Raw genomic sequence first — 72,089 nt, 5'->3', positions numbered from 1 at the left:
CTTTGGGGAATATCTTAAGTTCCTTTGGGAACTTTTAGATGTTTTTTGTTTTTTCCTACCCCACCTTTTTGTGCATCTTGAGCCCTCTGGCACTTTCCCTATTTCTTGCACATTCCTCATTGTCTGATATCTGGCTAAAAGTCTACCGTTTCTCACACTTCCAAAGCAGATATACATCTTTTCTCAACTGTACTCCCATCAGACCTTAATCAAACATTTCTCCCCATAAGGCTGCAATTATTTCATTATATTAGTTTCACCACTAGAGTTTTGAATGTTTGAGGCAAAGGCTTTGGATTATCAGCCCCAGACACCAACTAAGCATGTAACAAACTTAAACAGTGAAAGAAATGAGGAATGAATGAGATGGATTTCTATTTTTGAGGAAATTAATAATATTAAATACTGACAAGTGTTATATGCTAAACAAATTATGTGGTGTAGAGAGAGTCTGGACCTTTCAATGACAAGGAAAGTACAGTACAAGGGAAAAAACCTTGAAAATGGTAAGCCTCTCAGGTCATTTGACCTTGCCTAAGTAGAATGTTTGGGGCTTCCCAAACATTCCCAGTGGTAAACAATCCACCTGCCAATGCAAGAGATGCATGAGGCATGGGTTCTATCCCTGGGTTGGGAAGACTTCCTGGAGGAGGAAACGACAACCCACTCCAGTATTCATGCCTGGAAAATTCCATGAATAGCAGAGACTTGCGGACTAGTGTCCATGGGGTCCCAGAGATTCTGTCCTATTCAAATTATGTAAGTAGAATGTTTACACAATTTGAATAGGACAGGATAACCTTAAATCACACTTTAAATATTCTCTGTTAGATGGCTATAGAGAGTTGATAAGAAGGTCTGTATAATGCTCCAGGTTCAGTGGTGCTTGGCATGAGACAAACATGAATACTGACTGTAGAGTTGTGATAGCTTATGGTAAATGGTGAACGGTGCTGCTGGATTCATGGTCTCTGAAGGAGAAGATTTAACTCCAGAACCAAAGACAGTCTCAGTCACTTGGAGCACTGTGTAGATTTTATCTAAAGTGAAAGTGACAGAAAAAGCTTCTGACATAGACATCAGAAGGGAGCAGGAGAGAACCCACCTCACTAGTTTAAGCAAGGCTTTATACACTTCTCAACTAGCTGCTGAGAATAGATAAAAAATACCTCAAGACTGCGAGAATTTTTCCCAGACCATTTCCTGTAACATACATCCTGGGATGACATCAGCACGAGATTAGCCAGAAGGAACAGGTTAACCCAGAGCTACAGCTGTGGAAGTTTTTACCCAGACCTTTTCCCATAACATACATCCAAAGCTCAAAAAAATAAATAAATAAAAGGCATGTCCTTGAATAAGAGATACTGTTGCCTACGAGGCCTACCTATCTAAAGCAAAGAATGTGAAAAAGAAAAAATGTTTATCTCCTCCTTAAAGGGGCCTTAGGTTTTTACTCCTTTTCAACCTGCCTAAGTTAACTCTCTCATTCCCCCCTTATTTTAGGAGAATATTGTTGCTGAGGGGAAAGGGGCAGAGAAATCTGTCAGTAACTGCTTCCTGCAGGTGAGGGGCACCGACCCTAAGTTGATGAAGCAACATATTCTCCTTACCCTTTTATTTAGGGTTTCTGATCCAAGGGCCCCAAGTAATAAATACACAGTAACATGTGTAAGGAGCAAACAGCAAAAAACAGAATGATTACAATGATTATAGTCAAGATTAGTTTTTCACAAAGGAGAGCTCGGTAAACCAAGATTGTATCTGTGACCATGGTGGAACATCAGGGGAGTCCATTTTGAAGAGTGACCAGGATCTCTGCATCACTGTTACTTTGTCTGGGAAGCCATTGTATCCTTTAGAAAGAACAAACTAGATAAGTAGATTAAAAGGCAGAGACCAAATATCAGTAGATGAATTATTATAATTAGCAGTCCAAGCAAGAGTAAGAATCAGGTTACATTTGGTAGTAACTTTGATCCTGGTCTAGATAGAGTCAACACTTGGGCTGCCCTATTTATAAGAATGGAACCGTCTGGCGTGTTCATATACATTTTGAATGTAGGTACAACAAACCCAGTTAGAAGTAGTTGAAAGAATGAAAACCTGACATTTAACAGACAAAATAAATCTTATAATTTCTTTTCAGGTGAATGAGTCTATAACCCAAAGTAGACAGGTGCTTTAGGTAGCCAGTTGTCAAAGTTTGTCCAGGTAGGCCCTAGCTTCTTACTGTGGTATTAATGTATAAGCCAAAGTAGTTGTCACCATTAACAATTTTAGTGTTTTTCTAGGTATGAGAAGATGCAAGAATTTGGGCTCAAGAAAATCTTTACCTGAAAATATCTAACTATCCAAAGGCCTGTTGTGTCCATTTTTCCAGAGCACAGAGCGAGTGCCTAATTTCTGATTTTCACCCTGAACTCCTTTCAGGGGATGTTGAAGGCCAGCAGCTGTAGTGTCCATGAGTTAATCTTTGTAGAGGCAGATAGCAAGTGCCAGTTACCAGAGCAGGGCCCTTTTATGGCCATGAGTTTGACCATGGTTTGCGGGGCATTTCATTACCATCTTGTCCCATGGTGCTGGGAAGGTTCATTCCCAGTTCTGTCAAAGAGTTCACTGATAGGCCACTCAATGTTTTATTACTGGACTAGGCCCTGTGAGTAACAAAAGTCTCTGGACAACACCTGTCTCACTAGTCTCTTGGTCCAAGAAAATATTCCGTCTTGTTGCTTCTCATATATACAGTCACAGCATTATAATTATGGATTTCATATGGAACTGTACACCATTATATCAGTGGCTCAGTCACACCCTTGATAATGTACGGAAAAACACTTCTTGAAACAGGCAGTATAGAAAACAATATAGTTGGAAGTAATAGTAGAATCATCAGTAAGAACTTAAGTCAAGAACTTCTATTAGGTATAGCCCAGTGACTATCCATGTCATCTGATTTAGTTTGCTAAGTGACTATAGCCTGTTGTTAATCTCCTGGTTGTAGATCCTGGAGCATCTGATCGTTAATCAAAGGCTGGTTACTGAGAGAAGCTTTAGAAACAAACTCAGAGTGTCCTTTTTAATAACTTAATTAAACTTCTTAGCAATATAACATAACCACAAGGAACTACCTTAGAAGTCAGTCTTAGTAAATACAGATCTTAATTAACAAAACTAGAACCTAATATTCAGTCTAACTTAATAGATGCCTTAGGCCTGACATCAGTTGGGTGAATTTTTCTTTTAGACCTTCTCAGTATACTTTGAGATTTCTGCATATGTTGGGAGGCAGTCTTTTTATTTACCTGATAAGGCTGTTCAGAACCCAAGTGTCTCCAATTTCTGGAGTGACGAGGCAGAGAGAAAAATGTGATAATTTTACCCACACGTGTAAATCACTAAATTGTTTTGAACCATCAGTAACTTGAAAAGAGCTTCTCTATATCTGTAAACAAAGATTAGAAGCCAGTAATATGTCAGACAAAAAGCCATGAAAATTTCAATCATATTTAGCAGTCTGTTCAATCCCATGTAACCAATTCCTTTGTTCTGCCATCCTTGCCTGACAACCGAGGATGCCAGTGAAAGCCACAGTCTCCAAGAAGTTCGTGGAGTTTTCTGTCAATGTCTGTACGACCTGTCCAGCAAAGTGGGTGCTCCAATCACTGGAGATTGTAGAAAACACATTTTAACCTTTTTTTTTTTATTTCTATTGTGAGACATTAACCCTGAAGCCAGGAAAGGGTTTATGTTATCAAATAAAAGGGAGGTTTGTCAGGGAGCCAGGAAAAGCTAAGCAGTCATCTTGGATTTCCCATAGCCCCAACTATTTGGTTTACAGCCATTGTTCATCCATTTAAAATGCCCTGATGAGGGGTTAATTTTTGTAGAAGCAGAATGAGCTTTGTCTATGTGTGCCATAGTCTGTTATCAAAAGCCACATTCCAAGAAAACTTTGTTCTTTTATCAGGAAGAGAAAACCAAATTCCAGATTGGTACCAGCTTATATTCACTGTGAAACAATAGTTATTCACTTAGTCGAAGTAACAATAAAAGATTTCAAAGGCAGTTTAACGTCTTAAGAACTTGAATCATGCACAAAACTCTCTTTCATTTGCCACAAACCTTTTTTTATATTTTTTTATTCATCACTTAATTTGCCCATTCAGAGAACAGCCACCTGTAAGTTCAGATTTACTTCCTTTTTTCTTAATAGAATGTAATTTCATTCCTTATACCTTTTTATTGAAAAACACAATGTCCTACTTTCTTTCAGCAACCATGAACTGTACTTTATATCATCATTTTGTAGACTGGTAAATATAAATCACCCAAAGCTATATCATTTGCTATCTTCACAATGTCTATGTTAATTAGATCAATAAGCAAACATCAATACCAGGTATCAATTCAATAGTGAATATTTCCCAGTTCATACAAGTCTGAAATTTCATTTAGTTTAGTTTTCTTGAATTTAGAACTGTTTGATTTGTAAGTGCTTACTTCTCCTTAGGCCAGATAAATAGAGCTCACTGACCAACTGGCCTTTAGCAATTTTGTCCAAGGACAAAGACACACTGAGACACACGTAAGTCTGGACAGACAGAGACCTCACAGTTCTCCATTTGAAATTTAAAATGTCTCTGCCCTTTTTTCCCCTTGGCTTGAAGTTCTACCAATTTGCTCATGGCTGGAGTTCCAGACAGAGTGGACTGTGTATCTCAAGGACATGATGAGTTAACTTCAGGTTTTTTCCCAGACATGTTTTTGTTTCTCAGGCAGGATCAGAGCTCCCCCAAAAAATATTTTAACAAGCCAGCTTTTTCCTAATTGCAGGTGCAAAAAGAAACAATTCTGCACTTTCAAAAAGACTTCATTTTAACCAGTTTTCTCTGGAGTCTAAAGAATATCATGGCTATTCAGTGTCAAAAATGTCATCTCTCCTTTTTGTAGTCATAGTTTCATATCTAAATTTTAAACCAGACAGTGTTCAAATTAGCTCTGCTGACAGGGGTAGACTGACCAATGAGATGTTGTCCCAGCAGAGCTTCTCTCTCTGGGGAGGTGAGGTCTTCTCTTAAAGCAAAGAAAGCCTGAATATAAGGGATTTTTAAGGCTCTGGGGATCAAACTTATCCCAGTTTTTCCAAATACAATTTAAATGGGTGATTCTGGAACTGCTAGCTCCCATCTGTAAGAGAGAAAAAAGCGGTGCCCAGTGCCATGGCTTTTTTTTTCTACTGGAGGCATCCCTCTCTGCTCTAGATGAGGGTGGAGAGACCGGTGTTCCACCTAAGCTTTCTTCCCTGGCCAGAGTTAACCTGTCCCTTATGAACGTAGGTGTCTCATTACTGTCCCTTCTCGTTCTACCACCAAGGTGGGGTGGAGATGCACCAGGGGTAGACCTGATGGCATCCCAGATTGATGTCCAGTTCCTCACCATTAAAACCTTGGCTTGATTTCCCTTTTTCTCCAGTGCCACACAGGGTGGAGCAGAGTAGATTTTTGGAATGCTTCCAAAGTTAAGATCGCCAGGGGAAGCACCAGCCTTCTGTGTGTCTATGCAGATTCCAAAGCCTGTCCCTGACTGCAGTAGAAGTGGTAAGTCATAAAGGGATGAACAGAATACCCAAGATGTCCCTTCTGAGAGTTGTCACACGCATCTATCTGATAACAACAACAACAAAAAAAATGCCTTTTTTTTTTTTTTTTTAAAGATTTGGATGTATGTCATGGGACCTCTGGGTAAAAACTTCCACAGCTGGAGCTCTGGATTAATCTGTTCCTCTGACTAATCTCGTACTGATGTCATTTCAGGATGTGTGTTACTGGAAAGGGTCTGGGAAAAATTCCTACAGCCTTGAGATATGTTTTATCTATTCTCAGCAGCAATTTCAGAAGTAAATAAGGCCCTTCCCAAACTAGTGAGGTGGGTTTTCTCCTGCCCCCTTCTGATGTCTATGTCAGAAGCGTTTTCTGTACCTTTAACTTTAAATAAAATCTACACAATGCTAAGTGACTGAGACTGTCTTTGATTCTGGAGTTAAATCTTCTCCTTCAGAGACCATGAATCCAGCGGCAGTGTTCCCCATTCACCATAAGCCATCGTCTTGGGAGCTCATCTGGGATATACAGGACAAGGTAAGTATACTTAGAGCTGGGACTCCTTTGCTCTTTTACTGTAAAGTCCCTACTAACTCAGAGGCATGTAGACCAAACTTCTTTTCCCCTGTCAGCTTTTCCTGGGCTCACTGATCATTTCATAACTGCCTGGGGAATTAAAGCTACTAACTTGGTATCCTGGATTGTAGACTTTCAATGGACTTGCAATCCATGCTGTTACTATGTTTTTCTAGCCAGACTCCATTGCAAGTTTTACAGGACATTGCAGGCAGGAGCACTTAGGGAGCTAGCTGTAGCTCTAGCTCCAGGGACATCTCTGAGACCGGAAATCACCATCCTGATCCCAGAGACCCAGAGGGAAGTTCTTGTTATAGCTATGCTTCAGGACTATATGGATTGAAGCATTGCTGGTCAGCATGAGACTCCAGAGGACACAGATTGGGAAACCCCAGATTTAGGCAGATTGAGAATGTGGCTGGCTTCTTCCCTTGGTAGTGTTAGCTCTTAGTGGATCATAGAAAGCCCTCCAGTGGCTCTTGTCTCAATTCCTTAGATATTCTTTTTGTACAATCTCCTGGATATGAATAGACAGGTTGACCTTGACACCCCATGAACATGAAAAATTATTTTTTCCTCACAGGCTGGCCCTCCATCACCTCTTTGTTATCAGATAGATGCGTGTGACAACTCTCAGAAGGGACATCTTGGGTATTCTGTTCATCCCTTTATGACTTACCACTTCTACTGCAGTCAGGGACAGGCTTTGGAATCTGCATAGACACACAGAAGGCTGGTGCTTCCCCTGGCGATCTTAACTTTGGAAGCATTCCAAAAATCTACTCTGCTCCACCCTGTGTGGCACTGGAGAAAAAGGGAAATCAAGCCAAGGTTTTAATGGTGAGGAACTGGACATCAATCTGGGATGCCATCAGGTCTACCCCTGGTGCATCTCCACCCCACCTTGGTGGTAGAACGAGAAGGGACAGTAATGAGACACCTACGTTCATAAGGGACAGGTTAACTCTGGCCAGGGAAGAAAGCTTAGGTGGAACACCGGTCTCTCCACCCTCATCTAGAGCAGAGAGGGATGCCTCCAGTAGAAAAAAAAAGCCATGGCACTGGGCACCGCTTTTTTCTCTCTTACAGATGGGAGCTAGCAGTTCCAGAATCACCCATTTAAATTGTATTTGGAAAAACTGGGATAAGTTTGATCCCCAGAGCCTTAAAAATCCCTTATATTCAGGCTTTCTTTGCTTTAAGAGAAGACCTCACCTCCCCAGAGAGAGAAGCTCTGCTGGGACAACATCTCATTGGTCAGTCTACCCCTGTCAGCAGAGCTAATTTGAACACTGTCTGGTTTAAAATTTAGATATGAAACTATGACTACAAAAAGGAGAGATGACATTTTTGACACTGAATAGCCATGATATTCTTTAGACTCCAGAGAAAACTGGTTAAAATGAAGTCTTTTTGAAAGTGCAGAATTGTTTCTTTTTGCACCTGCAATTAGGAAAAAGCTGGCTTGTTAAAATATTTTTTGGGGGAGCTCTGATCCTGCCTGAGAAACAAAAACATGTCTGGGAAAAAACCTGAAGTTAACTCATCATGTCCTTGAGATACACAGTCCACTCTGTCTGGAACTCCAGCCATGAGCAAATTGGTAGAACTTCAAGCCAAGGGGAAAAAAGGGCAGAGACATTTTAAATTTCAAATGGAGAACTGTGAGGTCTCTGTCTGTCCAGACTTACGTGTGTCTCAGTGTGTCTTTGTCCTTGGACAAAATTGCTAAAGGCCAGTTGGTCAGTGAGCTCTATTTATCTGGCCTAAGGAGAAGTAAGCACTTACAAATCAAACAGTTCTAAATTCAAGAAAACTAAACTAAATGAAATTTCAGACTTGTATGAACTGGGAAATATTCACTATTGAATTGATACCTGGTATTGATGTTTGCTTATTGATCTAATTAACATAGACATTGTGAAGATAGCAAATGATATAGCTTTGGGTGATTTATATTTACCAGTCTACAAAATGATGATATAAAGTACAGTTCATGGTTGCTGAAAGAAAGTAGGACATTGTGTTTTTCAATAAAAAGGTATAAGGAATGAAATTACATTCTATTAAGAAAAAAGGAAGTAAATCTGAACTTACAGGTGGCTGTTCTCTGAATGGGCAAATTAAGTGATGAATAAAAAAATATAAAAAAAGGTTTGTGGCAAATGAAAGAGAGTTTTGTGCATGATTCAAGTTCTTAAGACGTTAAACTGCCTTTGAAATCTTTTATTGTTACTTCGACTAAGTGAATAACTATTGTTTCACAGTGAATATAAGCTGGTACCAATCTGGAATTTGGTTTTCTCTTCCTGATAAAAGAACAAAGTTTTCTTGGAATGTGGCTTTTGATAACAGACTATGGCACACATAGACAAAGCTCATTCTGCTTCTACAAAAATTAACCCCTCATCAGGGCATTTTAAATGGATGAACAATGGCTGTAAACCAAATAGTTGGGGCTATGGGAAATCCAAGATGACTGCTTAGCTTTTCCTGGCTCCCTGACAAACCTCCCTTTTATTTGATAACATAAACCCTTTCCTGGCTTCAGGGTTAATGTCTCACAATAGAAATAAAAAAAAAAAAAGGTTAAAATGTGTTTTCTACAATCTCCAGTGATTGGAGCACCCACTTTGCTGGACAGGTCGTACAGACATTGACAGAAAACTCCACGAACTTCTTGGAGACTGTGGCTTTCACTGGCATCCTCGGTTGTCAGGCAAGGATGGCAGAACAAAGGAATTGGTTACATGGGATTGAACAGACTGCTAAATATGATTGAAATTTTCATGGCTTTTTGTCTGACATATTACTGGCTTCTAATCTTTGTTTACAGATATAGAGAAGCTCTTTTCAAGTTACTGATGGTTCAAAACAATTTAGTGATTTACACGTGTGGGTAAAATTATCACATTTTTCTCTCTGCCTCGTCACTCCAGAAATTGGAGACACTTGGGTTCTGAACAGCCTTATCAGGTAAATAAAAAGACTGCCTCCCAACATATGCAGAAATCTCAAAGTATACTGAGAAGGTCTAAAAGAAAAATTCACCCAACTGATGTCAGGCCTAAGGCATCTATTAAGTTAGACTGAATATTAGGTTCTAGTTTTGTTAATTAAGATCTGTATTTACTAAGACTGACTTCTAAGGTAGTTCCTTGTGGTTATGTTATATTGCTAAGAAGTTTAATTAAGTTATTAAAAAGGACACTCTGAGTTTGTTTCTAAAGCTTCTCTCAGTAACCAGCCTTTGATTAACGATCAGATGCTCCAGGATCTACAACCAGGAGATTAACAACAGGCTATAGTCACTTAGCAAACTAAATCAGATGACATGGATAGTCACTGGGCTATACCTAATAGAAGTTCTTGACTTAAGTTCTTACTGATGATTCTACTATTACTTCCAACTATATTGTTTTCTATACTGCCTGTTTCAAGAAGTGTTTTTCCGTACATTATCAAGGGTGTGACTGAGCCACTGATATAATGGTGTACAGTTCCATATGAAATCCATAATTATAATGCTGTGACTGTATATATGAGAAGCAACAAGACGGAATATTTTCTTGGACCAAGAGACTAGTGAGACAGGTGTTGTCCAGAGACTTTTGTTACTCACAGGGCCTAGTCCAGTAATAAAACATTGAGTGGCCTATCAGTGAACTCTTTGACAGAACTGGGAATGAACCTTCCCAGCACCATGGGACAAGATGGTAATGAAATGCCCCGCAAACCATGGTCAAACTCATGGCCATAAAAGGGCCCTGCTCTGGTAACTGGCACTTGCTATCTGCCTCTACAAAGATTAACTCATGGACACTACAGCTGCTGGCCTTCAACATCCCCTGAAAGGAGTTCAGGGTGAAAATCAGAAATTAGGCACTCGCTCTGTGCTCTGGAAAAATGGACACAACAGGCCTTTGGATAGTTAGATATTTTCAGGTAAAGATTTTCTTGAGCCCAAATTCTTGCATCTTCTCATACCTAGAAAAACACTAAAATTGTTAATGGTGACAACTACTTTGGCTTATACATTAATACCACAGTAAGAAGCTAGGGCCTACCTGGACAAACTTTGACAACTGGCTACCTAAAGCACCTGTCTACTTTGGGTTATAGACTCATTCACCTGAAAAGAAATTATAAGATTTATTTTGTCTGTTAAATGTCAGGTTTTCATTCTTTCAACTACTTCTAACTGGGTTTGTTGTACCTACATTCAAAATGTATATGAACACGCCAGACGGTTCCATTCTTATAAATAGGGCAGCCCAAGTGTTGACTCTATCTAGACCAGGATCAAAGTTACTACCAAATGTAACCTGATTCTTACTCTTGCTTGGACTGCTAATTATAATAATTCATCTACTGATATTTGGTCTCTGCCTTTTAATCTACTTATCTAGTTTGTTCTTTCTAAAGGATACAATGGCTTCCCAGACAAAGTAACAGTGATGCAGAGATCCTGGTCACTCTTCAAAATGGACTCCCCTGATGTTCCACCATGGTCACAGATACAATCTTGGTTTACCGAGCTCTCCTTTGTGAAAAACTAATCTTGACTATAATCATTGTAATCATTCTGTTTTTTGCTGTTTGCTCCTTACACATGTTACTGTGTATTTATTACTTGGGGCCCTTGGATCAGAAACCCTAAATAAAAGGGTAAGGAGAATATGTTGCTTCATCAACTTAGGGTCGGTGCCCCTCACCTGCAGGAAGCAGTTACTGACAGATTTCTCTGCCCCTTTCCCCTCAGCAACAATATTCTCCTAAAATAAGGGGGGAATGAGAGAGTTAACTTAGGCAGGTTGAAAAGGAGTAAAAACCTAAGGCCCCTTTAAGGAGGAGATAAACATTTTTTCTTTTTCACATTCTTTGCTTTAGATAGGTAGGCCTCGTAGGCAACAGTATCTCTTATTCAAGGACATGCCTTTTATTTATTTATTTTTTTGAGCTTTGGATGTATGTTATGGGAAAAGGTCTGGGTAAAAACTTCCACAGCTGTAGCTCTGGGTTAACCTGTTCCTTCTGGCTAATCTCGTGCTGATGTCATCCCAGGATGTATGTTACAGGAAATGGTCTGGGAAAAATTCTCGCAGTCTTGAGGTATTTTTTATCTATTCTCAGCAGCTAGTTGAGAAGTGTATAAAGCCTTGCTTAAACTAGTGAGGTGGGTTCTCTCCTGCTCCCTTCTGATGTCTATGTCAGAAGCTTTTTCTGTCACTTTCACTTTAGATAAAATCTACACAGTGCTCCAAGTGACTGAGACTGTCTTTGGTTCTGGAGTTAAATCTTCTCCTTCAGAGACCATGAATCCAGCAGCACCGTTCACCATTTACCATAAGCTATCACAACTCTACAGTCAGTATTCATGTTTGTCTCATGCCAAGCACCACTGAACCTGGAGCATTATACAGACCTTCTTATCAACTCTCTATAGCCATCTAACAGAGAATATTTAAAGTGTGATTTAAGGTTATCCTGTCCTATTCAAATTGTGTAAACATTCTACTTACATAATTTGAATAGGACAGAATCTCTGGGACCCCATGGACACTAGTCCGCAAGTCTCTGCTATTCATGGAATTTTCCAGGCATGAATACTGGAGTGGGTTGTCGTTTCCTCCTCCAGGAAGTCTTCCCAACCCAGGGATAGAACCCATGCCTCATGCATCTCTTGCATTGGCAGGTGGATTGTTTACCACTGGGAATGTTTGGGAAGCCCCAAACATTCTACTTAGGCAAGGTCAAATGACCTGAGAGGCTTACCATTTTCAAGGTTTTTTCCCTTGTACTGTACTTTCCTTGTCATTGAAAGGTCCAGACTCTCTCTACACCACATAATTTGTTTAGCATATAACACTTGTCAGTATTTAATATTATTAATTTCCTCAAAAATAGAAATCCATCTCATTCATTCCTCATTTCTTTCACTGTTTAAGTTTGTTACATGCTTAGTTGGTGTCTGGGGCTGATAATCCAAAGCCTTTGCCTCAAACATTCAAAACTCTAGTGGTGAAACTAATATAATGAAATAATTGCAGCCTTATGGGGAGAAATGTTTGATTAAGGTCTGATGGGAGTACAGTTGAGAAAAGATGTATATCTGCTTTGGAAGTGTGAGAAACGGTAGACTTTTAGCCAGATATCAGACAATGAGGAATGTGCAAGAAATAGGGAAAGTGCCAGAGGGCTCAAGATGCACAAAAAGGTGGGGTAGGAAAAAACAAAAAACATCTAAAAGTTCCCAAAGGAACTTAAGATATTCCCCAAAGTTAAGGTTTGTGTACCTATGGAAAATGGAGACATGAGCCTCAAGAAGCTGATATGGACACACACAGTTTTAAATGGTTCTATGACTGGAAATGCTATTTAATAACAAAAGTTAGAGACAAAAGCAAAGACTGGGCAAACATTGCCACTTTTATCACAGAAAATGTTTTCACAGCCTCAAATGATGGGATAACCTAAGAAAATAATTACAGAAATTAAGGTGCATAGAGGACAGAGCTGGAACCAAGACGTAATTATCCAAGAAAAGGAGTGATCACTAATTATTTCAAATGGGGAATAGGAAATTATGTTCTTAAAATTAATGGGGACAATTCATACACAAAGTCCTCTGTTCCACCATTATCCTCTGAAGGGAGTCCCAGAGAAATCATCCTGGGAGGGAAAGATAGAGTGGAATTCCTGGTACAGAGTGCACTTATCCTGTGATAGGGAGTGGGAGGGGTAGGGGAAAGCCTAGTGGGTGTGGCTTTGCGTGGCGTCCGTGATGACGTCACATAAACGTCAACCGTACCCAACAGCCCCTTCGGCTGAGCTAGTGCCAGAGGCAGCCACGTCTGGTGAGGAAGCTTGCGGTTTGCGCGCCTGAGGTAAAAGCGATGGGAGCACTAAGTAGTCGGATGCCCTGGAACAGAGGGGGGCGTGCCCCAGAGGAGCCAGGTGCCCCTGAGGGGGAGGAGGAGGCTGAGGAGGTAGCAGTGGCAGCGATAGAGGAAGAGGAGGAGAGTGAAGAGGCGAGACCCAGCACTAGTCAAGGGGGCCACAAGCGGAAGACAGGCCCAGGAGGGCAGCTCACAAAAGCGCCCCGCGGGAAGCGAGCAAAAGACAGTTTAGGGTCCGTTTATGAGACACTTTTTCTGAGAGGAGAAGGGAGTGACGTGCAGATCCGTGCCCTGGGGCAGGAGTGGAACCTGCACAAGGTCAACTTGTGCCAGTCAGGATACTTTGCTAGCATGTTCAGTGGTGCTTGGCGTGAGACAACCATGACTACTGTAGAGTTGCAGATGCCTGACGAGAACATTGATTGTGAGGCACTGCACGAGGCTTTAGGTTCCCTGTACCGAGACTCTGTGCTCATCCCACCCGGTCGAGTGGTCCCCATGCTGGCCGCAGCCAGCATGCTGCAGCTGGACACGCTGATTCAGCAGTGCAGAGAGATCATGAAGGACACCGTCAATGATCAGACCGTGTGCAGCTACTACTACTCTGCTGAGAGCTACGGACTCCAGAACATCAGGGCCATGTGTCTTCAGTGGCTGCTGGACAACCTGATGACCCAGCATAGTGAGGAGTTATTGAGAGAAGTTAGCCCGGATCTCATGAAAGAGGTCATTGCCTCTTCAGAGCTCTTCGTGATGGAGGTAGAGATGGATGTGTACACCACGCTGAAAAAGTGGATGTTCCTGCAGCTGCAGCCGACATGGAGAGGCCCCCACAGAGACCTACTGCCTGACGCCGACTCGTGGTTTGCTGGGTCCAGGCAGGAGTCAGAGGGCACCCCTTTCCTGGAGACCGAGCAGGGCAGAGCCTTCGTGCCAGTGTTCCAGCAGCTGCGGCTTGCCTACATAATCTGCGACCTGCCATCAGCACGCGCCATCGACCAGGATGCGCTCATCCCTGCCACGTGGCTGACCCCAGTGTACAAAGAGCAGTGGCTTGCCCTCCTCCGGGCTGAGCAGACCAGAGAGCTCGGGCCCACGGATGTCTACGTGTCCGACCTCCAGAGGACCAGCATGCGGTGCGGGGGCCGGCTCTTCAGGGATGAGGAGTGCAGCTGGCGGTGGGCAGGCTTCAACTTCGGCTGGGACTTGGTGGTGTGCTATGCCAACCGGCGCATCATTTTCAAGCGCAGCGCGCTGAACAAGCCTTGCGGTCTTGGGGTCAGCTTACTCTGGCAGAGAAAGGTCGCGTTCCGCCTGCGCCTGGCCTCCTTGGACAGGGCTGGAAGAGCCATTCTCCGGAGGGAGACAGAATACCAGGTGCTTTCCCTGGGAAAGGATGAAGAGCTAGAGGTAGTGAATCTGGAGAACGAAGATGTGGTTTTCCCCATATATGTGACCTGTAATTTCCTGTACCTCCCCAGAGAGGGGCGTTTTCCTGAGTAAGGACCCCTGAAAACAAAATCTCAGAGAGGTGAGCAGCTCTTTTTCCTGGGGTCAGGGGCGACCAGCTTTGTCCAGATGCCAGCTCCTTCTGCGGGACCAACGGGACTTGCCCACCTCTGGTGGCCCAGTTCTGTCAGTGTCTTTGTTGAAATGTAGCCCATGATATTTGAGATTGTTTACCTGAGCCTGTGAAGACGAGAAATTTTAAAGCCCCCCTCCCCCAACACCTTTATAACTTATTTGTGCTGTTAAGGTGGCAACTTGTCCTCCTGGTTTACGATCCATCAATGCCCCCTCCCATCATTTCTGCAAAGTCAAAGACCAGTTGACTTTAGAGAGAACCTGTGAACCTACCTACTCTACTACTGTTAGTGAAACTCTTTTAAAATATGCATTTCCTTTAGTGTGATTAAATGAATGTTAAAGAAACAGTTTGGTTTCTCTTTCAGTTCGTGTGTTTAGAGCCACTCTGCCTCACTCTACCATTACCACTAGCATCCTTTGGATGCTAGATCCTTTGGATCTACCACCACTACCGCTAGCATCCTTTGGATTGCTTCCCTTGCCCCATTTCTTGCCACTGAGTGTCGTACTTGGTTTCCATGATCTCTCACTATGTGAACACACCCAGGCTACACTGATGATCTTCTCTTTATTGGTTGTTCCTCAATATTCTCAGGTTAGTTGACTTTATATCATATCTTGATGTTAGTTAGACTTTATTTTGACTTTCCTAGCATTTTAACCCTAGAAAGACATTTCAAATCTTATACAGCCCTATATTGGGGATGGAGTGGAAGACAGCAGATTGATTCTATGAGGACATCTCCGTACTAGATAGAGTTTTTTCTGTGGCATACAGTCATGAATTATTTATGCACCAGAAAGCACTCTTTATGCACGTTGATGGCCTTTGCCCTTCAGAAACATTTAACGTTCGAATTGTACTTGGAAAGACTTTCCTGCTTAAAAACAGGTCTGGTAACCTCTGGAAAGGAATGCTTTTGAATTATAATGGGAATTATTTGGCATCTGGAAGTGGGATCAAAAGACAAGACGTTCACACTAGTAATCAAAAGGGTAAGATAAAAAGTGTTTTTGTCACAAAAGGAGAAGCACACTAGTCACGATTTGAATTTGTTGGTTTCTGATTACTGTTAACTTGCAAATTGTCACCATCCCATTCCCTCCCTCAATGAAATGTTATTTTGAGGTCAAAGAATGGAAAACTCTATTTAAGAATCCATACAAATAATAAATACATGCTTGGAAAGAGTGTGATAAATTAATAGAAGATGAACAAAAAAAATTAGTCACCAGATTTAATGTTTTACTTGGTTGAAATCAGAATTTTCCTTACCGGTGGTTTGTTTCTCTTCCCAATTAGATTTTATCTGTTGTCATTCAGTGAACAAATTACTTTTGACTTCATTCATTCATTCTTTTTTACTCTTTAAGGAGATTTGAAAGGCTTCATTATCCCAAACCCACATACTAGTATTAGAGTAATATTTACATGACAGTTAGTTATAGGAAATGGTTCAATCAGGAAGCTGCTGTTGCATCCTTCGATGTTTGCCCTTAGTTTTGCATCCCCCTACCCTTTCTCGTGTTCCCTTATATTCCGTATACCTAACCAACTACAAACAATAGACTTCATTTTATTTATTTTTTTAAATAACTGGGGAGTAGAGTAAGTCATGATTCAGTTGAAAGGTAAAAAGTTTTTTTTTTTTCAGTAAAAAATTTCACTTTCTTTATATAAACTCTCTAAGCAATTTGAGATTACTTTTTCTTGAGCTGAATGCCAAGATGCCATTTCATCTAAACAGAGGTATCCTCACTTGGGAAATTCAGAGACTACTTAGCTACAAATATACCTTGACTGAAAGATCTGCTTTTGTTTTCCTACCCAATGAGCTTTAAATCCTTAAATTGCTTGTTGCTGTTTACAGTAGAAAGATGTTCAATAATGCACAGTGACAGCTGAAATACACTCACTTAAACATTTAAACTCTCACAAACCCTGACTGTTGCCATTTGCCAGTTTGGGCAATTTATCCAATACCTGTCTCTAGTTTTTCACTTTTTTTTTTCTTTTCTTTTTGACTGCTGAGGATGAGGAAGAAAGCGTTTCCCACATTGACACTCATTTTGTTAGCCTCTTCGTAAAGGCATGGGGAGATGGGGAGGCAGCACAAATGGTAACGCTACAGGAAACCATCAAGCTAAATAACAGCAAACTAAACGCCACACTAAAGGAGATGTACCCCTATGGGATACCACATGGTCCTTGACAATGATGAGGATTTATCCCTGTCTCTGTCTTTCCCTCTCTGTATGTCTGCCGCTCTCTCTGTCATCCCCTATCTCTCTCTATTATGTCTGTCTGCATCCCTGTCTAATTTCTATCTACCTCTGTCTTTGTCTACCTCAGTCTCTGTCTCTGACTGCCTCTTTGTCACTCTCTGTCTCTGTCTTACTGTCCATATCTTTCTGTTTCTCTCTGTTTCTGACAATCTGTTTGTGTCTGGGTCTCTATGTTTCTGTCTCTGTCTCTGTATTTCTCCAGTGCTTCTGTATCTGTATCTCTCCGTGTCTCTTTCTCCATCTGTCTGTCTTTGTCTTTCCCTTTCTGTCCCATCTGTCTCTGTCTTTCTCCCCAGCCCCCCCACCCCCGCCCCAACCTTGTTTCTCTCTGACTCTCTCTCCATCACTATCTCTATATGTGTGTTGTCTTTCAGTGTGCCTCTGTCTTTCTCTGTCTCTCAGTCTGTCTGTCTCTGTCTTTCTATCTGTGTCAATCAGCCTCTGCCTGTCTCCCTGTCTCTGTCTGCAACCATCATTCTTTGCCTTAGTTTGAATGTGTGTCTCTTTGTCCCTGTCTGTGCCTGGCTTCCTCTGCCTCCCTGTCTCTGTCTCCATCTATTTCTACCTGTCTCTGTCTGCCCCTTTCTGTGTATCCCTTTCTACCTGTCTCTATTGGGGGAGGAGGTATAATATCTGAGTCTGTCCATCTGTTGGGCTTTCTCAGCCTGCCTGACCAGCTATCTCTGCTTTTGTGTCAGGCTGTCTTGTCTCTGGCTGTTTCTGCATCTGGCTCTGTTGCATGTTTTGATAGTCCATCTCTGCTTCTGCCTGTCTTAAGGAGACAGGAATGAAATGTTACTACAGTTCGGTAGACAAACCCTCTTCTGTCATCTTCCCTTCCAGTGGTGTCCTGGAGATAGATGCCGTAAGAAGATAAGGTTAGCATTCGTGTGCAAAGACACAAGAGACTTAAATAAACAATGACTTATGAAGGAGAAAGCAGTGCCCCAGGGATGTAAGTGGGATGGACACAGGCAGCAGACCAGTGTAAATTATGCTACTGTGGAAAGGGTCTATATATAAACAGCACAAAGATGACATTGGAATTTTAATGAAAGATAAGGCATGTGCTGGAAAAAGAAAACCATCTTTTTAAGAGGAAAATAAAAAGAAGAGGGAGTGTCTAGCCACAAGGTCTACAGGAAGGTACTTGCCAAGTCTCAGCCACAGAATTTGGATATGAACCTGCCTGATGAGAGTTAAAATAGCAAAATTCACCTATTTTATATAAGCACATCACATAAGGTTAATCATGTGATTAAACTTAAACTTTTGAATTGGGGTCAGCAAACACACACACATTGAAATAAGGGGATTGAAGCAGGGCCCAAGGTTCTTATGTCATCACCTGTTCAGCTAGTAACATGACTCCTAAGACATTCATATACATATATATATACATTTATATTTTATGAGCCCACATGAGGTTCCACCCTTTCCTTGTCCACTCAGCTACCTGGGCCTTGATGCCCTTCCCTTTATTCAAGACAGACCTCTTGAAAGGGGTGTGTCATCTGCCCCCTGTTCTAAGGTTTACTTGCTTGACTCCAGGCACCATCTATATGTCATAGACTCTCAAATTCATAGCCCATGCACAGACCTCTTCTTTGAATCCAGACCTATAGCCAACAGTCTTCCCCACCACTTGGAAATCTCAAAGGTGGTGCAATCTACAAAGGAACAAAATAGAACTTATGGTCCAGGCAACCAATTTTAATCTAAATGTAGCTTCCTTCCTCATTTGAGTAAATAAATAGAAAGACACTGATGCTGGTAAGGAGATAATAACCAGGATGTTAGCTGAAACTTATACTTCCTCAAGTGTTTGTGTTTCAGAAGTAAAATTTGTCTGTTCATGACATTCTAAAGAAAGGTGGCAATTTTTTTTCTAGTATGTAAGAGAACTGAAATTTACCTCATTTAATTAGACAATAACCAGTTGATATATGAACAGTCTTCGGGAATAATTTGTTCTAACAGTGCAGATGAAAGTTTGGTTTAGTCTGTGAACACATTTTCCATGTCAATTGCTATGATTAGATTCTTAGATCAGACACCAAAGGATAAATTTCACTCCACACTGTAGCAACATTCAACTATCAAACTTGGTTTAAAGACTAGCAGGGTAATAAGATGCAGTGGATGGAACAAAAACTATCTGGGCAAATTCAAGGTAAGATTTGAATACCCAAAAGATCCTTAATTCTCTGAGAAGTATTCATCACATAAACACACTGCATTACATTGGTGATGTCTGTCAATTATTTAAAAAAATAAAAATAAAAATAGTACATGGTGATGGCAAAAATAGGAATCTACAAGCAGCTGATGGTTTTGATTAGCATGTTTGTAGTACATGGGAGTTTATGAAGAATGGTGACTCTAAGTGAATTAAAATCGTCCAAGCAGTCACAAAGAGCGTGTTTTGGGTGAAGGCAAGTGGCTGAGTATGGTCCACCACAGGTGAGGAGACTTCCTGTAGAGGTATATTCTTTAAACTGGTAGCCCCTAGTCATATGTGATTAGTTAAATTGATTAAAATTAAATAAAATTGAAAATTCAGTCTCACTAGCAGCATTTGAAGTGCTCAATGGCTACATGTAAACCCGTGGCTACTATACTCTGTGCAGCGCAGATATGGAACATTTCTATCAGTGCAGAGAATTCTATTAGATAGTGCTGTTCTATAATCAGTCATTCCAAGTAAAATTTACATTTCTTTCTACCTCTGAATACATAGGTCGCCTGGATAACCTATGTGGGGGTGGGTGATGTTTGTGGGGATGGGGAGGAGTTAGAAAAACGGACATACAGAATGGTCACATTTGGATTTACAGGGTCTCATCAGGGTCTTATTCGTCTCACTGTGCTTACTGAGATGTTATGCAGGCTGGGGACAGGACTTGAGGAAGGCTGGTAGCCACCCAAAGGGACCGTTTGTTCTGAAACCCTGTGCTTTGGAATGTGAAGAATTTGGGTCTTATCTTCTGTGGCCCATACAGCATCTGACCTGGTGGTCAGGCCATGATCTCAAACTCATTGTCCAAAACTCAACCTTTGCTTTCTTTCTCCCATTCCACTATCATGAATATCTATTTTCAATATATTTTATGGTTGGTCTTTTACTGTTCATATTGTTAATATCTCCACCAGTATACCAGCCCTCTTCTCAGTCTCTAGGCCTTGAAATTGCTGGTTAAAAGGATACAGAATAAATGTCTTTGTAAACTGAAAATTATGTTAGAAGTAATAGCATGTGGGGTTATTGTAGTAAATACATTTGAGTCTTCTGTTTTGCTTTGTCATCAAGTTTAATGTGATATGATATTTTGATGCCTCCCAGCTAAAGACCAGCAGGAACACATCTCTAGTTGAACAATTTGAGTTTATTATTCTTTGCAGTGAAGGCGAACACACACAGTGAAGGAACTGTGGGCCACACAAGTACGTGGGTGATAGAAAAGGGATGTTAAAAGATTTGGGCTTGGGACTTCCCTGCTGGTCCGGCAGATGAGACTTTGCCTTCCAAAGTAGGTGGTGTGCCAATCAAAAAATGGGCCAAAGAACTAAACAGACATTTCTCCAAAGAAGACATACAGACGGCTAACAAACACATGAAAAGATGCTCAACATCACACATTATCAGAGAAATGCAAATCAAAACCACAATGAGGTACCATTACACGCCAGTCAGGATGGCTGCTATCCAAAAGTCTACAAGCAATAAATGCTGGAGAGGGTGTGGAGAAAAGGGAACCCTCTTACACTGATGGTGGGAATGCAAACTAGTACAGCCACTATGGAGAACAGTGTGGAGATTTCTTAAAAAACTGGAAATAGAACTGCCATATGACCCAGCAATCCCACTTCTGGGCATACACACTGAGGAAACCAGATCTGAAAGAGACACGTGCACCCCAATGTTCATTGCAGCACTGTTTATAATAGCCAGGACATGGAAGCAACCTAGATGCCCATCAGCAGATGAATGGATAAGGAAGCTGTGGTACATATACACCATGGAATATTACTCAGCCGTTAAAAAGAATTCATTTGAACCAGTTCTAATGAGATGGATGAAACTGGAGCCCCTTATACAGAGTGAAGTAAGCCAGAAAGATAAAGAACATTACAGCATACTAACACATATATATGGAATTTAGAAAGATGGTAACGACAACCCTATATGCAAAACAGAAAAAGAGACACAGAAGTACAGAAGAGACTTTTGAACTATGTGGGAGAAGGTGAGGGTGGGATGTTTTGAAAGAACAGCATGTATATTATCTATGGTGAAACAGATCACCAGCCCAGGTGGGATGCATGAGACAAGTGCTTGGGCCTGGTGCACTGGGAAGACCCAGAGGAATCGGGTGGAGAGGGAGGTGGGAGGGGGGATCGGGATGGGGAATACGTGTAAATCTATGGCTGATTCATATCAATGTATGACAAAACCCACTGAAAAAAAATAAATAAATAAAGGGGAAAAAAAAAAAACCCACAAAGTAGGTGGTGTGGGTTCGCTCCCTGGTTGGGGAAACTACGGTCCCACGTGTCTTGTGGCCAAAAACCAAAACATAAAAGGAAAAAAAAAAAAAAACAGAAGCAATATGGTAACAAATTCAATAAAGACTAAATAAAGGGACCACATCAAAAGAAAAATTAAAGAAAGAAAGAGGTGGTCTTGTTTTAGGTGATTTGTGTGAGGTTTTAAAGAAGCAGAGTTTTGATCTGGATTGGATACTGTCAGGAAGACAGGGTATTCCTATGACAGTACCTTAATAAACCTTCTGTATAGAGAGACTAGATTAGAGTGAGGTGAAAGCTGCAATTGCAGAAAGCAAAGAAACAAAGAAAGCAAAAGGGAAAACAAAACCCCCAAACTAGCAGTCACTCATACTAGCTAGGAGAGGGATATATGGTGATTTGTACAGTGATTTTGCTTTTGTCTGTGCTTAAGAGAAAAAAAAAATCATGAAGTGGCCTTTGTTTTGTCTCACTTTATCATGATCTCAGAGTGACGAGATCTCATGATCTCAACTGAAGTTGGCATTCCCTGAGATTTTTTTCAATGTCTAATGGGAGAATAACATGTCCTAGCCTGGATGTCAAGAGATATTTTTTAGTACCCACTTTTAGCCACAAGCCATTAATCCATGTTATCTAGATTATCAACATTGCTCTGATTTTGATGATCAGGAATTTGTTTAGAGAATGTACTCTGTAGTAGGACATGGGTTGGTCTCTCCTGCTCCTTTTGCAGTAGAATGCATCATTGAATACTCTGGTGTGACATGGACTGTGCAATAGCATTTAAGACTCCAGACAGGATGCATTGGCCAACTGCAAAACAAGTAACCAAACGGAACACAATGATTATTAGTCCTTGAAACAAGACTTGAAGTCAAGGGCTTGGATTATAAAAACCAGGCAATGAATCCAGCTGGTTTCACCTTTGAGCACCACATGACTTTTGTCAGAATCAAAGACAAGTTTTGGACCACCCTTGCTAGCTATTATTTTCCCTAATGTGAGAATAGCAAGTCACGAAGCCTATATATATAAACTGACTCCTGAATAGGGCGTCAGTTATTGTGTGTGTGTGTGTGTGTGTGTGTGTGTGTTAGACGCTCAGTCATGTCTGACTCTTTGCAACCCCAGGGCATGTGTGTGTGTGTGTGTGTGTGTGTGTGTGTGTGTGTTAGACGCTCAGTCATGTCTGACCCTTTGCAACCCCAGGGCGTCAGTTATTGTGTGTGTGTGTGTGTGTGTGTGTGTGTGTTAGACGCTCAGTCATGTCTGACTCTTTGCAACCCCATGGACCATATAGCCCATGAGGCTCCTCTGTCCACGGGATTCTTCAGGCAAGAATCCTGGAGTGGGTTGCCATTCCCTTCTCCAGGGGATCTTCCCGACCCAGGGACTGAACCTGGGTCTCCCGCATTGCCATCTGAGCCAACAGAGAAGCCCTTCCTTGTGAGTTTTTAAAAGAAATTGGTTTGACTGTTACTGGTTAATCCCCTCTCCCTAACCCCCCCTCCCCCACCCATTTCTGGGAAATAAGATCTGCTGGAATGTTTAGTTTAACATATCACAAAGTCTCTAGCAATTATCCTGAACACACAAGATAAGTTAGCATATGCCATATGGTTGTTATATAAGATGTTACATAACAAATAGTACCTCACTGTATTGCCTCTATCAGGAAAATAAGCTTCATTGATCACGACTAGAGAAAGCTGATTTTGTGTTCCTCAAGGTAAGTGATGTATTTAGCAGAACTTCTCTTGTGTGGCTCAGCTGGTAAAGAATCCACCTGCGGTGCAGGAGACCTGGGTTTGATCCCTGGGTTGGGAAGATCCCCTGGAGAAGGGAAAGGCTACCCACTCCAGTATTCTGGCCTGGAGAATTCCATGGACTGTATAGTCCATGGGGTTCCAAAAAGTCGGACACGACTGAGTGACTTTCACTTTCACTTTCAATCAGTTTCACAAAGCAGGCTGACTATCATGAACAAATGGAATACCATGAGCAAATCTGACTATCAGGGTCAGCGTGGCCCCAATAATGGAGCCTACTCTTGATTGAGCAGGACTTGCCGACAGGATTATAATGACCTCTGCAGGAGTATTTTGCTGAGATGAGGTCAGTGTCCAGTTTTTAACGTCTGGAGGTTGGGATTAATGCTGTAAGGGAAACTGACAAATAGCATTTGTTTCTTTTGTCAGCAGGGTGTGATGGGGAATGTCAGATGTTTTTCCTTAAGTGGCAGGAGGAGACCACAGGAGTTAAAAAAAATAATAATACAGTAAAAATAAGGGGAGCTCATAGCAATGTGCTGGAAAACATCAGAATGTAATGGTAGGCAATATTATTAGTAAAGGGGGAGGAACAGTTCCTAGAGAATCAGAAAATTAATGTTATTCTGTCGTCTTGGGGGGGAATCTGTCCACTTTCTGAAGTCAGTGACGCCTGGAAGGCTGCTAAGAACCCTCAATTTAAGGTCTTCAGATGGAGTGGATACCCAGTATACAGCAGGATGTGATAGGGAACAACAACTCAAGGATCAACACTCTGGAGTTTTACTGGAGTTTTTAGTTGTTAATAGTACCTGGTAAACTTTTTTCTTTCTTTCTTTTGTTAACCTAGGCTCAAGGGCAGATTTTTCTGATGCTTATTTCAGAAGACCGAGGAGTCTCCAGGTTGCAGATCATGTAAAGGCTGTTTAGGTGAGTGTTTAGGAGATTTGCTCATATCGGTGTGATAAAGCTGGAAGTGTTGTGTGAGTGCTTTCAAGTCATTACTCTTATCAGCTTGTAAAAATGGTAGAATCCAAAATTGGGGATGAGATCCCCAAGTATATGGGCTGGCCTCGTGTGAATTAATAAGTAGATAAACTATGAGTCCCAGATGGGGTTGATCTTACAGACATTAAAGTTAATGGTAATATTTGAGGCCATGGAAAACTGTCCAAGGGCTTTACCAACTTTAGTTTTAGCATTCCATATTTATGATGGAACACATTTGCAATATAGAAATGATCTACTTTCTGTTTCTGTTTAATTTTGATAGATTGAGAAAATTATTTCATCTAAGTTTTAAAATTAAGTAATTCAAATTAATTTGGTATGCTACTTTACAAAAACATCTACCATATTCATAATGATTACTTCTTTTCGTATTCCTAATATCTTCTACTTCTCTCTCTCCCTCTTTCTCAATAACTGTTGCTGTACATTTATCAGTTTCTTTTGCATTCCCTAGCAACAAGCTAGGTTTGTTTGAACCTAGTTTGAACCAAGTTTGGTCTGCTTGAACTTCTTTATGGATTTTTGTTTTGTTTTGTTTTCTCTTTAATTTTGGTAAATGTTCCTTCCTTCTACTTTCTTCCATTCATTCTGTTATTCTAATTTCATATTTTGGTTGCTTAGCTCATTAATTTGTGGTCTTTCTTCTTTGCTAATATAAGCATTTGGTGTTATAAATGTCCCTCAAACTACCACTTTGGTGTATTCCACAAGATTTTATAGGTGCTATTTTCATTATCATTTGGTTGTAATATTTCCTAATTTCTATTATGATTAATAATTACTATTTACCCCTTGTTGGTCATATGTATCACTTGATTCTGGTCATATTTTTTTTTAAATGTTCCTACCCTAAGTGGTTTGTTTCTGTTTTCCTTTGGGTTATTATTTTTTAACTCAATTGCACTGTGTTCAGAGAGCATGGTTTCTGCTTGAAAATTGCTGACATATGTTTGTGGACTAGTGAATGATCAGCTTCTCTAAATGTTCCATTTGTGCTCTCACAGAATATATATTCTCTAATCTTTGGACCTAGTATTCTATACCTGCTTATTAGAACAAGATTTAATAGGGTTCTTCAAATCTCCCTTATCATTGCTAATAGTTATTGTTTTCTTAATTGATCAGTTACTGAGAGATATACTAAAAGTTCCCACTCTATGGATCTGCCAATTTCAGTGAACTTTTGGCATATGTATATTCGAGCCTTCAGAATTATAATCACAGTAATTAGCCCTGAATCCCTGTTTTCAATCGTTTAAGAGCTGAAAGTCCACGACTGCTTCCTTTTAACCTTTCCATGCCCTCCTCTTTTTAAGATCACATGGCTCCATTTTGAATTTTTCCCAGTAATCTATTTTGCAGTTGTTTCTGTCATCTTATTTCTGCTTCCTATTGATTGGGAGGTTTTTTTTTTTTTTTTCTTCTTCTTCTATGCTTCCTATGTACTATTCTCTTTTATCTGTTTTCTATTGGATCAACTGAGTTTCTGTCAGATGGACTGAGTGTCCTTTAGTACTGTATTTCCTCTAGTGAGTTGGGAATAATGTATCCTATTTCTATTTGTCGAGTTCACCGGTGATGTTTTATCACGCTCTCCAAAGTTGCCAAGTCAAGTGTGATGCTATGAGTAAAGAGTTGTTCATAGACTGCTTTATGCTTACCCAGTGTTCCTTAGGGCAAAATTCAAGACATCAACAGAATCTATTGGACATCACGGTAAAGATTTAAATCCAGTTGTTTTGATTTGGAGGTGGAAGGGTTGCAGTAGAGCAGGGAAATGACATTTACTGAACAGCTTTAATATTCCAAGCACTTCACATGCATTTTTCTCATTTGACCCTTGCAAACACCATACCTGGTATGCATTCTTATAGCCTCATTTGAAATGAGAAAATGAGAATCAGAGAGGTAAAGTAACCTTTCCCTTACATTAGCTAATAATTTGTGGAGTGAATCTAGGTCCCTTTGATAGTAAACTTCAGGGGTTTTCCAATATTCCACATTGTCTTCAAAGGTAGAAACATAAAACGGAGCCACCTGCAGCCTCTCATATTGAATAAGTTAACCTTACGAGGCCCGGGGCTGTGTTCAACTCCAGCAGAGGGACCATTTATCTGTCTCACAACTCAGCTTTTCTTTTTCCCTCAGAATTGCCACTGCCACACAACTGCAGATAATCCATCTTCCATTGATTTTTGCAGAAAAGAGAAAACTTATGTTTTACACCTTTCATGGGTTATATGCCATCACTTGGTCCACCTTTACCTGCTACCTGTTGAAGGCATGCTTCCTTAGAGAGACAGAGAGATGGTCTCTGGTGATTGCAACATGTACAGATACAAGAAGTATATACACAAATAGTGTGCTAAAGTTCTTCAATATTCACAAATACCTATTTCTGGATCACTGTTTTGCCTTCTTCCCAAAAGTTCATCTTAAGTCATTCACCTAACATCCTTGCTTAGCAAACCATTTCCCACCTGCTCACACCACAGACACAGACACAGACACACAGACACACAGACACACACACACACACATGCACAGGGGGAGGGGGCGAAAAGCCTTGGGTCCCACATCTGCAAAATAAGGTAAAAAAAAAAATTAGAGACAACAGAAAATAATTCTGACATGTAGTAGGTACTCAATACAGTGGAAATTTGTTCATCATCTTTATGATAACATTGTTGATGAAAATATTGCATTTTTATATACTTTTGCCTCATTGAGAATCACAATGTAATTTTTTTTCCTTCCAACCACCAAACACAATTTAGAAAACTCAAGAGGAGTAGGAAACTCTACTGTATTTACACATATTTTTACTCTTTCTGCTGTTCCCTTTTCCTTTCTAATGTCCCACAATTCCTTCTTTTATCCTTTAATTTCTGTTTCAGGAACTTCCTTTAGTCCTTTTTTCTTTTGAAGTAGGTCTGCTGGCAACAAATTCTCTTAGTTTAGTTTTTCTTCATCTGAGAATGTGTTCATATTTCCCTTTCATTCCTGAAAGTTATTTTTACCAATTATGATTTTCTGGGAAGACAGTTCATTTCTGTCAGCACTTGAGAAATGTTATACCACTTCCTTCAGGCCTCCGTGGCTTCTGATGAAAAACCCACTGAGACACACTTGGTCTCACAGGTCTCTGAGGCTCTGTTCATCTTTGTTTCCAGTTTATTTTCTCTCTCTTAGTTGGACTGGGTAATTTCTATTGTTCTGACTTTAAGCTCACGGAGTCTTTCCTTTTTCCTCTCCGTTTTGCTACTGAATCCATGCACTGAGTTGTTAATTGACTTTCAAAAATTTTTGACTATTGTATTTTTTCAGTTCTAAAGTTTCCATTGGGATCTTCTTTGTATCTTCTATAACTTTGCTGACTCTCTCTATTCTTTCTTCATTTTTTCAACTGTTAATAATTGCTCATTGAAGCATTTTAATGACAGCTGCTTTGAAATCCTTGTCAGGTAATTCTAATATCTGTGCCATTTTGGTGCTGGCATCTGTTGATTGTCTTTCCCATTCAAGTTGAGCTGTTACTGGTTTTTGGCATGATGAGTGATTTTCGGTTTTATCCTTCCTGGACATTTTGGTTGATTTGAGAGTCTGGGTATTATTCAATTCTTCTCTTTTAGCAGACCTCCTCTGACACTGTACCAGCAGGTGAAGGCAGGAGTGGAAGTCCAGGTTCCCCACTTAGGCCTGTGTTTATACGGTGGGGGAGGGAGATGCCTCTGGCACTGCTCCCCATCTGGCCTGCACTGAAAGCGCATGGGATGTGGAGGGCTTGTTACCCCTGGGAAGTTGTATTTGTTTCCTATTGTTACAGCAGGCAGGTAGCTAGGTATGAGCAGAGAAATGGGGGGGCAGGGGCCAGGTGGCAGGAAACCATACATCTTGTAAACGGCGGGGGTCCATGGGCAGACAGAGGGAAGCAGGAACCTTCAGACTGAAGGGAAACCACACATTTTGGGTGGTAAGGATCTGAGTAGCAGACAAAGAAAGTTGGGGAAAGGTGGGAATCTCCTGCATCCCAATGGAAATGTTTGCTCGTTTGTGCTCTCGTTACAATAAGATTAGCCTTACAGATAAGAAGTACTCACCATGTACCGACACATGACACTTCTAATCTAAGCTAAATGGGGTCAGAAATCACTCCTCATCTTGGAAAAATGGAGCTGCGATGGAAGTCAAGGAAGTTGACTCCCAAACTCCTCCTTCCCTAGACAATATTCTGCGACTTCACTTGCTTACCCCTCAGAACAGGCTTGCCAATGAGGCCCGGGGCAGCAACTCTTCAACTTGTTCGCCCGTTCTCCCTCTGAGAATGTATCTTTGCTTAAATAAACTTTCACTTTACTTTCTTAACCTCTCTGCTTATGGTAGGGGAAACACGCTGACTGAAACCGCCCACCCTGGCCAGGTACCATAGTAGCCATTCACGTGAGTTATTTTAAGACAGGAGGTCCTATTAAGGAACACGAAACTGATAAACCACCACCAACTGGAAGAGTTCAGGAAAGGTCAAAAGGAGACGCCACATGTCCTACCACCTCCCAGAACCCTCCTCACTGGGATCCATCTTGGCTGAACAACACGTGTGCCACCAGGAAAGACCTCGAGTCAGGAAGACTGGCCAGAGACAACCCAGAAACTAATCCCATTACCATAAAACGTGGCAGAGCAGTTCTCCTGGGTCCCCTTACCCTACTGCTCTCCACCCAAGTGCCCCTTCCCAGTAAAGTCTCTTGCTTTGTCAACACGTGTGTCTCCTTGGACAATTCATTTTCCAGTGTTAGACAAGAGCCCACTCTCGGGTCCTGAAAGGGGTCCCCCTTCCAGCAACAACTGGCAATCACAAAGGGACCCCTGTTTACTGTGGCTGACATCCCGACCACTCAGGGTACTCAAGAACCAGCTCGCATGCTGACGGAGCAGACCCAGCAACCACAACCGGGACCCCTTTGTCCCTGATCTCTTTCCTGAACAATGGCTGGAGTGCCTCGACCAGGTAAGGAACAAGACACTTTATTGACTTCCCTGCCCCTTCCTTTTTTTTTCTCTCTTTCTCTCATCCCTCTTTTCAACCCCTCCTATCCTACTTTTCTTTTCTTCTCCCCCAGTACTGGACTCAGGAGTCTGATTGAAGGGCCTCAGCCTGAGCTGAGGATCACAGCTTGATCACCTCCAGTTGGCAGAGAACTCGAATTCTGGTTCTGGTCTGATCTCTGGTTTCTGGTAGGGCTGAGTTCCAGTCCTCCTTTCCTGGAAGCCCAGGAGAAAATTCCCATAGCATCTGGGCATCTGCAGGTGGCAAGACGATGGTAAGGCCACTCCTTCTTTTTTTTTTTTTTTTTCTCATCCCCTCCCAACTTCTAACCATTTATTTTTCTCTCTCCCTCCTTCTCTTTCAACCTGTCCTCTTTCCCTCCCTTTGAAGACCCAAGGTATTTCTGTTTACTCCATCCGTCGATACTCAGACCTGAAGTTTTGAGTCTTTGTGAGAGATTTTCTGAGAGACCACGATCTCTCCTCCCCATAAACTGTGGTTTCTGTTCTTGGGGAGATAATCGAGCACTAGGAGCCCTCCATCAGGTGCCCTATTTCTATAAATTCAGCCGTTTGATTGTTCATTTGGCCGAGTGCTCCAAATGGAAGTGATTGATGGGGCTCAGTATAGTCGCACCTGGTCTTGGGTGAAAGTTAATACCCTAGATGTATGTCTAGGGGTTAATTCACCTTTTGGGGCCAGCCCTACAGCCCCTCTGATTGTGCTTACTGCTGAGCATTTCCTTTGGCTCATGTACAACCAGGTGATCTGAGACCAAGAGAGAGCTTGCAACCTCTCTAGAGTCAGATATTTGACAGAGGAGGCAAAAACATACAATGGAGAAAAGGCACTCTCCTCAACAAGTGGTGCTGGGAAAACTGGTCAGCTGTGTGTAGAAAAATGAAATTAGAACACTTTCTAACACCATACACAAAAATAAACTCAAGATGGATTAAAGACCTAAACGTAAGATCAGAAACTATAAAACTCTCAGAGGAAAACATAGGCAGAACACTCTCTGACATAAATCACAGCAAGATCCTCTAGGACCCACCTCCTAGAGTAATGGAAATAAAAACAAAAATAAACAAATGGGACCTACTTTTGCACAATGAAGGAAACTATAAGCAAGGTGAAAAGACAACCCTCAGAATGAGAGAAGATAATAGCAAATGAAACAACTGACAAAGAATTAATCTCCAGAATATACAAGCACCTCAATACCAGAAAAACAAACAACCCAATCAAAAAGTGGGCAGAAGACCTAAACAGACATTTCTCCAAAGAAGACATGCAGATGGCTAATGAACACATATAAAGAGGCGGAGCATCGCTCCTTATTAGAGAAATGCAAATCAACACCACAATGAGGTATCATCTCACAACTGGTCAGAAAGGCCATCATCAAAAAGTCTACAAACAATAAATGCTGGAGAGGATGTGGAGAAAAGGGAACCCTCTTACGCTGTTGGTGGGAATGCAAACTGATACAACCACTATGGAGAACAGTATGGAGAGTCCTTAAAAAACTAGGAATAAAGCTACCACACAACCCAGCAATCCCGCTACTGGGCATAGACCCCGAGGAAACCAAAATTGAAGAAGACACATGCATACCAATGTTCATTGCAGCACTATTTACAATAGCTAGGAGATGGAAGCAACCTAGATGTCCATCAGCAGATGAATGGAAAAGGAAGTTGTGGTACATATACACAATAGAATATTACTCAGTTATAAAAAGGAACTCATTTGAGTCAGTTCTAATGAGGTGGATGAACCTAGAGCCTATTATACAGAGTGAAGTGAGTCAGAAAGAGAAAGACAAATGTCGTATATTAACGCACATATATGGAATCTAGAAAGATGGTACCGATGATCCCATGTGCAGGGCAGCAAAGGAAACACAGACGTAAAGAACAAACTTTTGGACTCAGTGGGAGAAGGAGAGGGTGGGATGATTTGAGAGACTAGCTTTGAAACATATACATTTCCATAAGTAAAACAGATAGCCAGTGGGAGTTTGATGTATGATGCAGGGCACCCAAGGCCGGTGCTCTGTGACAACCTGGAGGGATGTGGTGGGGAGGGAGGTGAGAGGAAGGTTCAGGGTAGAGGGGACACATGTATGCCTATGGCCAATTCATACTGATGTATGGCAAAAACCATCACAATATTTTAAGGCAATTATCCTCCAATTAAAATAAATAAATTAATTTAAAAGGTAACTATACCACCATCAAAATGGGAAATAAGCCTACTTTCCCTCTAGACACCCCACTGGGTTGTCTTTTGGCCCACTGGGAAGGGTATCAACTGGATGGACTAAAAAGGAAAAACTTTTCAAATATTGTACTCGGTACGGGCCTACCTACTCCCTGGGAGGTGTGGGAAAATGGCCCCAGTCAGAGTCACTTGAATTTAACAGCATTTTGCAGCTCAGTCTATAGTGCAAACATGAGGGTAAATACAAGGAGGTGCCCTATGCCCAGGCCTTTATGGCCCTCTACCAGGATTCTGAGAAAAGGAGAAAAGGTAAGCTCAGAGACCCTGATAAATGCCCTTTCAAAGTCCTCTTGGCATGGTCCAAGGTGGAAGACCCCCCATGACCTTCTCCTGACCCCCTCAGTTCTGACAGAGTATGCGGGAAAGGGAAGTTCAGGCAGCCCCAGAAGTTGGGACTTGAGGGAAGGTCACCTACAGCCACCTCAGCTCCGCCTCTTTCCCTCATGGGATTATGATCAGGAGGTAAGCTTTACCCTCCACAGGAGGAAAGGTCAGCCTTGGACAAAAAAAAAAAAAAAAAAAAACTGTCCCCTAAGAGAGGTTCCAGATGGGGAAGGGGGAACCACATGAGTTCATGTTCCCTTTTCTATGAAAGATAGTACCCAATGCAGGGAACAACTGAGTTCATATTCTGAAAACCCTCAAAAGTTTAGGGATGAATTTGAATATCTTAGCCTTAACTTCTCCCTCACCTGGAGGGATGTGATGGTCATTCTCACTCTGTGTTGTAATGATGAGGAGAAAGCTAGAATCTTAGGTCAGGCTAGAAAAGTGGCTGATGAACAACAGTGGGTGGGTGGCAACCTGGCCCTTGCAGAAGAGGCAATCCCCTGTACAGAGCCGGATTGGGATCCCAACACAAGGGCAGGAAGGGAATCCCCAAGACACCTCATTACTTGCCTACTGCAGGGCATTACCCAGGGTGTCCAGAAGGCTGTTAATTAAGATAAAATAAGTATTAAATAAGATGTAACAAGGAGAGAGTGAAAATCCACCCTTTTATTTTGGGGAAGGCTCACAGAGGCCTTTAAAAATTTTACCTAGGCAGGCAGACCTGAAAGGTATTGAGGGAAGAGTCCTGCTGGCCCATTCCTTCATAACCCAGGCAGTCTTGGACATAAGGAGAAAATTGCAAAAACTAGAAAAAGGGCCAGAGACATCGATCTCTGAGCTAGTTGTTGTTGTTTAGTCACTAAGTCGTGTCCAACTCTTTTGCAACCCCATGGATTATAACCCGCCAGGCTCCTCTGTCCATGGGATTTCCCATGCAAGAATACTGGAGCATGTTGCCATTCTTCCAAGATCAGGGATCGAACCTAGGTCTCCTGCATTGGCAGGTAGATTTTTTTACCACTGCACCACCTGGGAAGCCCAGTCACACTATACATTTTTAAAAAACAAAAACAAAACAAACAAACAAACAAAACAACCTCTACATATTTTCATGGGAAAAGCTTCAAGACAAATTTGGTGAAATATTTTTAATTTGATTCAATCCATGTAAATGATAATAAGTATACATATTATGCTTTCTATGTACATGATAAGCCAGGAAAATTAATAAAAATTATAAACCAAACTTCATCAATGGTGATTATCTATGGGGAGGGGGGAGGAGTAACTGTGTGTGGAAAGGTGTACCGGGTGAGAAGTGACATGTTTAAGGTGATGTGTCAAACTTTATGCTATACATTTTTTTTAAGTCTTTACAAGAAGAATAAAGTTGTGGATCAGTGTTTAAAAAATAAAGAGCCCATAGAAAGTTGAAACCCAATAAATAATGAGACATGGATCTGCTACACTGTTTGAATACAGATAGCTGGCTACACGTTTTCACTCTGAATGTGAACTCTGCTGTGTCGTATCATGGAAGAAGTCAGTCTAAGATAAAAAGATATCAGAGTGCTCGCTTCGGCAGCACATATACTAAAATTGGAACGATACAGAGAAGATTAGCATGGCCCCTGCGCAAGGATGACACGCAAATTCGTGAAGCGTTCCATATTTTTGAGAAAGAAAGAAAAAGAAAAAAAAAAGATATCAGAGAAAAATGACAAATTAATGTATTAAGGCCTTTTTTTCATTTTTTGAACTTGGCGCAAAAACTGCCTCATGATAGTCTCACAAGATACCCGTTTGTGGTACACCACAGTGCTTTATCATCTTGGACTTCTCGTCAGCATCTCCCCTCATTAAGCTAGAAACAAGAAAGACTGCCACAACTGGATTAACTTAAATGTACTTCCTTTTTAACCTGGAAGAAGTCACCCCCACTAAATTGGGGCTCTAATTCTCTAAACAGGGAACAAGGCACTTCTTTTCCAATATCACCCTGAAAGAGAAAAATATTATTTAGAAAGGAACATCCTTCAAAGTGGGGTGCTTTATATAGCAAACATAGAGTCTCAATCCCCTATGTTTGTTCTGTAATATGTTATAAATGCTCTTGTCAGTGTTCCTCACTCAGGAAAAATCTGCTTTTCTTGACAAAGCATAAATTAATAAAGCTTGATAATAGATTTAGATTTACTAGTGATAATAAAAAGAACTCGATTCAGATTCTTTCCTGAAAGTCTCAGAAACTTAATTATCAATATAGATTTCTATATTTATTTTCATATGACCATGCTACTCCTATCTTCGATCTCCTCCATTTTACTATCTTTACCAGCAAATTCAATTCCCAATTAGAAATGTAGTTCCCTCCTAGAACTTGAGATCCTTTCCTTGATATTGGACAACTCCCTGGTATTGCAGCATTATCTTATCCAACCATTCTAGCAAAATGCTATGGTGCAATCTATCACCTTAACATCTTTCAGGGTACTGAAATGATCAGTCTGCTACTATTTCTCCCTCTACTTAGTTAACACTTACTATATTGAATAGTTATTGTAAAAGACTAAGCACAGTAAGGAGATAGAAAAAACGGTAAGGCCTCTGCCATCGAGAAATCTGCTGTCCATTTGTGGAAAAAAGAATTATATTGAAATAAGTAATTTAACAGACCATATTGATAAGCAAATACTAACACACACACACACACACACACACACACACACACACACATCATGCGGAGAAAGGAACAGAAGCATGCCTAACTCATGGAAGGCTTTCTGAAGGTGATTTATTAAAAGAAATTTTGGAGTAAGAAACAGATAGAGGAAGTATGTAGGTATTTTAATTCAGAGTTAATAGATGAGGCCAGTGGTTCTGAAACATCTATATGCTTAAGAATGATCGCTTGAAAGGTAGCTAAGCTTAATGGTTAATTAAGGGCTTGAATTGTGGGGTCAGACTTCTCAATATAAAGCCCAATTTTGGTAATGATTAGTTGTAAGAACATGAAGTTGTGACTTTTCTCTTATCCTTATTTTTCATCAGCAGTGAATAGAGAAAAACAGTACTTTTTTGGAGGGGTGAGGGGTAGGGTGGTGGTTACTATGAGGAATAAGTGAGTTAATTTAGAAACAAGAGCTTAAAAGAGTACCCGACCCACCGTAAGCACTTGATAAATCTTAATTATAATCAGTATTATCGGAGCATTTGTTCAAAATGTAAATTTCTTAGATCCCACCCTCAGAGTACTCTGATTCAATAAGTGTAGGACAGTGCTCAGCAATTTGCATTTTTTACCATGCTGCCAGATGGCTGACACAGATGATATGGAAGCACTTTTGATAAAAACTAGGTTAGACAGAAGCAGAATTAAGAATGACAAGTTGTAGAGCACGTTTTGCAAATTTCAGTGTTTGCTACCCCTTTGTGTTATAAACCCCTTTGAGTTTATTTAAAAAAATAAATAAATACATATTTGCAAACACTCACAATTTTGCATACAATTTCACCTAACTTATAAGCCTCCTGAAGTTCGTCGATGAGCTCCTAAGAAACTAACAGAAGAGGGAATTTGGGAGGGAGGATTCCCAAAGTTCCTGGTTAAGAGGCCATGAAATACTTCATACCCACAAGGATGGCTACAATCAAAAAGACAAATGGAGTAAAACAAGGTTGGTGAGGGTTTTTATTTTATTTTACTTTTTGGCAAGGAACTAGCAATCTCATACATTGGTGGTGGGAATGTAAAATGATGTATCCACTTTGGAAAATGGCTTGGCGGTTCCCCAAAGTGTTAAATGTTAAAAAGTCACCATATGACCCAGCAATTCCACTCCGAATACAATATATCCCCAAGAAAAAGAAAATGTATGTTCCTATAATGGCATTATTCATAACACCCCAAAGGGGGAGACAACGCAAATGTCCATCAACCAATGGGTGGATAAAAAAAATGTGGTACATACCTACACAATGGAATATTTGTTAATAAAAAGACGCTTGTTACAACATAGATGAACCTTGAAAACATGCTAAAGAAATCAGTGAAAGAAATCAGTCACAAAAGACCACATACTATATAATTCCATTTATATAAAATACCCTGAATATGCAAATCCTTAATGACAGAAAGTAGATTAGTAGTTGTTACCTAGGGCTAAGGGGAGAGAAAAAGAAGAAAATAAGAGTGACTGCTAGCAGGAAAGGGTTTCTTTTTGTGGTGATGATGAATATGTTATAAATTCCAAGTGTGGCGATGGTTTGCACAACGCTGTGAATATACTAAAAACAATCGAATTTACACTTTAAATGGGTGAATTTTATGGTATGTAAATTATCTCTCAATAGAGATGTGGGGAAAAAAGGAAGAAGCCATGAAACAGATTGATTAGGACAGAGCCCCAGACTAGGGAAAAAAGGGGATTAAGAGTGAAGAGAGGTTAAGGCGAGAGAACGCAGGCTTGGAAGTCATCTGGATATTGATGACAGGTGAAACGTTAAACGGACTCTTATATAACAGGGCCTGAAAAACTGAGGAATTAAAATAGGGCCCAGAGGGATTCCTACACTTCCTCTGAGGAAAGCCAGAGAAGGCAAAACTACTTGAAAATGGAATAAAATATATAGCATTGTCACAAAAGTCAAGGAGGAATTTTAAGGAGAGGTAATCAGTGGTAATGCCAAAAATCATGATATTAAAAGACTCTACTATTAATCAGATTGAAGTATTTGTCTGTAACTGTGGAATCTTAACCCAAAATTGTTAACAATTTTACTCTCCCTACACATGTACCTAGGTAAGTTTGAAAAAAGAAAAGAGTGATGAAATCTTTTAGCAGTGAAGGTAAATACACAGTATGAGTTTACTTGCTACTACAAAGTAAACACTACTGAACTAAGCCCAAATAGATTATATCCCAAGTGAGCTGATAATACAGAAATTCAGTTACATACCTATGTTTAAACATGTAAAACCCAATTTCAATAGTTTTGAAATTTCAAATCTAATTTGCAACATAATGATGTACAGTAAAATGTAAAAACACATCTTTTTTAAACCACCAAGAAATACCAAACACTGAATTATATTTTAAAATCAGTAGAACTCTGCTTTCAATCTTAGTTATATTTATATAAAAATCAGGCTGCCATGAATTGGATGTACTTACCTGTGTGAGTACTTTGAAAATTAAAAATACACACAAAGAGTTAGCATCTAACACTATCAGATTTCCAAAATATGTGAATTCATAATCTAAAACAAAATACCTATATCTTTAGAAAATAAATCCATTGGATAAATGTAGAAAAATATTTTAAATGCACATGATTTGGACATAATATTTTATATTATCCAACTTACTCTTCCTCTCCATTAGGAATTACTGTTTCTAATGAATATATGAGAGTGATTCTGTCACCAACTTTGTAAAAAAACTTTAAAAAATATGACAGAATACAAAAAAAGAAAAAAAAAAACCATGGCCATCATTAAGGTAAATCAGCAACAAAAAATTCATGAATGCTGTGCTCTCACTTTAGACAATGGAGAGGTCCAGGAGACACTACTCAATTGACACTGGCTCCAGCGAGGATCAGTTGAACTTCAGAGGTAGAAAGCGCCACAGAAGATGACTGCAGCCATGTTTTCACAACTTCCAGTGGCCATGTCAGAATAGCTCCCACTGTACCACCACCTCACATCCTCCGGCAAAGAGATGAACTAGTGGAGGAGGCCAAGAAAGTATTTTTCAATAGGGACCGGGAGGAGGAGGTCAAAAGGGGGCAAAGAGAAGCCCAAAAGGATGGAAGGATAGAGAAGCCGGTCCAAGCCTTAGCCCAACAACAGGCTAAAATATTGGCCTTGGTTCACCCTACCACTGTGTGAGGGTCACGGAGAGAGCGAGAAAGAAAAAAGGATCCTAGGGATCCACCACTGAGATGCACCCAGTGTGCCTACTGCAAAGAGGATGGACATTGGAAAGGGGAGTGTCCATATCACCCTAAGGGAAGGCGTGTTGAGACCCCTACACCTGCTCTGTCTGTGTTAGTCCTAGGAGACCGGGACTGAGGATGCCCAACGGCTTGAGAACAGCTCCCCACCCGTCCACCAGAATGGTGAGATCCAGATCACTCCTCTCGACCATTGTGAACTTCTTTCGGATGGCGGGGGGGGGGCTGCCTTCTCTGTTCTTCCCTTCCGATTAGGACCTTTAGATTCCCTGACTAAAATGGTGATGGGGGTGGACAGAAAATCCCAAAGTCGAAATTTTACTAAGCTCCTCCATTGTAAGGTGGGCGATTGGCAAGGGACCCATCCCTTTTAATACATCCCTGGTTGTCCTGCTCCCCTACTGGGGAGAGACTTACTGTGTTGCCTCCAGACCAGAGTGAGGTGGGGAAAACTAGAAACCGATAACTTCCTTTGTCTGGTGTCTGAACATTTGCAGTCAGACATAGGAAAGGAGGATTCCCTCCCTTTCTCAGATGAGGTCAATCCTCAGGTGTGGGGTGTCTCCAGCCCCCGGGCCAGTCATAAATGTTTCACCAGTGAAGATTCTCCTGAGGCAGATTCCCCTCCACTGGAGAAGACAATGCTCCTTAAAACCAGAAGCTCTTGAGGGACTTGAAACGCTAGTTAACAAATAAATACCGGGATACTGGAATCCTAATCACTTGTGAGTCTTCCTGCAATGCTCCAATCCTGCCTGTTAAGAAGCCGGATGGATCTTACTGACTTATCCAGGATCTAAGAGCAGTTAAAGAGGCTGTGGGTCCCATTCCCCCCATAGTCCCGAACCCATATACCCTCCTATCACAAGTCCCAGGAACTGCTAAGTACCTTTCAGTCTTAGACCTTAAGGAGGCTTTCTTTTACATTCCTCTTCATCCTGCGTCCCTAGAGCTCTTTGCCTTTGAGTGGCGGGCCCTGGGAACAAGGGAGGCCATATAACCTTGCTGGACGTGACTATCAAAGGGGTTTAGAGACAGGCCCCGTATTTTCGGGACTTCCTTGGGGAAAGAACTAAGAGAATTAACCTTAGCAAACAGTAACCTAATACAATATGTCGATGACTTGCTCATAACAAGGCCAGATTTTACCAGCTCTCAAATGGATACTATAAAAACCTTAAATTTTCTTTATGAAAAGGGATATCGGGTATCCCCTAAGAAAGCTGAGATTAGTTTAACCCAAATAAGATACTTAGGATTTATAATTACAGAGGAGGGGGAAAAAAAAAAAAAAGCTTGACCCTCCAGAGGAAATTCCTCATCTTAAATACCCCTTACCCCCAAACAAGGAAACAGCTTAGGGGATTTTTAAGAATGACTGGATTTTCCTGGATCTGGATTCCTGGTTATGGGAATCTGGCCTGACCCCTGTATGAGAAACTAAGAAGCAAAGAGGATGGGCCACTTGATTGGAATGGAAACCTGCAAGGTTGCCTTTAATGTCCTGAAAGAGGCTGTCAGTATGGCTCCAGATTTAGACCTCCCAAACCTGGAAAAGCCTTTCAGGCTGTATGTCTCTGAGAGAGTAGGAACTGCTCTTGGGATGTTAGGACAAATGGTGGGGCCCGTATTACAGCCTGTGGCCTACCTCTCAAAACAACTAGATGAGGTAGCCAAAGGGTGGCCCGCTTGGCTCGAGGCAGTAGCAGCCACCACTCTTATGGTTAAAGAGGCCTTACAAAAAAACCTCGAATAGCCAAAGCAATCTTGAGAAGGAAGAATGCAACTGGAGGAATCAACCTGCCTGACTTCAGACTATACTACAAAGCCACAGTCATCAAGAGAGTATGGTACTGGCACAAAGACAGAAATATAGATCAGTGGAACAGAATAGAAAGCCCAGAGATAAATCCACAACACCTTATGGACACCTTATCTTCGACAAAGGAGGCAAGGATATACAATGGAAAAAAGACAACCTCTTTACAAGTGGTGCTGGGAAAACTGGTCAACAACTTGTAAAAGAATGAAACTAGAACACTTTCTAACAGCATACACAAAAATAAACTCAAAATGGATTAAAGATTGAAATGTAAGACCAGAAACTATAAAACTCGTAGAGAACATAGGCAAAACACTCTCCGACATAAATCACAGCAGGATCCTCTATGAACCACCTCCCAGAATATTGGAAATAAAAGCAAAAATAAACAAATGGGACCTAATTAAACTTAAAAGCTTTTGCACCACAAAGGAAACTATAAGCAAGGCGAAAAGACAGCCCTCAGAATGGGAGAAAATAATAGCAAACGAAGCAACAGACAAAGGATTAATCTCAGAAATGTACAAGCAACTCCTGCAGCTCAATTCCAGAAAAATAAATGACCCAATCAAAAAAATGGGCCAAAGAACTAAACAGACATTTCTCCAAAGAAGACATACAGATGGCTAACAAACACATGAAAAGATGCTCAACATCACTCATTCTCAGAGAAATGCAAATCAAAACCACAATGAGGTACCATTACACACCAGTCAGGATGGCTGCTATCCAAAAGGCTACAAGCAATAAATGCTGGAGAGGGTGTGGAGAAAAGGGAACCCTTTTACACTGTTGGTGGGAATGCAAACTAGTACAGCCACTATGGAGAACAGTGTGGAGACTTCTTAAAAACCTGGAAATAGAACCAACTGCCATATGACCCAGCAATCCCACTTCTGGGCATACACACTGAGGAAACCAGATCTGAAAAAGACACGTGCACCCCACTGTTCATCGCAGCACTGTTTATAATAGGCAGGACATGGAAGCAACCTAGATGCCCATCAGCAGACGAATGGATAAGGAAGCTGTGGTACATATACACCATGGAATATTACTCAGCCTTTAAAAAGAATTCATTTGAATCAGTTCTAATGAGATGGATGAAACTGGAGCCCATTATACAGAGGGAAGTAAGCCAGAAAGATCAAGACCAATACAGCATACTAACACATATATATGGAATTTAGAAAGATGGTAATGATAACCCTATATGCAAAACAGAAAAAGAGACACAGAAGTACAGAACAGACTTTTGGACTGTGTGGGACAAGGCGAGGGTGGGATGTTTTGAGAGAACAGCATCGAAACATGGATATTACCAAGGGTGAAACAGATCACCAGCCCAGGGTGGATGCATGAGACAAGTGCTTGGGGCTGGTGCACTGGGAAGACCCAGAGGGATCAGGTTGGGAGGGAGGTGGGAGGGGGGATCGGGATGGGGATTACATGTAAATCCATGGCCGATTCATGTCAATGTATGGCAAAAACGACTACTATATTGTAACGTAATTAGCCTCCAACTAATAAAAATAAATGGAAAAAATAAAACAAACAAACAAAAGAAACAATAAGAAGGACACTCTGAGTTTGTTTCTAAAGCTTATCTCAGTAACCAGTCTTTGAATAAAGTTCAGAGGCTCCAGGATTTAGAACCAAGAGATTAACAACAATTCAGTTCAGTTCAGTTCAGTCGCTCAGTCGTGTCTGACTCTGCGACCCCATGAACCGCAGCACGCCAGGCCTCCCTGTCCATCACCAACTCCTGGAGTCCACCCCAACCCATGTCCATTCTGTCGGTGATGCCATCCAACCATCTCATCCTCTGCCGTCCCCTTCTCCTCCTGCCCTCCATCTTTCCCAGCATCAGGGCTTTTTCAAATGAGTCAGCTCTCTGCATCAGGTGGCCAAAGTACTGGAGTTTCAGCTTCAACATCAGTCCCTCCAATGAACACCCAGGACTGATCTCCTTGAGGATGGACGGGCTGGATCTCCTTGCAGTCCAAGGGACTCTCAAGAGTCTTCTCCAACACCACAGTTCAAAAGCAGCAATTCTTCGGCACTCAGCTTTCTTTATAGTCCAACTCTCACATCCATACATGACCACTGGAAAAACCATAGCCTTGACCAGACGGACCTTTGATGGCAAAGTAATGTCTCTGCTTTTTAATATGCTCTCCAGGTTGGTCATAACTTTCCTTCCAAGGAGCAAGCGTCTTTTAATTTCATGGCTGCAATCACCATCCGCAGTGATTTTGGAGCCCAGAAAAATAAAGTCAGCCACCGTTTCCCCATCTATTTGCCATGAAGTGATGGGACTAGATGCCATGATCTTAATTTTCTGACTGTTGAGCTTTAAGCCAACTTTTTCACTCTCCTCTTTCACTTTCATCAAGAGGCTCTTTAGTTCTTCTTCACTTTCTGCCCTAAGGGTGGTGACATCTGCATATCTGAGGTTATTGATAGTTCTCCCAGCAATCTTGATTCCAGCTTGTGCTTCCTCCAGCCCAGCGTTTCTCATGATGTACTCTGCATATAAGTTAAGTAAGCAGGGTGACAATATTCAGCCTTGACGTACTCCTTTTCCTATTTGGAACCAGTCTGTTGTTCCTTGTCCAGTTCTAACTGTTGCTTCCTGACCTGTATACAGGTTTCTCAAGAGGCACTATGGTCACTTAGCAAACTAAATCCAATGCCCTGGAGATATCACGGGGCTATACCTAATGGAAGTTCTTGACTTAAGTTCTTACTTACGATGTTGCCTACTTCAAAAAATGTTGTCCCTTACATTGCAAAATATGTGACTGAGCTACTGATATAATGATGGTATACAATTTCATATAAAATCCATAATTATAACAATGTGACTCTCTATATGAAAAGAAACAACAAGAGGAAATATCTTCCTAAACCATGAGGCTAATAAGACAGGTATCGTCCAAAGACTCTTGCTACTCACAGGGCCTAATCCAATAACAACACATTAAATGGCACTTACTCCATGACTTGTGAACAATAAATGCTAGAATACAGCCTATGGGACCCTTCCAACCTCGTCTCCCTATCCCAACATTAATTCCTGAAAATCATGATATGATTGTTATAGACCTAAAAGATTGCTTCTTTACCATTCCTCTACACCCAGACGATAAAGAAAAATTTGCATTTTCTGTTTTAACTCTTAATAATCATCAGCCTTTACAGAGATATCAATGGAAATACTTACCTCAAGGCATGATGAATAGCCCGACTATATGTCAGAGACTTGATGATCTAACATTATGGCCCTTAAGGCAACAATATCCCACTGCTAACATTTATCATTATATGGACGATATTTTAATTCCTCATTCATGCCCTAAAAAAACCAACAGAAATCCTTTCCTCTCCACAAGTCTATTTAACTACTCAAGGATTAATCATCACTCCAGAAAAATTTCAAATTTCCCTTCTTGGAAATATCTCAGACTTCAGTTGCTCCATACTTCAATTAAACCTACACAATTGTCTTTTTGGCCTCCCAATCCTTTAACGCTTCATTCTCTTCAACAATTTCTAGGTCATTTGAATTGATTGTGCCCTATTCTAGGCATACCCACCTATGCCATGCTCCCCTGTCTATAGCCCACATTCGAGGACATACACAATATCCTGGAACTCTAGCATATGGTAATCATCAAGCTGATTCTAATCTCCATTTCACCGGATCTTTATTTACAGATGCCTTTCAGTCACATCAGTTCTTTCATCAAGGAGCTAGAACCTTAAGCAAGCAGTTTTCTCTAACTAATAATGAAACTAAAGAAATAGTTTGCACCTGTCCAACTTGTCCGTCTCTAACTCCCTCTTTTTCAGCTACTGATGTCAGCCCTAGAGGACTCTCCACAAATGAAATTTGGCAAGTGGATGTTACTCATTATCCACCTTTTAAACCTCTCACTTATATCCACGTAACTATTGATACATTTTCTGGTTTCCCTTAGGCCACAGCTCAGCATGGAGAAAAAGCAAAACACATTCAAGCACATCTTTTGGAGTGCTTTGCTGTTATGAGCCACCCTAAAACAATTAAAACTGACAATGCCCCTACTTATACATCCTCCCAATCACAACAGTTCTTATTATACTTGTGGAATATGATGTATGTGACTGGGATTCCACATAACCCTACAGGTAAAGCTAAACGGTTTACAAAAATTATTCTTCAATAAACCAAAAAAAAAAAAAAAGAGGAAGGAATTAGTCCCCCCAAGAGAAAGGCTACATGTTGCCTTCTTTACCACTACTCATTTAACACTTTCACAAAAATTTTCACATTCCACAGCACGTCAACATTTTGCACCTCCACAATCTCGCGAGTACTCTTTGGTTTTGTATGAGCATCCCCCATCTCCCGTCTGGCAGGGTCCAGTGAAATTACTAACATGGGGAAGAGGATACGCAACTGTTTTATCTCCATCAGGTCCTCTCTGGATACCTGCTCGTTGTGTTAAACTTTACCATGAGTTGGTACCCCAGACTCAAGAATCCACTACCCGACTTTCAACTACTGACCACCGATCCAGTACCACCTCCAGGCATGCCTCCTCCAAAGAGACCTCGGATCTCCTCACCAGCCACTGACATCACTTGGGGTGATATTAAGCGCCTTACTTCAAGGGCTGAAAATGCTCTTGTTAATACTGGCACTCCCATTACACCTGAAAAGATATTGCTTTCCCTTTTAGCTACTATAACCACAAACTCTGCCAGTAAGGTAAAACTATGTAAGCCTTTCTTCTTTTCCTTCACACCACTCAAGCTTCCTGTCTCAGCCTTACTTATTGGGCTCATTTATTGAATCCTCCCTTACTTCCCATTGTCACTTGGGAAGATCCTGAAATCCCTATTTCCACTAATGATTCTGCCACTACGGGAGGCAAGTGGTTCCCACATCCTCCTGACGTGCCTATACACATCCTAGACGACCCTTGGACTATTAATGGCACTCCTCATCTGCCTTTCTATATTACCAGTCTTATAGATGCACAAATATGTGCTTATACAGGCCCACAATGGTATATGAACAATATAAAACGGCCTCCAAAATCTGAATCTTGAGTTGTTACTATTAAGCACCAAACTTTTGTTTTTACTGCTGGTCTTCACGGTAACATGACTCTGGGCATGTCCTACCCTAAACCTTCTATTCCTTTATGTGCTTATTCTTGGGTGGAGATGGATATGTTTGATGGTTTCAGTTGGCATGTCTGCCATTCCAGTAATTTCCCTACACAACTCCTTTCCCCCTACAATTATACTATAGAAAATTGGGGACCTCAAGCATTATTGATACAAGACAGTAATAAGACTTGACATGGACAGATTTGGAATTGGTCTTTACCCTTTCATTATTATAAGTCTAATCCTTTATGGAATCCTGGTTTTGCTGGCCCTATATTTAGGCTGTGGTATGCTCCCTTATGGTATTCTCCCAATAAAATTCTCATATGGTGCCTTCCACTCCCATTCTTTCCACGCATTCTATGACGAAGTCCTGACACTTTTTCCAATGGTCATTTCATCTGGAATTTCACAGATCTTCACAATCTTCACACTTATGTCAATATCTGTACCACTAGACCATACATCTTTGCACTAGCACCCGATTTTACTCTAATTTTTCTTTAACCCTACCTCCTGGAACTATTCTTACTCCTTGCTATAACTATTCCCATTTAATTAGTCATTCCTTTCCTTTTACCCTTAAACAACAAGCTCAGATTGGATACCCATTTCTATAAATCGACCTTGGCTTGGTGGCTCACCCCTTGCTCAAATAGTGCAGACCTTATCTAAATTAGTTATACATAAAAAATGATTTTTAGCGACACTCATAGTTTCTATTATAGGTATTACTACAGCCGCTGCCCTAGCTGCAACTGCGGCCACTGCTTTCACTGTTTCATTTAAAGACTGCTAATCAGGTACAAACCCTTATGTCTAATATCACTTCTGATCTTACTAAACAAATTGAAAGTGACCAAATGATATTGTCTCACCTCGCAGCTCTGGAGGCTGCTGTCTTGGCTTGGTGAAAGTCAACAAGCTTTATGGACTCATTCTCAATTGGACTGTGATAGCATGTTTTCACATGTCTGTGTTACACCATAAGTAGTACACAATTATTCTGAAACCTGGAATAATTTAAAACAACGTTTAAACCCTAAGACAGATTCTATCATTAATGATTCCATCTTACACTTACAAACTATACTTCATGAACAAATAAAGACTCTCCAACAACATTCCTCTGATGCCACTCTCCAAACACTCTCTGATACTGCTACTTGGCTGAATCCTAAAAATTGTACCTCTAAACTTAACTTGGAATCATGTTTTTTTCCCATGCATATTGCTCATAACTATTCTTTGTGTCTCATTTTTAGTCTGAACATTAATCACCTTGTTTTCATGCCTTACTCGCACCGAAGCTACGCTGATGCTGTTTCTCTGACAAGAAGGAAATCAACATGCTCCTTAATAAAACAAGAAGAGGGGAATTGTGGGAATATAAATGATGTTACTTTCTCAAGGCCCTGTTTTCTGGAGATTGTTCTGTCTCTCCCTTTCCTTACGTACTCTTTCTCATGCTCCTAAGACAGATACCTTGGCTGACCGTCAGCCAAGGTATACCTTGATACTGTCAGCCTCAGCAAATGTTGTTCTGCACGCAGAACAAACTTCCTTATCGTCAAAGCCTTACTATTGCTTTGCTGAGCTCTGTTACTGAATTCCAGATAAGTTCTCAATAAATATGCACTCAGCGTTTTCTCCGGGAGTTGCTCCTCTGTGACCTCTCCCTGCACTGTCTCTCATAATCCTGTGTGGTTGTGAGAATTAATTCAGTGCAACACCACCACGTCCATATGCTACTCATAGCCCTCATGAGAGTACAGGCAGCCCTCAAACAGCCATTGTTATTAAGCCCTTATGAAATGATGTGTGGACGCCCGTTCTTAACTTCTGATTTGTTTTCTGATGAGGACACCAATGCATTCCTAAAGCATATAATTGACCTGGGAATATTTCGGTAAGGACTCCAACGATATGGAGAGCAAGTCCTCCCTAAGACACAGGAAGACTTGAAAAACCCCCAAGTAGAGTGGGGGTCCAAGTGTTAGTGAAGACCTAGCAAGAGAAAGGGAGTCTGAATCAGCTGTCAGAGAAATGGACACGGTGATATCAGGTTGTTCTAGTAACCTCAACTGCTGTAAAAGCAAAGGGCCTGTCTGCCTGTGTCCACAATTCTAGAATAAAATCCTGTGGTTTACAGGATAGGGAGATGGGGACTGAGACCCCCAAACCAGAGGACAACTATTCCTGTGAACCTATTGAAGACCTCAGACTCTTATACAGGCAGAACACCATCAGATAAGTAAAAATGTATCCTATGATGTCCCTCTTCTTCCTGATTATGCCTCCCTGTACAGCTATTAACGTCTCCCTTAATGATGTATATACACTTGTAAACCACACTACTTCTCGACTTAACCTTACTACCCCTTGTTGGACCTGCATTAGCAGCAGAAGTTGGGGATATGTCCAACCTATCCCATGGTATCAGTGGCCCACCCTTCCAGCCCAGCGATATGCTACACTCAACACACCCCATCTGGTCATGACATAGTCTTTTGGGTAAAAGGGGAGAAAAACTTCATGCCCTGCTACCAGAGACAGTTGGCTATATTTACTCACACAATAACATCTGCAATCCCACCCGATCCCTTATTTTCTCTCTTGACTAACATTCCCCAAGTGACCTTCCCTATTTGCTTCAAAAACAACTCCCTGACAGGGGTGTCTATGGGAGATCTGGACAGCTCACACTGTGGAGTAACTTTCAGTGTCAGAACCGGCAGGAAAAAACAGGGATCTAGAAACTGCTCTAGGGTATTACGATTTAGCCCAAAGCCTGGGAACTAAGCGGTTCTGGCAAAACTGACACACTATACCTATCCCCAGGCACGAGGCTCTCCTCGGACCCCATTAACCAAACGATCTCGAAAATCCACGTTCTGTTCTAGACGACCAAAACACCACACCCAATCATCCTGGTTTCTAAACTGGATGGGCAACTCTGACCACTCTTTATTCCCTTGTAGGGGGTCCCCACCCCTGAGAACCTAACTCTATGGTGGGAACCCAAACGAAATACTCTCTACCCCGAGGACAAGTCCCAGGATGCCTCGCAACACTTGAATCCCTTTCTAAATGCCCTCACTGCAGCTGGCTTTGCAGCAAGTGGGGTGACAGTCTCCTCCCCATTGCTAAAGGACTGCCCCTGTTCCCTTATGCCATGCTCCAGTTGTATAGCAGATGGAAACTGTGCCCCCCTTTGGCAAACTTGTTTTGTTGCCCAGCTTGAACACAGCCAGGGTGTCTACTTCATATGCAGTACCTACTTATCTCTTACCTTATCTTATCTCTGCCCCCTTTTTGGTCGGGAACTTGCTCTCTAGTGTATGTCACGCCCCACAAAGATCTGGCCAGGAGTAATGCCTCCTTGCCTCTACCAGTATATACCCACCACAGTATACATCATGCAGCAGTGCACACCCCCTTGTTCCTGGCACCAGGACTGGCCATTGGTTTGGCAGGGGCTGCCACGGGGGGAACTTCTTTGCATAAATTCCAGAGGCTTTCTACCGACACTGCTGGAACCATAGGAGAAAACTGCGAGGACCCTCTGACGTCTACAATCCCAGTTAGGCTCCCTAGCCACTATGGTTCTACGAAATCACTGGGCCCCAGACTTACTGACCACAGGGCAGGGGGGCACATGTCTTTATCTGAAGGAAGAATGCTGTCTTTATTATCACTAGTCTGGACAGGTCCAAGGAGATACAAGGGGATCTTAGAACGGGCCACCCATATCTGGGGTTTGGGTTCGACAGGCGTGTGGAGTCCTCCTTTCCGCTCTTGGCTCCTGCCATTTCTGGGTCCAGTGATGACTATCCTACTAGGCCTCCTATTTGGCCCCTGTGTGCTTCAACTCCTCCTTGCAAAGTGTATCTCCAACAGACACCAACAGGTTCAAGCCAAACTGATGTTAATCCAAGGGTGGAAGCCAGTTTCAAATATGGAATACCTCAACTTAGATCAGGTAGAGAGAGATGTCTGCTCTGCCAGGCAGGACTATGCCCACTCTCTGTAAGAAGTAGTTACAGAAGAGAGAGACCTCCACCCCCAATTCCCAAGAAGTATCCTGAGTATGAAGTTTCTCAGCGGGGAGATGTTAGGGGAAACACACTGACTGAAACCGCCCACCTTGGCCCTGCACCATAGTGATCATTTGCCTGAGTTATTTTAAGACAGGAGGTCCTATTAAGGAACATGGAACTAATAAGCCACCACCAACCAGAAAGGTTCGGGAACAGTCAAAAGGAGACGCCATGTGTCCTACTACTTCCCAGAATCCTCCTATCTGGAATCCATCGTGGCTGAACAGTGCACCACCGGGAAGAACCCTGAATCAGAATGACTGGCCAGAGACAACCCAGAAACTAATCCCATTACCATAAAACCCAAGGCTGCAAGCCACATGGCACAGCAGTTCTCCTAGGTTCCTTACCCTACTGCTCTCCACCTGGGTGCCCCTGAACAATAAAGCCTCTTGCTTTGTCAGTATGTGTGTCTCCTTGGACAATTCACTTCCAAGTGTTAGACAAGAGCCCAGTCTTGGGCCCTGAAAGGGGACCCCTTCCTGCAACACTTCATCTCCGAATTCTTTCATGATGAAGAAAGAACCTTAAATTCACCAGCAACACTATTGCTGCTGCAGCAAATTGCCAGAAATTGAGGGGGTTAAAACAGCATACACTTATTATCTCCCAGTTTTGTTTTGTTTTGTTTTGTTTAGGTCAAAAGTCTGGTAGGGGTTTCACTGGGTTAAAATTCGGGAGTCAGCAGGCTGTGTTCCTTTCTGGAGGCTGCAGGGGGAAACCCACTTCTTGCTCATTTGGTTTGTTGTCAGTTCAATTCTTTGCAGTGGTAGGACTGAGGTCCTGTTTTTCCTGCTGGCTGCAAGTTCAGGGCTATTCCCAGCTTTTAGAGGCTGCCACATTCCTTGGCTCATGGCCCCCTTTCCTCAGCTTCAAAGCCAGCAATGATGGGCCAAGTCCTTCTCACATTACACCCCTCTAACCCACTGTGATACTGTGATTAATAATAAGAAAAACATGTTTGGTCCCTGGCCTTGTTGACATTTCCTGTGATGAGAGTCAGAAAGGTATCTTTAGTTATGTTAATCAGAGACTTTTGGAAAGCACCTAAGGGGTGGGGAATCTGGTTGCCAGAGAAGCCAACCAGGTGATTAGAGGGTTGGAACTTTCAGTCCTAACCCACCCTCACCCCCACAGTCCCATCCCAATCTCCAGGGAGCAGAGAGGGCCTGGAAGTTGACTCAGTGGCCATTGGCCAATGATTTCACCAGTCATGGCTGTGTAATGAAGGCCCCATCAAAATCCTAAAGGATGGGTTCGGAGAGCTTCTGGGTTGGTGAGCACTTTGCTGGTGTGGGGAGGAGGGCGCCTGGAGGGGGCATGAAGGCGCCCACCCCTTCTCCCATGCCTTGCCCTATGTGTCTCTTCCATCTGGCTGTTCCCGAGTTATAGGCTTCTACAATAAACATGTAGCCTAGTAAGTAAAATGTTTGAGTTCTGTGAGCCACTATCAAACCCAAGGAGGGAGTTGTTGGAATCTCCAATCCATAGCTGGTGGGTCAGAAGCCCAGGTGACAACATGGACTTGCGATTGGTGTCTGAACTGGGGGTGAGGGAACAGTCTTGTAGGACCAAAGCCCTAACTTGTGGAATCTGACCCTGTCCCCAGGTAGATAGTGTCAGAATTGAGTTGAATTGTAGGATACCCAGCTGGCGCCTGAGAATTGCCTGATGTGGGGGAAAACCCCACCTGTGGCTCAGATCGTAAAGAATCTGCCTGCAATACAGGACACCTGGGTTCAATCCTGGGTCGGGAAGATCCCCTGGAGGAGGGCATGGCAACCCACTCCAGTATTCTTGCCTGGAGAATCCCATGCATAGAGGAGCCTGGCAGGCTACGGTCCATAGGGTTGCAAAGAGTCAGACATGACTGAGCGACTAAGCACAGCACACAGTAGAATCTATACCCATTTTCCTGCCTCCCACTTGTACTTTGGAGAGCTCATGTGGTTACATGGGGTTTACCTAGATAACCCAGAAAAATCTCCCTATTTTAAGGTCTGCTGGTTAGCAACTTTAACTCCATCTGCAAAGTTATTTCCACTTTGTCATGTAACGCAACATATTCACAGGTTCTGGGAATTAGGACACAGACACATTTGGGGAGGTATTATTTTGCCTACTACAGCAGTGGTATATGTCATGACCCTCCACTAGCCCTCTTCTGACACCATTCCAGCGGAGAGGTTGAGGGTCACCTCATTTTTGTTTGGTATGGATTAATGGTCTGACTTTCCACTCTGCCTTCTTTGACACCACATTCACAGGAAAGAGGGAGGGAGGTTGGAGCACCTTCATGCAGCCATGTGAGGGCAAAAATCTAGACTCCCAACCCAGTGTTTGTTGGCAGGAATGGGAGTGTGGCCACTACTATTTCTGTAGCGGTGTTTGGCTGGAGTAAGGCAGTTATTATCTAAAAGTTTTGTGTTCTTCCTAGGCTGCCCCTTTCATTGGTCTTCTGACTAGTGAGAGCAAGCTTTTTTTCTTTGTGTTCACTCTCATTTCCAAGTTGCTGCCTTCTCTGGCACCCCAGTCCAGGATATATGAGGCAAAAGGAAACGCCAGGGCACTTGCCACCCTGTTGTTTATTCAGTCCCGAGGTTCCTACCTGGTTAGCATTCTTCTTGTTCCCTTTCAGAGTCTTCTTTATATATAAATAAGACTTCCCAGGCAGCTCAGTGGTAAAGAATCTGCCTGCCAACGCAGGAGATAGAGGTTCAATCCCTGGATCAGGAAGATCCCCTGGAAGAGGAAATGGCAACCCACTCCAGTATTCTTGCCTAGAAAATCCCAGGGACAGAGGAGACTGGCAAGCTACAGTCCATAGACTCGCCAAGAGATGGACACAACTGAGTGCACATGCACACACACACACACACACACACACAGACATATGTATGCACGTGTGTGTGTGTGTGTATAATTTGTCTAGGATGTTTAGCTATACTGAATGAGAGGAATGGGGAGTAGTGTGTCTACTCCATCTTCTCTCAGAACTAGAGGTGCACAGAATATTTTTAAAATATTATTTGTTTATTAAAACATTTTCATTTACAATTAAATTATATAGTTTTAAACAATTTTTATTGGAGTATAATTGCTTTACTATGTTGTGTTAGTTTCAGGTGTACAGCAAAGTGAATCAGTTATACATATACATATATCCACTCGTTTATAGATTCTTTCCTCCTATAGGCCATTATAGGAGTATTGAGTAGAGTTTTCTGGGCTACACGGCAGGTTCTTTGTCATTATGTATTTTACACATATATAGTAGTGTGACTATGTCAATCCCAATCTCCCAATTTAACCCTCCCCCCCTTATCTCCTGGTAACGATCACTTTGTTTTCTTCATCTGTGACTCTACTTCTGTTTTGTAAACAACTTCATTTGCACAGTACCTCAGTTTTTTAGACTCCTCGTATATGCAACATCACATGACAATTGTCTTTCTGTGACTGAGTTATTTCACTCAAGATGACAATCTCTAGGTCCATCCATGTTATTGCAAATGGCATTAGTCCGTTCTCTTTTATGGCTGAGTAATATTCCATGTATACATGTACCACATCTTCTTTCTCCATTCCTCTGTTGATGGACATTTAGGCTGCTTCCATGTCCTGGCTACTGTAAATAGTGCTGCAATGAACACTCGGGTGTGTGTATCTTTTTGAATTATGGTTTTCTCTGGGTATATGCCCAGGAGTGGGATTGCTGGGTTACATGTTAGTTCTATTTTTGCTTTTTTTAAGGAACTTCCATACTGTTCTCCACAGTAGCATACAGCTTGACCTCCTGATCCTCTTTTTCTTCTTTCCTCTCTCCATCTCTTGCAGAAAGAACAAATACCGTGAATTTTGCATTTAGCATGCCTTTGGATTTGTGGGGGAATTTTGGTGTACATTTATATAATGTGTATTGGGCTTCCCTGGTAGCTCAGCTGGTAAAGATCCGCCTGCAATGTAGGAGACCCAGGTTCGATTCCTGGGTCGGGAAGATGTGCTGGAGGAGGGATAGGCCACCCACTCCAATATAACCATAAACAGTATATCCTGTTATAATTCCTATGAGAGATATCATATATTTGTGACCTTCAGCAAATGTCTCTTCATTCAATATATTTTTTGAAATTTATATTTATTCTTATAGTTCTAACTGTTCCATTTCACTCTGTGTACTATTCTATTGAATAAATAGCTCACAGTTTATTTATCTAGTCCCCTACTAATCGACATATAGGTTGTTTCAAGTTTTAATTATTTTTACTTTTTAAAAAACAACAACAGTGCTTCAGTGAATGCTCTTGTACCTGCCTTCTTCCTAATGGTACTAAAGGCCTAGTGGAAGCAGTACATTGTTTCACTTCTTCACCAGCATTGGTATTGCTTCAATGGTGTTTTTTCATCATTGTCAACATTCACATAAAGACTGTGACAAGTATGCATATTTTAATCCCTAGGGAAACTCTTCTTAATAAAAAAAATTAGGCAAAGAGGAATAAGTGAAAAGCCCATTGATGAGTTAAAATGAACATTAAAAATTGTTGATAAAACCTAAAAAAGGTAGGAAAGGAGTAACAAAGAATCAAACATCAGATCAGACAAATAGAAAACAAATTAAAGTGGTACACCTAAATCCAATCATATCAGTAATTTCATTAAATGTAAATGTACTAAACACTCCCATTAAAAAGAGAGATTGTCAGAATAGGTCAAAGTCTAACTACAAGACCTAACTACATGCTGTTTAAAACAGTTACTTTGTGTAAAGATCCAGAGGGGTTGAAAGTCAAGCACATAATGGAAAAATATGTACCATGCAAACAGTACACATAGGAAAACTGAGTCGGCAAATTAATAATAATGATAATAAATAATGACTTCAAGGCAAGGAAGATAAACAGAGAAAAGAAGAACATTTAAAATGACAAAACAGGCCAGTTCATTGGGAATATAGAACAATTAAACAATTATAAACGCATATGCTCCAAATAACAAGGTTTTAAAAACATGAAGCAAAAACTGACAGGACTAAAGGGAGTGTAGACAAATCCATAATCATAGCTACAGATTTTAACACCTGTCTTTCAGTAACCGGTAGAGCAACCAGAGAAAACAGTAAGGGTATAAAAATCCAGACAAAATTATGAACCACTTTGAACTGCTGCTGCTGCTGCTGCTAAGTCGCTTCAGTCGTGTCCGACTCTGTGCAACACCATAGACGGCAGCCCACCAGGCTCCTCTGTCCCTGGGATTCTCCAGGCAAGAACACTGGAGTGGGTTGCCATTTCTTTCTCCTATGCATGAAAGTGAAAAGTGAAAGTGAAGTCGCTCAGTCGTGTCTGACTCTTCACAACCCCATGGAGTGTAGCCTACCAGGCTCCTCCGTCCATGGGATTTTCCAGGCAAGAGTACTGGAGTGGGTTGCCATTTCCTTCTCCCACCTTGAACTAGCTGACATTTAAAGAACATCACACATAACAATGGCAGAAATACATTCTTTCCAAGTGTACCTGGAACCATAAAAGGCAAATGATATGCTTGAAACTTAAAAAAAGAAAAGAACTTTTGATGAATTCAAAAGGATTGAAAATATTACAGAGTTCATTGTCTGATCACAAAATTATTAAATTAGAAGTAAGTAACTCTAAGATATTTAGAAATTTAACAGCTCAGTTCTAAATAAACCATGGATTGAAAAAAGAAATCACAAGGATAATTAGAAGATACTTTGAATTATGATCATAAGGATACAAAACACCAAATTTTGTGGGATGTAGCTAAGGAGGTTCTTGGGGGGAAATTTATAGTTATAAATGTTTATATTAGAAAAGAAAAAAGGTTTACCATGAATCTAATGTTCTACCTTAAGAATCTAGAAGAAGTTAAGCAAATTAAACCCCAAGTAAATAGATGGAAGGCAATTATAAAGGTAAGGACTGACATAAGTGAAAAAGAAAATAAACGATAGCTTAGATTAACAAGGCAAAATTTTGGTTTTCTGAAAAAAAGAAACAAAAAAAACCCTGTGCGTGCGTATGAAGTCATTTCAGTCGCGCCCGACTCTTTGCAACTCTACAGACTGTAGCTCACCAGGTTCCTCTGTCTATGGGATTCTCCAGGCAAAAATACTGGAGTGAGTTGCCATGCCCTCCTCTAGCAGATCTTCCTGACCCAGGGATTGAACCTGAGTCCCCCGCGGCTCCTGCATTGCACGCAGATTCTTTACCACTGAGCCTCCAGGGAAATACCAAATACACCCCTAGCAAGACTGATTAAGGAAATTGACAGAATCTACAATAAATGATCTTACAGATATTAAACAAATAATGACAGAATAGTCTGAACAAATTTATACCAGTATATCCAACAACTTAAGTGAAATACAAAAATTTATTGAAAAATATAATTCACCCAAACTGACATAAGAGGAAATAAGAGGAGATTTATATCTTCCAAATACATTGAGTTTGATATCATCATCTTTTTCCCTCAACTAGGACTCCAGAACCAATCAGCTGGTGAATTCTATTAAACAATAGGTAGAGAAACAATACAAAGCCTGCCAAACCTTCTCAAAAAATAGATGAAGAAACAATTCCCATCCTGTTATTATGAGGTTAGGAGAATCCTGAAACCAAACTTGACAGAGAATGACACCCCACCCACCCACACACACACACACACACACACACACACACAAATCAGTAACCAATAACCCTTCTTAACAGAGATGTAAGTTTTCCACAAAATATTAGTGCTCTAAATCCAACAATATATGTAAAGGACAATGCATTTAGACCAACTGAGGATTATCTCAGAAATGTAAAGTTTTAGGAGGCGGTCCTAAGATGGCAGAGGAATAGGACGGGGTGACCACTTTCTCCCCCACAAATTCATCAAAAGATCACTGAATGCTGAACAACTTCCACAAAACAACTTCTGAACACTAGAGGAGAACACCAGGCACCCGGAAAGGCAGCCCATTGTCTTCAAAAGTGGGTAGGACAAAACATAAAAGACAGAAAGAGAGACAAAAGAGTCATGGATGGAGACCCGTCCTGCGGACAGAGTCGTGAAGGAGGAGAAGTTTCCAAACACCAGGAAACTCTCTCACCGACAGGTCTGTGGGGAGTTTTGGAATCTCAGAGGGCAACATAACCGTGAGGAAAAAACAAAACAGAAGAGGAAGACAAAAAGAAAGGCCATGAGAAAATACTTCAGGAGATAATAGTTGAAATATTCCCTAAAATGGGGAAGGAAATAGGCACCCAAGCCCAAGAAACCCAGAGAGTCCCAAACAGGATAAACCCAAGGTGAAACACCCCAAGACACATATTAATCAAATTAAGGAAGATCAAACACAAAGAGCAAATATTAAAAGCAGCAAGGGAAAAGCAACAAATAACACACAAAGGGATTCCTATAAGGACAACAGCTGATCTTTCAAAAGAAACCCTTCAGGCCAGAAGGGAATGGCAGGACATACTTAACGTGATGAAAGAGAAAAACCTACAACCCAGATTACTCTACCCAGCGAGGATCTCATTCAAATACGAAGGAGAAATCAAAAGCTTTACCGACAAGCAAAAGCTGGGAGAATTGAGCACCACCAAACCAGCTCTTCAACAAATGCAAAAGGAACTTCTCTAGACAGGAAACACAGAAAAGGTTTATAAACTCAAACCCAAAACAACAAAGTAAGTAGCAATGGGATCAATAATTACCTTAAATGTAAATGGGTTGAATGCCCCAATCAAAAGACAAAGGCTAGCTGAATGGATACAAAAACAAGACCCCTATATATCCTGTCTAGAAGAGACCCACCTCAAACCAAGGGACACATACAGATTGAAAGTGAAGGGCTGGGAAAAGATATTTCACACAAATGGAGACCAAAAGAAAGCAGGAGTAGCAATACTCATATCAGATAAAACAGACGTTGAAATAAAGGCCGTGAAAACAGACAAAGGAGGACACTACATAATGATCAAAGGATCAATCCAAGAAGAAGATATAACAATTATAAATATATATGCACTCAACATAGGAGCACTGCAATATGTAAGGCAAATGCTAACCAGTATGAAAGGGGAAATTAACAGTAACACCAGAATAGTAGGATACTTTAATACCCCACTCACACCTATGGATAGGTCAACTATACAGAAAATCAGCAAGGAAACACAAACTTTAAAACTTTAAATAGACCTAATTGATATCTATAGGACATTTCACCCCAAAACAATGAATTTCACCTATTTCTCAAGCGCACACGGAACATTCTCCAGGATAGATCACATCCTGGGCCATAAAACTAGCCTTGGTAAATTAAAAAAAAAAAAAAAAAGAAATCATTTCAAGCATCTTCTCTGATCACAATGCGGTAAGATTAGATGTCAACTCATTAGATCTCAACTAAAGTTAAAAAAACACTATTAAAAACACAAACATATGGAGACTAAACAATACGCTTCTGAATAACCAAAAATTGCAGAAGAAATCAAAAAAGAAAGCAATAAATGCACAGAAACGAATGCCAATGAAAACACGACAACCCTTCCTTATGGGATTCAGTAAAAGCAGTGCTAAGGGGAAAGTTCATAGCAATACAAGCTTACCTCAAGAAACAGGAGAAAAATCAAATAAATAACCTAACTCTACACCTAAAGCAACTAGAAAAAGAAGAAATGAAGGGCCCTATGGTTAGTAGAAGGAAAGCAATCATAAAAATTAGGGCAGAAATAAATGAAAGAGAAACAAAGGAGACTATAGCAACAATCAACAAAGCTAAACACTGGTTCCTTGAGAAGATAAATAAAATAGACAAACCATTAGCCAGACTCATCAAGAAACAAAGAGAGAAGAACCAAATCAACAAAATTCGAAATGAACATGGACAAATCACAAGAGACAACACAGAAGTACAAAGGATCATAAGAGACTACTATCAGCAACTATACACCAATAAAATGGACAACTTGGAAGAAATGGACAAATTCTTAGAAAAGTACAAATTTCCAAAACTGAACCAAGAAGAAATAGAAAATCTTAACAGACCCATCACAAGCACAGAAATCGAAAGTGTAATCAGAAATCTTCCAGCAAACAAAAGCCCAGGACCAGATGGCTTCACAGCTGAATTCGACCAAAAATTTAGAGAAGAGCTAACAGCTATCCTACTCAAACTCTTCCAGAAAATTGCAGAGGAAGGTAAACTTCCAGACTCATTCTATGAAGCCACCATCACCCTAACACCAAAACCAGACAAAGATGCCACAAAAAAAAAAAAAAAAGAATAGAAAAGAAAACCACAGGCCAGTATCACTGATGAACATAGATGCAAAAATCCTTAACAAAATTCGAGCAAACAGAATCCAACAACATATTAAAAAGATCATACATCATGACCAAGTGGGCTTTATCCCAGGGAAGCAAGGATTCTTTAATATCAGCAAATCAATCAATGTGATACACCACATTAACAAATTGAAAGATAAAAACCATATGATTATCTCAATAGATGCAGAGGAAGCCTTTGACAAAATTCAACATCCATTTATGATTAAAAAAAAAAAAAAACTCCAGAAAGCAGGCATAGAAGGAACATATCTCCACATAATAAAAGCCATATATGATAAACCCACAGCAAACATTATCCTCAATGGTGAAAAACTGAAAGGATTTCCCTTAAAGTCAGGAACAAGACAAGGGTGTCCACCCTCACTACTATTATTCAACATGGTTTTGGAATATTTAGCCACAGCAATTAGAGAAGAAAAAGGAATAAAAGGAATCCGGATCGGAAAAAAAGAAGTAAAACTCTCACTGTTTGCAGATGACATGATCCGCTACATAGAAAACCCTAAAGACTCCACCAGAAAATTACTAGAGCTAGTCAATGAATATAGTAAAGTTGCAGGATATAAAATTAACACACAGAAATCCCTTGCATTCCTATACATTAACAATGAGAGAACAGAAAGAGAAATTAAGGAAACAATTCCATCCACCATTGCAAAGAAAAGAATAAAATACTTATGAATAAATCTACCTAGAGAAACAAAAGAACTATACATAGAACACTGTACAATACTGATGAAAGACATCAAAGAGGACACAAATAGATGGAGAAATATACCATGTTCATGGATTGGAAGAAGAGTGAAAATGAGCATACTACCCAAAGCAATCTATAGATTCAAGGCAATCCCGATCAAGCTACCAACAGTATTTTTCAGAGAACTAGAACAAATAATTTCACAATTTGTATGGAAATGCAAGAAACCTCGAATAGCCAAAGAAATCTTGAGAAGGAAGAATGGAACTGGAGGAATCAACCTGCCTGACTTCAGACTATACTACAAAGCTACAGTCATCAAGACAGTATGGTACTGGCACAAAGACAGAAAAATAGATCAATGGAACAAAATAGAAAGCCCAGAGATAAATCCACGCACCTGTGGACACCTTATTGTTGACAAAGGAGGCAAGAGTATACAATGGAGAAAAGACATTCTCTTTAACAAGCGGTGCTGGGAAAACTGGTCAACCACTTGTAAAAGAATGAAACTAGAACACTTTCTAACAGCATACACAAAAGTAAACTCAAAATGGATAAAAGTTCGAAATGTAAGACCAGAAACCATAAAACTCCTAGAGGAAAACATAGGCAAAACACTCTCTGACATGAATCACAGCAGGATCCTCTATGACCCACCTCCCAGAGTAATGGAAATAAAAGCAAAAATAAACAAATGGGACCTAATGAAACTTAAAAGCTCCTGCACAACGAAGGAAACTATAAGCAAGGTCAAAACACAGCTTTCAGAATGGGAGAAAATGACAGCAAACGAAGCAACTGACAAGGAATTAATCTCAAAAATACAGAAGCAGCTCCTGCAGCTCAATTCCAGAAAAATAAATGACCCAATCAAAAACTGGGCCAAAGAACTAAACAGACATTTTTCCAAAGAAGACATACAGATGGCTAACAAACACATGAAAAGATGCTCAACATCACTCCTTCTCAGAGAAATGCAAATCAAAACCACAATGAGGTACCACATCATGCTGGTCAGAATGGCTGCTATCCAAAAGTCTACAAGCAATAAATGCTGGAGAGGGTGTGGAGAAAAGGGAACCCTCTTACACTGTTGGTGGGAATGCAAACTGGTACAGCCACTATGGACACCAGTGTGGCAATTCCTTAAAATACTGTAAATAGAACTGCCATACAACCCAGTAATCCTACTGCTGGGCATACACATCGAGGAAACCAGAACTGAAAGAGACACGTGTACCCCAATGTTCATCGCAGCATTCTTTACAATAGCCAGGATATGGAAGCAACCTAGATGTCCATCGGCGGAAGAATGGATAAGAAAGCTGTGGTGCATATACACAATGGAATATTACTCAGCTATTAAAAAGAATGCATTTGAATCAGTTCTAATGAGGTGAATGAACCTGGAGCCTATTATACACAGTGAAGTAAGTCAGAAGGAAAAACACCAATAGAATATACTAACGCACATATATGGAATTTAGAAAGATGATAACCATGACCCTATATGTGAGACAGGAAAAGAGACACAGATGGAAAGAACAGACTCTTGGACTCTGTGGGAAAAGGTGAGGGTGGGATGATTTGAGAGAATAACATTGAAACGTGTATAGTATCACATGTGAAATAGATCACCAGTCCAGGTTCGATGCGTGAGACAGAGTGCTCAGGGCCGGTGCACGGGGATGACCCTGAGTGATGGGATGGGGAGGGAGGTGGGAGTGGGGTTCTGGATGGGGAACACATGTACACCCATGGCTGATTCATGTTGTTGTATGGCAAAACCCACTACAATATTGTAAAGTAATTAGCCTCCAATTAAAATAAAGAAATTTTAAAAATACAAGAAATAAAATAAAACCCTAAAAGATGAAGCTGTTAATGTGCTGCACTCCATAGGTCAGGAATTTTGGAAAACTCAGCAGTGGCCACAGGACTGGAAAGGGTCAGGTTTTTTCCCAATCTCAAAGAAGGGCAATGCCAAAGAATGCTCAAACTACTGTATAGTTGTGCTCATTTCAGATGCTAGCAAGGTTATGCCCAAAATCCTTTCAGCTAGTTTTCAGCAGTACATGAACCAAGAACTTCCAGATGTATAAGCTGGGTTTCAAAGAGGCAGAGGAACCAGAGATCAAATTGCCAACATTCGTTGGATCATTGAGAAAGCAAGGGAATTCCAGAAGATCATTTACTTCTGCTTCATTGACTATGCTAAAGCCTTTGACTGTGAGTTCCCAACGAACTCTGGAAAATTCTTAACTTTCCTGTCTCATGAGAAACCTGTATGTGGGTCAAGAACCAACAGTTAGAACCTTACATGGAACAACTGACTGGTTCAAAATTTGGAGAGGAGTACAACAAGACTGTTTATTTTCACCCTGCTTATTTAACTTATATGCAGTATACATCATGCAAAATGCCAGGATGGATGAATCACAAGCTGGAATCAAGAATGCAGTGAGAAGCAGAGTCAGGCCAGAGAGAGGAAAAGAGTCAGGATGTAGTGAGGACCACAGTAGGCCCTAGAGAGGAAAAGAGTCAGGTTGATGTCAGACAGATTCAGGCCATAGAAAGGAAAAGAGTCAGGATGTAGTGAGGACAGAATCAGGCAAAGAGAAGAAAAGTCAGGATAAAAACAAACAAACAAAAAAGAAGATTGTTGGGAGAAATATCAATAGCCTCAGATATGTAGATGATACCCCTCTAATGGCAGAAAGTAAAGGTGAATTAAAGAGCCTCTTGATAGAGGGTGAAAGAAGAGAGTGGAAAAAGCAGCCTTGAAACTCAACATAAAAAAAAAAAAAAAAGATCATGGCACCCAGCCGCACCAGTTCATGGCAAACAGAAGGGGAAAAAAAGTAGAAACCGTGACAGATTTTATTTTCTTGGGCTCCAAAATCACTGTGGACAGTGACTGTAGCCAGAAAATTAAAAGGCGCATACTCCTTGGAAGGAAAACTGTGACAAATCTAGACAATTCATTAAAAAGCAGAGACATCACTTTGCTGACAGAGGTTCGTATAGCCATGGTTTTTGCAGTAGTCAGGTATGGATGTGAGAGCTGGATCATATAAAAAGGCTAAGGACCAAAGAATCGATGCTTTGGAATTGTGGTGCTGGAGAAGACCCTTGAGAATCCCTTGGGTCGCAAGATCAGACTAGTCAATCCTAAGGAAAACTAACCCTGAATATTCATTGGAAGGACTGATGCTGAAGCTGACATTCTAATGCTTTGGCCACTTGATGTGAAGAGCCAACTCATTGTTGAAGATCCTGATGCTGGGAAAGATTGAAGGCAAAAGGAGAAGGGGGTGGCAGAGGATGAAATGGTTAGATAGCAACATCGACTCAATAGACATGAATTTGAGCAAACTCTGGGAGACAGTGGAGGACAGAGGCACCTAGCATGCTGTGGTCCATGAGGTCCCAGAGTGTCAGAGACGCCTTAGTGACTGAATAGCAACAGCAGCTATGGTCAGCTTGCAAGGCATATACCATGATGTGTTACCACAAAACAGCTGGCGATAGGCCTTTGGAGTGGTTCATGATTCTGGTATGTAGGGAAAAAATAACTGAGGTTTCTTTCCTAGCTGTTGCTGGTACTCCCATTAAGCATGGTAAGCAAGCATAAGCTTTACTAGATGACTTACTCCATCCTAAGGAATGCCATGTATTTAACCTGGAAGCTCATACTAAGGAACAAACCCATGAAGCAAAAGAAAGCATTTTGACTGACCACTATTCTAAAGGGGCTAGTCTCACCCAAGCCCAATAGGTTCAGCAAATTTAAAAACAGTTTGGGTCACTTTTATGAAACCTTGAGCAATCTTCAATCACAAATGCCAATTCTTTTTTTTTTAATACATATATTGGAGAAACTTGAGTTTACCCTCTAGTCAGGAGGGTTATGGAGTCACCAAGACAGCTTTTTGGTCACCGAGACCCTTTGGAGATTGGGAAAGCAAGACAACAACCAAAACGCTTGCATACCATGACCCAAGAAGTAAACTGACTTGAAAATTACTCTGAGGCAACATTGTTGAGAAAATTTTAATTGGATAGGCTAGGCTATCCCCAGTGCATACTGAACCTGCAAGACTCATAAATCTGTAAATCTGCAAAGATGGCACATGGACAGGAGCCACAGCCTCAAGATTCTTTGAATATTTGCAAGTGACATTTACACAACTCCCCACAATTTGTCTGTCCTTCCTCTGACGACTAGAAGCTTCCACTTGCCTAAGGTAACGAATTAAAATTCTATTACATTTTTGTTTTCTCTACTTGCGGAATACCTAGCTCATCTTTGTACTGACAGAGGTACTCATTTTACTGTGACCAGAATTTAAAAATTTCTAAGGTCTTGTCCATTGGCCAAAAGCTACATCATCCTGATTATCCTTCATACTCTTGGAGGAGGGGGAAGGGGAAGAATATGTGTGTGTGTGTGTGTGTGTGTGTGTGTGTGTGTGTGTGTGCATTCAATGATGCTACTTTAAAATTAAAACTGCCTGAATTCTCTAAAGACTTACAACCAGGGGCAGTCCCAAGATGGTGGAGGAATAGGATGAGGAGACCACTTTCCCGCCCACAAATTCCTAAAAAGATCATTTGAATGTTAAGAAACTTCCACAGAACAACTTCTGAATGCTGGCAGAGGACACTGAGAACCCAGAAAGGCAGCCCAAACTCTTCAAAAGGAGGTAGGACAAAATATAAAAGACAAAAACAGAGGCAAAGGATTTAGGGACAGAGACCCTTCCCTCTCACATGCGTGTCAGTGGGTAGCTTTGGAATCTCAGAGGACCACACAACTGGACACACACACACACACACACACACACACACAGAATACATACCTAACCGCAACTACTTGTGGAGGAGCAGCTCAGAGGTTTGCGTAGGCCAGCCTGCGAGTGGGAGCTGGGCAGGGAAGCATGGCTTGCACCATTGGTCCTTAGGCTAAGGACCAGGCTTGAATGCCCTGAGGACAATCTGAGGGGGCTAATGTGACATAGCAACCCAAACCATGGGATCGCCAGAGAGACCAAAAAAAAAAAAGGGACCTTTCCTGCAAAAGGCTCTAATGCTGCGTGGTCACCCCTGGTGTGCTCACAGAACAAAGGATTTTTCCCTAGCAAATACCAAAGGAGAGCAAGCCGGCTGATGTTTAGGACCCTCCTTCCCTGGAGGCAGAGAGACAGGAGTGCAATAGCCAGAGCTGGAAGGTAAGGGGATAATGCAATCTCAGCCCCAGAGACCACATCTTTCACCAAACTGTGAGCAGGCTGCCAGTTGCTAATCACGTCTTTTTGGGATCCTGGACAGTTCACATCTGCCAGGAGTGTCACAGCCTGAGATCAGTTCCTCAGAGAAGACACACGGCACACCTGGGACAGTGCCCTCGTGGAGCACCCAGGAAACCGTTCAGCTGGGACTGGGGAAGTGCATAAGACACATGGCCCACCTGGGACAGTGCACTCGCCAAGCGCCTGGAGCAGTCTGGACCTGGGAAGGGCACAAAAGACACAGCCCATCTGGGTCTGTGCCCTTGTGGGGCACCCGAGAACCTGAGAGGCTTAGACCTGGGAAGGGCTTGAAATGCAGAGCCCACTTAGGACAGTGCCCTTGCAGAGCACCCTGGAACCTGAGCAGTGTGGACCCGGGAAGTACATGCCTGAACAAGTGAGCCTAAATAGGTGGCCACCTTGGCTCCCTTGTGTCAGGGCAGAAATTAGACACAGAAGAGACTGGCAAACAGAGGAAGCCAAAGTAAAGAAGGGGGAACTGCTCCAGAAGCAACAGGTGTAACAGATTAAAACCCTGAAGTTAATGCTGAGGCTGAGCATGTGAGGGACAATTATAGACCTTGAGAATAAGTACAAGCCAGAACAAAGGACTATCTGACACTGAACAGACCCCACACTGCCCACAACAACTCCAGATAAATTCCTAGATATATTTTGACTATTATCACTTCTTAATTTTTAAGAAATTTTACTTCTCTATTACTCTTTAACTTTCATTTCCATAGCCTACTATTACGTTTCTTTAAAAAAATAAAAAACAACTGCCATATACATTTTTTAAAATTTTTGTGACCGACTTTTTTATTTTTTATATTGTATTTTTGAGAGTCTAACCTTTATTTTAGGCTTTTAACCTTTGCTTTTTGATATTTGTTATCAACTTTCTAACTTTAAGAATCTAATCTTCAGTACACACTTTCACTTAGGGATTTGATTACTGGCTTCATTGTGCTCTCCCCTTTTGACTCTCCCTTTTCTACTCCTGGTCACCTCTATCTCCCTCTTGCCTCTTCTATTCTCTATATAACTCTGTGAATCTCTCTGGGTGTTCCTGGCTGTGGAGAGCACTTAGGGACTTGATTATTGGCTTGACTGACACATATTAATCAAACTAACAAAAATTAAACACAAAGAGAAAACATTAAAAGCAGCAAGGGAAAAGCAACAAATAACACACCAGGGGATTCCCATAAGGATAACAGCTGATCTTTCAATAGAAACTCTTCAGGCCAGAAGGGAATGATAGGACATACTTAAAGTGATGAAAGAGAAAAACTTACAACCCAGATTACTCTACCCAGCAAGGATCTCATTCGGATATGAAGGAGAAATCAAAAGCTCTGCAGACAAGCAAAAGCTGAGAGAATGCAGCACCACCAAACCAGCTCTTCAACAAATGCTAAAGGATCTCCTCTAGACAGGAAACCCAGAAAAGGTTTATAAAAACGAACCCAAAACAACAAAGTAAATGGTAACAGGATCATACTTATCAATAACTACCTTAAAATGTAAATAGGTTAAATGCTCCAACCAAAAGACAAAGACTGGCTGAATGGATACAAAAACCAGACCCCTCTATATGCTGTCTACAAGAGACCCACCTCAAACCAAGGGACACATACAGACTGAAAATGAGGGGCTGGGAAAGGATATTTCATGCAAATGGAGACCAAAAGAATGCAGGAGTATCAATACTGACATCAGATAAAATAAACTTTGAAATAAAGACCATGATAAGAGACAAAGAAGGGCACTACATACTGATCAAGGGATCAATCCAAGAAGAAGATATAACAATTATAAATATACGTGCACCCAACATAGGAGCACCTGAATACATAAGGCAAATGCTAAAAAGTATGAAAGTGGAAGTTAACAGTAATACAATAATAGTGGGGGACTTTTAATACCCCACTCACACCTATGGATAGATCAACCAAACACAAAATTAACAAGGAAACACAACCTTCAAATGCTACGATGGCCCAGTCAGACCTAATTGATAAGTACAGGGAATTTCACCCCAAAACAATGGACTTCATCCTTTTTTCAAGTGCACACGGAACATTCTCCAGGATAGATCACATCCTGGGCCACAAATCTAGCCTTGGTAAATTTCAGAAAATTGAAATCATTTCAAGCACCTTCTCTGATCACAATGCAGTCAGATTAGGTACTAACTACAGCAGAGACATTACTTTGCCAACAAAGGTCCGTCTAGTCAAGGCTATGGTTTTTCCAGTGGTCAGGTATGGATGTGAGAGTTGGATGGTGAAGAAAGCTGAGCACCGAAGAATTGATGCTTTTGAACCGTGGTGTTGGAGAAGACTTGTGAGAGTCCCTTGGACTGCAAGGAGATCCAACCAGTCCATCCTAAAGGAGATCAGTCCTGGGTGTTGATTGGAAGGACTGATGCTGAAGCTGAAACTCCAATACTTTGGCCACCTCATGCAAAGAGTTGACTCATTGGAAAAGACCCTGATGCTGGGAGGGATTGGGGACAGGAGGAGAAGGGGACGACAGAGGATGAGATGGCTGGATGGCATCACCGACTCAATGGACATGAGTCTGGGTAAACTCTGGGAGTTGGTGATGGACAGGGAGGCCTGATGCGCTGTGATTCATGGGGTCGCAAAGACTCAGACACGACTGAGTGACTGAACTGAACAGAAAAAAAAAAAACTATAAAAATCAAAAACATATGGAGGCTAAACAACAAGGCTTCTGAATAACCAACAGATCATAGAGGAAATAAAAAATGAAATCAAAGTATGCAATACACAGAAACAAATGAAAGTGAAACACATGAACTACAAACCTATGGGATTGCGTAAAAGCAGTGCTAAGAGGTTCACAGCAATAAAAGCCTGCCACGGGAAAAAAGAGAAACATCTAACAAACAACCCCTACTTTGCACCTAAAACAAACAGAAAAAGAAGAACAAACAAACAAACAAAAAACCCCAGAGTTAGTAGGAGGAAAGAAATTATAAAAATCAGAGCAGAAATAAGTGATAAAGAAATGAAGGAGATTATAGCAAAGCTCAACAAAACTAAAAGCTGGTTCTTTGAGAAGATAAATAAAATAGACAAACCATTAGCCAGACTCATCAAGAAAGAAAGGGAGAAGAATCAAATCTATAAAATTAGAAATGAAAATGGAGAAATCACAAGAGACAATACAGAAATACAAAAGATCATGAGACTACTGTGAGCAAATATATGCCAATAAAATGGACAATTTGGAAGAAATGGACAAATTCTTAGCAAAGTATTACCTTCCAAAACTGAACCAGGAAGAAGTAGAAAATCTGAACAGACCCCTCCCAAGGGCATAAATCAAAACTGTAATGAAAATTCTTCCAATAAACAGAAGCCTGGGGCCAGATGGCTTCACAGGTGAATTCTACTAAAAATTTCAAGAAGTTAACCCAATCCTACTCAACCTCTTCCAGAAAACTGAAGAGGAAGGTGAATTCCCAAAGTCATTCTACGAGACTACCATCACCCTAATGCCAAAACCAGACTAAATTACCAGAAAAAAAAAAAAAAAAAAAACTACAGGCCAATTATCACTGATGAACATAGATGCAAACATCCTCAACAAAATTCTAGCAAACAGAATCCAACAACATATTAAAAAGATCATACATCATGACCAAGTGGGTTTTATTCCACAGATTCAAGGATTCTTTAATATTTGCAAATCAATCAATGTGATACACCATATTAACAAATCAAAAGATAAAAACCATGCGGTTATCTCAATAGATGTAGATAAAGCCTTTCACAAAATTCAACACCCTGTTATGATGATAAAAAAAAAAAAACTCTCGAGAAAGCAGACATAGAAGGAACAAACCTCAACACAATAAAAGCCATATACGAAAACTCACAGAGAAATTATCTTCAATGGTGAAAAAGTGAAAACATTTCCTCTAAAATCAAGAACAAGACAAGGGTGCCCACTACTATTCAGTATAGTTTTGGAAGTCCTAGCCAAAGCAATCAGAGAAGAAAAAGAAATAAAAGGAATCCAGATTGGAAAAGAAGAAGAAAAACCCTCACTGTTTGCAGATGACATGATCCTCTACACAGGAAACCCTAAAGATACCACTAGAAAATTACTACAGCCAATCAATGAATATAGTAAAGTTTCAAGATGTAAATTTAATGCACAGAAATCCTTTGAATTCCTATACACCAACAATGAGAAAACAGAAAGAGAAACTAAGGAAACAATCCCTTTCACCATTGCAACAAAGAGAATAAAATACTTCGGAATAAATTTACCTAAAGAAATAAAATACCTATATAGAGAGAAATATAAAACACTGATGAAAGAAATCAAAAATGACACAAACAAATGGACAAATATACCATGTTCGTGGATCAGAAAAATCAACAGAGTGAAAATGACTATACGACCCAAAACAATCTACAGATTCAGTGCAATCCCTATCAAGCTACCAACGGTATTTTTCACAGAACTAGGACAAATTGTTTCACAATTTGTATAGAAACACAAGAAACCTTGAATAGGCAAAGCAAGCTTGAGAAAGAAGAATGGAACTGGAGGAATCAACCTTCCTGACTTCAGACTATACTACAAAGCTACAGTCATCAAGACAGTATGGTACTGGGACAAAGACAGAACTATAGATCAATGGAACAAAATAGAAAGCCCAAAGATAAAACCAGGCACCTATGGACAGCTTATCTTTGGCAAAGGAGGCAAAAACATACAACAGAGAAAATACAGTCTCCTTAACAAGTGGCGCTGGGAAAACTGGCCAACCACGTGTAAAAGAATGAAACTAGAACACTTACTAACACCATACACCAAAATACACACAAAATGGGTTAAAGATCTAAATATAAGACCCGAAACTATAAAACTCTTAGAGGAAAACATAGGCAGAACACTCTCTGATATATATATAAATCACAAAAAAAAAAAAAAAATAAATCACAGCAAGACCCTCTATGACCCATCTCCCAGAGTTGTGGAAATGAAAACAAAAATAAACAAATGGGAGCTAATTAAACATAAAAGTTTTTGCTCAACAAAGGAAACTATAAGCAAGGTGAAAATGCAGCCTTTGACAAATGAAACAACTGGCAAAGAATTAATCTACAAAATATACAAGCAGCTCATGCAGCTCAATACCAGAAAAACAAAAAACCCAATTAAAAAAACAGGCCAAAGAACGAAACAGACATTTCTCCAAAGAAGACATACTAATGGACTAATGAACACATGAAAAGGCGCTCACCATCACTCATTATTAGAGACAACCACAATGAGGTAACATCTCATGCCGGTCAGAACGACTGCCATCAAAATGTCTACAAACAGTTAATGCTGGAGAGGGTGTGGAGAAAAGGGAACCCTCCTACACTGTTGGTGGGAATGCAAACTGGTAGAGCCACTATGGAGACCAGTGTGGAGATTCTGTAAAAAACTGGAAATAGAACTGCCATATGACCCAGCAATCCCACTGCTGGGCATGCACCCCGAGGAAACCTGAATTGAAAGTCACATGTACCCCAATGTTCATTGCAGCACTGTTACAATAGGTAGGACATGGAAGCAACCTAGCTGTCCATTGGCAGACGAATGGATAAGGAAGTTGTGGAACATATAAAGAATGGAGTATTACTCAGCTATAAAAAATTACATCTGAGTCAGTTCTAACGAGGTGGATGAAACCAGAGCCTATTACACAGAGTGATGTACGTCAGAAAGAAAAACACCAGTACAGTATATTAACGCATATATATGGAATTTAAAAAGACGATAATGATGATCCTATACGGAATGGGCCAAAAGAGACAACAGATGTAAGAACAGACTTTTGGACTACGTGGGAGAAGGCAAGCATGGAATGATTTGAGAGAATAGCATTGAAACCTGTATACTACCATATGTAAAGTAGATGACCAGGGCAAGTTTGATGCATGAAGCAGGGAACACAAAGTCTGTGCTCTGGGACAACCTGAAGGGACTAGGTGGGGAGGAGGTGGAGGGGGCGGTTCACGATGGGGGGACCCATGTGCCCCTGTGGCTGATTCATGTCGATGTGTGGCAAAAACAATCACAATATTGCAAAGTAATTATCCTCCAATTAAAATAAATTAAATAATTAATTTAATAGCAAACACCCTCTCCCATCAACACAAGAGATGACTCTATACATGAACATCACGAGATGGCCAAGACCAAAATCAGACCGATTATATTCTTTGCAGCCGAAGATGGGGAAACTCCATACAGACAGCAAAAACAAGACCAGGAACTGACTGTGGCTCAGATCATGGACTCCTTATTACAAAATTGAGACTTAAATTGAAGAAAGTAGGGAAAACCACTAGACCACTCAGGTATAACCTAAATCACATCCCTTACGATTATACAGTGGAAGTGACAAATAGATTGAAGGGATTAGATTCGATAGACAGAGTGCCTGAAGAACTATGGACAGAGGTTTGCGATATCATGCAAGAGGCAGTGATCAAAACCATCCCCAAGAAAAAGAAATGCAAAAAGCACAAAGAGTCCCATACAGGATAAACCCAAGGAGAAACATGCCAAGACACATACTAATCAAACTAACAAAGACTAAACACAAAGAAAGAATATTAAAAGGCAGCAAGGGAGAAGCAACAAGTAACATACAAGGGAAACCCCATACGCTTAACAGCTGATCTTTCAGCAGAAACTCTGCAGGCCTGAAGGGAATGGCAGAATATGTTTAAAGTACTGAAAGGGAAAAATCTACAACCAAGATTACTGTACCCGGAAAGGATCTCATTCAAAACTGATGGAGAAATAAAAAGCTTTTCAGACAACCAAAAGTTAAGAGAATTCACTACCACCAAACCAGCTTTGCAACAAATCTTCAAGGGACTTACACAGTCAAGAAATACAATAGAAGAAAAAAGATCTACAAAATCAACCCCAAACAATTAGAAAATGGCAACAGGAACACATATATCAATAACTACTTTAAATGTCAATGGAGTAAACGCTCCAACCAAGAGACACAGACTGGCTGAATGGATACAAACACAAGACCCATATATACGCTGTCTACAAGAAACCCACTTCAGACCTCAAGACACATATAGACTGAAAGTGAGAGGATGGAAAAATATATTCCATGCAAGTGGGAAGCAGAAGAAAGCTGGAGTAGCAATCCTCATATCAGACAAAATAGGCCTTAAAATAAAGAAGATTACAAGAGATAAGGAAGGACACTACCTAATGATCAAGGGATCAATCCAAGAGGAAGACATAACAATTGTAATTATCTATGCACCCAACACAGGAGCACCTCAATGCATAAGAAAAACACTAACAGACATAACAGGAGAAACTGACAATAACACAATAATCGTAGGATATTTTAACACCCCACTCACACAATGGACAGATCATCAAAACAGAAAATTACTAAGGAAACACAAGTCTTAAATTGTACATTAGATGAGATGGATCTCACTGATATCTTCAGGACGTTCCATCTGAATGCAGAATACACCTTCTTCTCAAGTGCACATACAACATTCTCCAGGATAGACCACATCTTGGGTCACAAATCAAACCTCAGTAAATTTAAGAAAACTGAAATGGTATCAAGCATCTTCTCTGACCACAATGCTATGAGACTAGCTATCAATTACAAGAAAAAAATTGTAAGAAACACAAACACATGGAGACTAAACAACACATCTCTAAATAA

At 40.9% G+C, this 72,089-nt stretch overlaps 1 protein-coding gene, 1 long non-coding RNA gene and 1 other non-coding gene across 4 annotated transcripts; all 3 read left to right on the top strand.

Annotated features, from left to right (window-relative positions):
- Nucleotides 1-13,075: 13,075 nt before the first annotated feature.
- Nucleotides 13,076-14,581, top strand: LOC133052768 (germ cell-less protein-like 1). Its single transcript, XM_061137618.1, has one exon. The coding sequence runs from the start codon at nucleotides 13,076-13,078 to the stop codon at nucleotides 14,579-14,581; it is 1,506 nt and encodes a 501-aa protein (XP_060993601.1).
- An 8,725-nt stretch (nucleotides 14,582-23,306) lies between these two features.
- LOC133051977 (uncharacterized) lies at nucleotides 23,307-40,950 on the top strand. 2 transcript variants are annotated; one of them, XR_009691979.1, is made up of 5 exons: nucleotides 23,307-23,596; nucleotides 24,101-24,180; nucleotides 29,161-29,269; nucleotides 35,455-35,604; nucleotides 37,475-40,950. It is a non-coding gene; the product is annotated as an uncharacterized LOC133051977 (long non-coding RNA). The 2 variants fall into 2 exon arrangements; XR_009691978.1 differs by having other exon boundaries at nucleotides 29,052-29,269.
- On the top strand, nucleotides 33,497-33,603 carry LOC133053385 (U6 spliceosomal RNA). The gene has a single exon (XR_009692278.1). It is a non-coding gene; the product is annotated as a U6 spliceosomal RNA (small nuclear RNA).
- Nucleotides 40,951-72,089: the final 31,139 nt, after the last annotated feature.

This window comes from Dama dama, chromosome X (assembly GCF_033118175.1).
Source record: "Dama dama isolate Ldn47 chromosome X, ASM3311817v1, whole genome shotgun sequence".
Lineage (NCBI taxonomy): Eukaryota > Metazoa > Chordata > Mammalia > Artiodactyla > Cervidae > Dama > Dama dama.
Note: the sequence above shows the minus strand (reverse complement) of the source record. Positions and strands in the feature narration are given on the sequence as shown.

What these genes read in the sequence shown, in the direction of transcription:
- LOC133052768 (XM_061137618.1), top strand. Translation starts at nt 13,076, where the DNA reads ATGGGAGCACTAAGTAGTCGGATGCCCTGGAACAGAGGGGGGCGTGCC.